General features: G+C 31.1%; 8 protein-coding genes across 10 annotated transcripts; 1 reads left to right on the forward strand and 7 right to left on the reverse strand.

The window, feature by feature from the left end:
- Positions 1-2,798: 2,798 nt before the first annotated feature.
- Positions 2,799-4,080, reverse strand: LOC123230096 (putative clathrin assembly protein At1g33340). Its single transcript, XM_044656216.1, has one exon. It carries the CDS (start codon positions 4,069-4,071, stop codon positions 2,860-2,862), a length of 1,212 nt encoding a protein of 403 aa, XP_044512151.1. The 5' UTR covers positions 4,072-4,080; the 3' UTR covers positions 2,799-2,859.
- Positions 4,081-6,982: 2,902 nt separating this feature from the next.
- LOC123230127 (peptide chain release factor 2) lies at positions 6,983-13,658 on the reverse strand. The gene is made up of 5 exons (XM_044656256.1): positions 13,260-13,658; positions 13,025-13,155; positions 12,186-12,256; positions 11,979-12,060; positions 6,983-7,148 (listed from the first exon to the last, which is right to left on the reverse strand). The coding sequence occupies exons 1-5, from the start codon at positions 13,615-13,617 to the stop codon at positions 7,128-7,130; spliced, it is 663 nt and encodes a 220-aa protein (XP_044512191.1). The 5' UTR covers positions 13,618-13,658; the 3' UTR covers positions 6,983-7,127.
- Positions 13,659-15,867: 2,209 nt separating this feature from the next.
- Positions 15,868-17,796, reverse strand: LOC123228962 (pheophytinase, chloroplastic). The gene is made up of 6 exons (XM_044654492.1): positions 17,356-17,796; positions 17,129-17,240; positions 16,831-16,924; positions 16,558-16,735; positions 16,417-16,486; positions 15,868-16,327 (listed from the first exon to the last, which is right to left on the reverse strand). Exons 1-6 carry the CDS (start codon positions 17,655-17,657, stop codon positions 16,007-16,009), a joined length of 1,077 nt encoding a protein of 358 aa, XP_044510427.1. The 5' UTR covers positions 17,658-17,796; the 3' UTR covers positions 15,868-16,006.
- An 8,328-nt stretch (positions 17,797-26,124) lies between these two features.
- On the reverse strand, positions 26,125-26,796 carry LOC123228797. Its single transcript, XM_044654244.1, has one exon. It carries the CDS (start codon positions 26,794-26,796, stop codon positions 26,125-26,127), a length of 672 nt encoding a protein of 223 aa, XP_044510179.1.
- A 921-nt stretch (positions 26,797-27,717) lies between these two features.
- Positions 27,718-34,729, reverse strand: LOC123229211 (lysine-specific demethylase JMJ25-like). 3 transcript variants are annotated; one of them, XM_044654862.1, is made up of 14 exons: positions 34,342-34,729; positions 33,962-34,055; positions 33,834-33,863; positions 33,413-33,684; positions 32,217-32,310; positions 31,988-32,129; positions 31,835-31,898; positions 30,990-31,740; positions 29,944-30,273; positions 28,719-29,027; positions 28,424-28,496; positions 28,261-28,346; positions 28,060-28,179; positions 27,718-27,968 (listed from the first exon to the last, which is right to left on the reverse strand). In XM_044654862.1, exons 1-14 carry the CDS (start codon positions 34,632-34,634, stop codon positions 27,903-27,905), a joined length of 2,724 nt encoding a protein of 907 aa, XP_044510797.1. In that variant the 5' UTR covers positions 34,635-34,729; the 3' UTR covers positions 27,718-27,902. The 3 variants fall into 3 exon arrangements, 2 of the variants coding, with proteins under 2 accessions (XP_044510797.1, XP_044510796.1); XM_044654861.1 differs by having other exon boundaries at positions 33,762-33,863; XR_006504814.1 differs by lacking the exon at positions 27,718-27,968 and having other exon boundaries at positions 28,119-28,179; positions 28,261-28,496; positions 33,762-33,863.
- A 9,436-nt stretch (positions 34,730-44,165) lies between these two features.
- LOC123228798 (probable transcription factor At4g00390) lies at positions 44,166-44,645 on the forward strand. The gene has a single exon (XM_044654245.1). The coding sequence runs from the start codon at positions 44,166-44,168 to the stop codon at positions 44,643-44,645; it is 480 nt and encodes a 159-aa protein (XP_044510180.1).
- A 6,710-nt stretch (positions 44,646-51,355) lies between these two features.
- On the reverse strand, positions 51,356-51,949 carry LOC123228799 (probable transcription factor At1g61730). Its single transcript, XM_044654246.1, has one exon. The coding sequence runs from the start codon at positions 51,947-51,949 to the stop codon at positions 51,356-51,358; it is 594 nt and encodes a 197-aa protein (XP_044510181.1).
- Positions 51,950-55,138: 3,189 nt separating this feature from the next.
- On the reverse strand, positions 55,139-55,834 carry LOC123228800 (probable transcription factor At1g61730). The gene has a single exon (XM_044654247.1). It carries the CDS (start codon positions 55,832-55,834, stop codon positions 55,139-55,141), a length of 696 nt encoding a protein of 231 aa, XP_044510182.1.
- Between the last annotated feature and the right edge of the window lie 16,255 nt (positions 55,835-72,089).

Consider the following 72,089-nt stretch of genomic DNA (forward strand, 5'->3'; position numbering starts at 1 on the left):
GACATACACAGACATGTAACGTCAATTTTCCAAATTTGTCTTTCACTTGAACTTTGCAATTTCTGACTAACATAACACATAACCCAAACACTACTGCACTTCTATCATTAACCAGAGATCAACCCTAACATAATCCTTCATACTATCAATTTGGAAAATGCATCAAAATGATCGTAATCTCCTCATCCAACACATACAACAGAGCTCAAGGCATACCCATGGCACATCATGATTTCATAACTCAATTATTTCAATAAGTTCATGATTTATTGCCCTTATCATAACAAGCTAGATTCAATTAGGCTCCAATAAATCATTTCATACCACCCAAACATTTTTAGTTCACATATCAAACCAACATAACTCAACACCCTCTAATATATATATATATATATATAACATGCAAGAGCAATTATATATACTAATCACTTAGAAATTCCAACACATACAACTCAACACCCTCTAATATGCATATATTTAAACAAACACACATATATATGTATCTATAATAAAAAAGATTCACAAAAAATAGATAATCTATAACAATCCCAACAATCCATAACTTCAAACAATGTCGAGCATCACCATACTTACCTCTCTTCCAAAGTTCTTACCAAATCTTTGTGTGGCAAAGTGGATTCCAATGACTCCCGTGAGTCTCCTGGCTCCAAAGTTTGTTTAAACTCAATTATTTTAACTAAAATGCATGACATATAGTCATGTATCTTATCATACATTAGCATGTATACCGTTACCTAAAAATGGCAATTTTCAAAATCACCACAAAATTGATCCTTATCAAAAATTCAAATATGTTGACCATATACAAGCATGTACAACAATATACAAAGGTTGTGTATGTCTCTCAAACTTGGTCCATTTTCACACATCGCATGAAGAAAGACTATTTTGCCCTTATCATCTCATACAAAAGCATGTGGCCTACCCACATGGTCGTGCAACCCCAAAATAAACACATTCACAAGGCAAAAGACATAAATACCCTTAGGCATACCCATGGGTGTTATTGATTTTATCTACACAGAACATATAATCAAAAAATAGGTTCAATTGAGTATGTCTTCATTGTGGTCTAAGGACTATGGCAAATTGCTAGATTTTTACCATAGTCATTGAGTTGTTGGACATGTTTTTTTGGTTCATCCAAAAAAAATCACGGCTGTGTCATGGTAAACATGAATAATTATACCAAGAAGTCAAGTATTTTAGAGAGATAGAGAATTGATTATCCGAGAATGGCTAACACCTTCTAAGGGTAATAACGGTAACATTATATAAAGTGTTATGTAGATGTGAAAATTACTTTTTAAAGGTTAAGGTGTCCATGAGATAAAACTTGGGTGCCTAATGTATATATTGGATATACATGCATGGCTATTGTGTAAATTAAGATATTTATAAGGTGCCATGCAAAGTTATGAATTTGCAAATTAGTCCACCATTATATAACGCTAATGTTAATGCATTTTGATGTACAAAAATCCATTTTAGTTAAAAACTTTCTCTCGCCTCACTTTCTCTCTCTAATTTGGCCAAGGCCATTTTTATGTTTGGTTGGCGCAAATTTTGGAGGTTTCACATTTGGGTTGTTCCACTCCATCATCTCCATCAAAGAAAGTAGCTTTGAAAAGGTAAAATTCTAACTGGTTTTCATATTGATTTTGTACCATTATTTTTCAAATTTCACCATACATTTTCCTTGCATGTTTATAAATATGCATGGCCTTTTCCATCATCATTTCATCTATCAACTTTCAATAGGCCATGTCTAATGTGAATCGTAACACTATGGGTTGCATTGCATACATGTAATCCATGTAACTGAAGAAGGCCTTGCAGTGGCTAGCTATACTACAACATTTTTTGCATGAAGGTTGGTTGCATCAGCTCAACTCCAATTTTTGGTATTGGAAAAGATTATTAATGATAGACGTTATGAGATATTGTATATGATAACACCATTTGCCACATATAGCTCCTTCCTATCTGACAACTTTAAGTTAGCGATACTGAATGAACAATTTATTCAAAATCTTCTACAAATCGTAAAAGCAGTAAGAAACTATTTTTACCTTCTTGATATTGTAAATATTTTTTTTAGTTAAATTGAAATAAAAAATAAACTATTGGAATTGATCTTACTAAGATTATTAATCCTTAATTATCCTAATTTGAATATAATTTTTCTTTAGTAATTCTATAAATATTATTTTGACCATCGGACCAAACTACATTGAAATCTTATGTCTTTTTCTTTTTGTTCGTTAAATTATACTTTTACATACAAATTACACAATAATAGACATATTAGAATCTTATTATTCTGCAATCGCTATTACCATAGCCTATTTTACACAAGAAGTGATACTATATATACAAATAAATTGTATAATCTTTTATGTACAATCTGATGTGTTAGCATTTGATTGAATGACTTTAAAGTGAGAGAAAAAGTAAAATTTATATCACTCAATCATAGTCTGCTACTTCAGGTTGTACACAAAAGATTATACAATTTGTTCATTTGCAAAATTTTACTTTCACAAAAGACTTTAAATTGTGTATATCAATGAGTAACGAGAAATCGCATCAACAAAATATATGGATACGAACATTCTTTTGGCTTTATTGATGTTAGTCCTACCTAGAAAAGGACCATTATTTCTTAGTGATGGCAAGTTTAATATTGATGATTTTAGGTTTGATATTTTGTTGTCAACAAAACACAACATGAGATTATAGACAAAAAATTATAAGTTTATACATGAAATGAAAAGTTGTGATTCAAGCACATGCCTTAGCAAACTATGGATGCTTTCATTAAAATTAATTTCTCAATTAAGTTGCAAAGGGGTTTAAATAAGTACAAGTTTTGGTTATCTCTCCAGTCCCGGAATTTGATTGATGATGAACAGGAAGGTCACTGAGTGCGCCACTGAGAAGTCCAGGTTTGTTGAAATCTTCTTCATCTTCAAACACCACCCATACTTTGCTTATTTTAGTCTCTAAGGTGCATGAAAAAAGAGTTGACGGCAAACTATCATCACCTTTTTCTTTATTCTTGTCTGTCAATCTTGTTAAACAATTCAAAATTGAAGGTGTTGTGTCAATCTTGGTTGATATAGGGCGCCAATAAGAGCTGTTTGTACACCCTAAACATTGTTCCAAGGCAAGAACATGGTCCATAGTGATGATTTGGACTGATGGGTATTCTAAATTTTTATTCTCAATATATTTCTTGCATTTCTCGTAGAGATGATGAAGCTCTTGGCTCTGTGTGGAAGCCCTCTTGAGTATTTCACAAGCTAAACCTCTTGCCGGTCTTGCTAAATCAAAGAACATATTAACAAGAGCCGCAACACCTTCACTGAACGCCATATAAACCTGGAAGCTTTCTTTCAAGGTGTTGATCATAGCCGTTTGAATTAAATTATCACAAGGAAAAAAATCAAATGATGAGCTTTTCAACACCTTGTCTATGAAAACCTGACACCTTGGAAGTTTACGAAAAAGGGTATCCGTGGATTTCTCTTCAAAGGTAGACATAACAGGTTCAAGTTTCCCAGCTTGGTTGATGACCCATCCCATTCTTTCTTCAAGATAGGCAGCATACTCGTGGAGAAAACAAACTGAAGGATCTGAATTTCGAATAAAGCAGGCAGTAGTGAGTTGAAGATGGCCTGAAAGATGTGCATTACGAAGCTGTTGTTCAAAGTAGCGATTGCCTCCTCGAAGAAGACGATGAATTAGCAGAAGAGTCTTGAGAGCGACAAGGCGGTCTCTAGTCTTGAGAAGGCGACGAGAGATCCTTTCAGCAAGAAAAGAAATAGAAGCAGGAGAATTAGTAACGAGGTAAAGGATCTCGTGCATGTATTTGTCATGGATAGGGGCATAATCATGGCCAGTGGCACGAACAACAGCGATTTCAATATCAGAAAAGCCTTTGCCATGGCCATCGTAGTTGTGGAGCATAATAGCTTTGCCAATTGTTGCATGATCTTTAACAGAGCCAAGAGCAAGGCGGAGTTTCCCTTGAATGTTGACCCCCATGATAGAAAATGTGTAGGTGAAGTTGAGAGAGTGAGATATATATATATATATATATAACAGGAACGACAGAGGCATGGAGGATTGAGGAATCAAATCAAATCTACATTACTTAATTATTTATTTTTAAAAACATGTCAGAATGTTCTTTTAGACTTTATATCTTGAATACTTAATTAATTTGCTATATAATATAGACCTTATCATCAAAACATCCTTGTAGGGTGCAAACTAGTTATATAGTTCACATGGAATTTAGCAATGTAATCCATCAATTTGTCACTCCTAAATTATTTGTTCATAACTTTTTGTTCTTAAAAGAGTATATATGGTTAGAGATAGATTCGAATTGACTTAAATTTGATTGTCAACTCAATTCAATAAAATTTGACATGTGTAGCCATGGTTTTAAGATATTATCAAGGAAAATTATAATAAATGTCCAAAACTAGAGGGTCTCAAGCGAAATTATCCAAAACTCTAAGGTTTAAGCAAAAATGCCCTCAATTTGAGAAATGACCAAATTGCCCTTATATATAAACCCCACATTTCCTAGGGATTTACTGTTCAAAATCAGAGAAAATTCGAATCTCCCACAAGTCTCCCACGGGAGTAACGGGTTTTCATCTTTTTCGTCAACTTTTCATGTTTTTCGACAATCAAAAATGACAAATAAAGATAGTATATCATCTCACTTCTTATTTGAATCAATTTATTGTTAGGATTATTGAGATTTGAGGGAGATTTTGAGGTTTGAATATTTAGGGTTTCGATTTTGAACAATATATAAAATGTTTTGATTCTTGGTTGTTTTGTTTGAATTTCTTGAGGGGTTTTGTGTTATTGGATGTGTATATTTGATTTGTGTTGAAATTAAAGGCTGAAATGACGATTTTTGGTTGGAAAATGGATTAGATCTGTCAGCGTTGCAGTAACCTCCCACGGGCGCCCGTGGGGTGGGAGAAAAATTTAACGTTTTTAAAATTTTAGGGGGAAGGGGAAGAGAGGGAGATCCACTGGGGTCCGTGGGAAAGTTTACACTGAACCGTTGGGCAGTCCGTGAAAACCGTGGGTTGGGTGGAAATTAACTTTTTAAAACTATAGAGCCTATGTGAGACAAACTTTGAACGACCATAACTTTTGATCCATAAAGAGTTACAGGGCCTGTAATATATCAATGCGAAGCTCATTTTGAGCTCTATAACAACAACTAGCTTTGCTGGTTGTGCCAAATTTGGAGGCCAAAATAAAACTGTTTCAATGTGTATTATACAGTTTTTTTTGTTTTATCAAATTTAGGATTTTTGATTTTTATGATTTTGAGCTTGTCTGTGACCGGGCTAGACTTTTTTTATATGTAGTTTTCAAATTTTACATTTGTAATTACGATGTGCTTTTTTAGATACGTTTTACGATGTAATTATAAAATTTTAGATCGATTTTCTCGTTCATAAGCTATTTGAACGTGTAATTTTTGAAATTCATATATATTTTTTTAGATTTTTGAGTGATTTTTTTATTATTGAAATTCTAGAGTATTTCAATATATCTATTTATTTTTAACATGTTATTTTCAATGTAATTTTCACGAATTAATTTTTTTCGATTCGAATTCAGAAATACGAATTTTTTCCTTCCGAACGAACCCGTAGTAATTGATATTAAGTAAAAATGAGAACGAGAATGATTGTTTAAGTAATATAAAAAGTATATGTAATGAGAATAAGAGTGAGAGGGTTTATATAGATATGATGAAGGGTTTATATGCAAAATTATCACATTAGAAAAACACAAATTATTTACAACTCAATCTACTCGCTGTAAACAAGTTCAACTCAATTCTAAAAATCTCTCTCAAACATTGGGGAAATGTGGTCATTGGCCACACCACTAAAATCGAAGGATTCTTTTCTTTAAAAAACTAGAATCAATCAAATAATGGGCAAGAACAATTCTACTTTAATGGTCAACTGGTTGTTATTAATAACAAAGAGTGCTTTACAAGGCTCCAAAAATAACATTTTGGTTTTAGATATAAATGAATAAACTACATCAACAAAGAGTCAACAAGGCAAAAGGGGTTTTTGGTGGAGGAAAGAACCTCATTCTTCAAGAATATGATTCCTCCCGCATCAAACTCTCTTCCTATTAGTGAAATCAAAATACATTAATACTTTTTAATGTTGAATTTTGGCTTTTGTTCTTTGGTGGTTGAGCCACTAGTTTAATTAGACTTGTGCTGAGTCAAACCCGAATATGAATTGACTTAAGCTTAAATCTATATTAGCCAACTCATTCAAACTAGCTAGAGATGTCATTGAAATATAATTGACGAAATAAATGATATTGCCAATAAAATAAACAATATCACCACAAGAAAAATCAAATCAAATTCAAATCAAATTATCAAACTAAAAGTTTAATTCGAATTATTGCCGTATCCTATAGGCAAAACAGCGATAACTTAAGATGTTTCTGACTCGACACAAGTCAAGTCATGAGCACCAGGAATTTATTGAGGCCTCATCTTTGCTTTGACTTTTTTATTCAAAAACATACATCAACTATCACACATCGCAAAAGCAGTAAAATATTCTTTGGTAGATGGTTTCTCAGAGATATTCTGCTAAAGCAAGATAATGCCTTAGATCAAACCCCAGCCCCAACTTGCAATCTTTGTGAATGGCTTTTAAAATTAGTACAGGAGACAAAATAAAAATTCAAAAATTTCATCTCTTATCTCCCTGTTTGCATAAAATTAAGCAGGGAAATTTACAGGTAATAGTTTCAGCATTAACAAAATCATCAACTTGCTCTATTTCAACTTTTGAATCCGCATAAAAAGGCTACCAGTTGATGCTAATACAAGCCTAGGCCTGCATTTGGGACTTAAGACCAACAGTAAACTTTAAAATGGATGCATAAAGGTGTCATTCATTCTCTGGAAAATCAAGCAATTGAATTTCAAGGAGTGAACAGGTAGCTTCAACCTGGAGATAGTGATTATATGTACATTAACACAATACAGAGATGGAAAAAAATGAAGAGGACGAGAAATCCTACTTAAGAGGCTTCATGCCCTGCACAATCGCAAAATTATTTGTCAGTGTTCCACATTTGCAGTAAACAAAGTAAAGATTTTTTTTTTTTAAAAATAATGCTGGTCAAGTCAATGAAGATAGCATGAAGTGAAAATGAAAAAAATAGAACAATTGTTTTTACCAAATAAATGAAGATAAATTCTTAATTTTTAACTTCAAACATTTTTCTCTTTACTATCCGTTCATAATAAAGATAGATATCTCAACACACTTTTCTTACTTACTTTTATCAATTGCATTGACAAAGTTAAGGGAAGAAAAAAGGAATTCTAGTGGGGCAAGCTGGCATTGAAGATTATAGGAACCATTAATCTGTAAAGTTACTTTCAAATATGTTATTAGTCAGCAAAGTAGATGCCAAATTGCAATGGTAAGGAAATCTCAGCTGCCCTCAACGCAACAAGTCAAGTCATAATATAATATCTCAAGTATCGGTGATATCTATAACAAACAAAATAATGTTAGGACAATATTAATTAGGAAAATAATATTAATTAGTAAGTTAAAATTAATGAATATAATATTGTATATGAATTTGGAAGATACTATTAGATTTTAATTAAGATAATATTTAATTTAGATAATATTTGATTGATTTGAATAATATTTTATGTGATGATATTTGGTATTTGTTAATAAGCATCCGGATGAGATTAGACTATTATAAAGGAGGGATTAAATGGAAAAAAAAAAAAAATTATTGTTATTTGCTATTTTTGGACAGCCTTAAGGTTGATGGACAGGAAAAAACGACTCTATTTACTTTAAGAAGAGTAGACATCTCTTGTTGTCAACACTTTTATCTTTTAAATATTAATAATAAATATGTTATTTCTAAAAACTGATATTAAAGCATCACGATTATAAGGATGTAGAGGCTTGATATCATATAAGATGAAGATCTGATGACTAACAAAACTGGAAGCTCGAGCAATGGTAGAAATAGAATTTGCCTCCATTGTGAAAATAAGGTAGAACCGAATTATGACGGTAAATGCAAGTCATGGAATACCTATTAGAGGATGAAGACGGATCAACTGACGACATATCTTGATTGTGTATAACAAGCGATGAGAAAAGAAACTAATTCGATTGAGATAATAGACTTCAATGAAAAATTGGCTAATTACAATGAAATTATTAAGTTGATGATGGATAGCGAACGAAAATATCAATTGGTTGAAAACGACAACCAAGAGTTAGAATCAACAAATACAGAGGTTCAATTGACAGATTTTAGCGAGTTCCGGTAGTTTGAATCAGTTTGTTCACCTAGTGATCTAATTCAATTGGTGACAAAGAATAAATTAGCGATGAATGAAGAAAAAAACATGAAATTAAAAAAAAAAGAAAAAAAATGAGACATTGATAGGGATGCATTGGGCAAGGATCAACAAAAATGACGTTGAAAAATATATGGAAGTACAAGATTAACCTTTTTATCATTAGTGGCAATTAGAATATTAGCACAATAGGTAGGGTTTTTCCAAATTGAGCAGGAAGAAATGTAAAGATGAAAAAGAAAATTTGAGCTGATTAGATGAAAATTGAAAAAACAAAAATTTTTTATTTTACCCACCTTGAGGATAAAATGATTTAAAAAATGACAAGTAATGTTAAGACAATATTAATTAGACAAATAATATTAATTAAAAAATAATATTAATAAGTTACTATTAATGAATATAATATTACACAAATTAGGAAACTAATATTGGATTTTAATTAATAATATAATATTAAATTTAGATAATATTTAGTTTAGGTAATATTTGATTGATTTGAATAATATCTGACATTTGATTGATAAGGATTGGGATGAGATTAAGGTATTATAAAGTAGGGGGTTAGATGGAAAAAAATAAGAGAAGATTATTGCAATTTGGTATTTTGGGCAACTTTTGAATGATTGGAAGGAAAGACACCTTTATTTGTCTTAGAATGAGTTAAACACCTCTAGTTGCCAACACTTTGATATTTTAAATATTAATAATATATGTGTTAAGTTCCTAACTGATATTAAATCGCATAATATCCTTTATTAGTCAACTAAATGAGCATGGGAGGGAGCACTGAAAAAGGTATGGTGGAATACTTTGTTAATTTTTATTTTCATTCCTTGTCAAGTTTTGAAGGCTACAGAAGGCCTAAATGCTACCAACTAATTATGAATAGATAAATGTGTTTAAAATTTTTTTCCAAAATAAATTATGCCTCTAATAAAAATCAAACAACATATATTTTCCTTCTTACATTAAGATTTTCCTGGATTATGCAGTGAAACACAAAGCAGAGGAATTATTTATTTCGTAGTGTCAACCACTACGTTGACATCAGTTTGTTACACCCTAAAATATTAAGGCTAAATGATATGGTTAAGTGCGCTACAAACCAAGTCAATACTGGTGAGACTGCTTGTTAAAGGTTGTGCAGAACTACGTGCACTTACTGGTTATGGTTAGCTAGAGCATGTTAAGGTGTTAGATTGAGGTCTCATATGCCACAGACAATGCTGACTAGCTTAAGAAAGTGGTTGACGTAAAAGTTACAAGCAAAACCCGCAGCTTGGTTACTAGATTGGGTAGCCAAGAGTGCTCTACCTAGTTTGCGTGGATTGCATGGGAATGGATAAATATTGTTGAGATAGCATTGGCAAGTTGTTGGAGAACATGGCACTGCAGGAATCAACACGGTTGCTATAGAGAATAAAACAAAAGAGAGAGGACGAGAAGAGGCACCAGAGAATTCAGAGAAAGTTCAGGAAATTGGAGGAGAGCTCTGGGCCACTCGATCCGCCTAAAATTTGCTGAAACCTTATGAAAATTTTGTATTCTGGAAAAACAGTCTTGACAGCAAATTTTGTGTAAAGAAAAACTTATGTAAGAAGTGAAGAGAGGAACTACAAAGTGCAGGAGATTGAGAAATAGCAAGGGAACACATTTCCAGTGGGAGACTCTTGCCCAGGTACCTAACACATGGTTAATATGGGTTATTATGGTTGAGTTGGCATCTACAAGGAACCTGATGGGTATGCAAGAAGGTTCAACCATGTCTTCTGATAAGGTTCAGAGGATGCCACACCTGAGGAAGACAGCAGTAACCAATTCTGCAGCAATCCACTTCAGTTTTCCGGGAACCCAGAAACTGTTGTTTGTATTGAAAATGTTATTTGTAAATATTAACCCAAGCAGTATAACATTGCGCTGTAATTTCATATTGGCTTATATAATTGCATAGATTGGATTACAACTGGATTCATGTCACAGTTTACAGTTTACATTTCTATGATATTCTAATCTTCAAATTTAAATCTCAATTATTATCTTATCATTTAATATCTTAATCAATATTATCTTTAGTATTATCATAATCAATATTTATTATTATTACTATTATTTATTAAGTCTTGATAACATGATTGAGAGTAATCAATAAAAGGTTGGGTTTTCTTTATTCCTTATTTACTTGATGAATTTCGAAGACATGCACTGCAATTATTGACACATTCATGTACTTTTGTTGTTTGCGCCCTTTCGTGTTTGAGTATTGTTAACCCAAGTTCAAGAACACTTGACTACATCATAGGCATTATTTTCATACCACTGGCAGACTGAATTTTTGACATCTATGACACTAAGCCTGGTATGCGCTTAGCCAACTCATTCCGCCTGAATATTTAGGGGTTTGACAAACGCATGTTAAGAACATTTCAAAATTAGTATCATCTTAAAATATATACTTCCACTACAATGACACCTTAAGGAATTAAATATTCCAAAACTTTCCTTTTCATTTAAAGAAATGGGTACAGATGTCTTACTAAGAATATGAACAAAATTTTAGGAGAATCCTATGGAAGTGAAATGCTTGAGAGAGGAACAATAAAAAACTAGAAAAGATTAAAAATTAAGGCATAAAATCTAGTAAATGACATTTCTATAAACAATATAAGCAGATTGGTGGTGAGAAATGTAGGAAAGGAAAAGGTTTGCTTTGGTTTTTGTTCAACTTCTTAATTTAACTTAATGTAAGTTATTTAGAGCTTGGTGGTGGTGATATTCAAATATTCTGATGAGAAAATTACCCTCATTTCTCCTACTTCACTCTAATGCTCTAAAATTCATCTTCCTTCAATAACTCTATACTGAGCATGACAATAACATGCCCAATGTTTTGTCCCTGCCAATGAAGCCCTTCCAACATAACATGAATTTATCTCTCTAAAAGTTATGTAAATGTTAGAGAAGATGATGTAACATTTCCCCATTTCTTTTGAACAATGCTTAATAATAAATTTTTCCTTTGCACTATCATCCTAACACTTAAAAGACTTGAGGCAAGAACCCTTATCCTGGTAAGAAACTTAAAACTAGTCCCATACTTACTTCTTTTGGCTCGTAAAAGCCATATCTACTTCATCACCCATATATAACGTCACAAGAAGATCAAGCATAGTTAACTTATTGCATGTGAGACCTAAGGGTTAGTTTAAGTAGTGAAGTGAAAAGATCCCTTTATGAAAGACCAGGGTTCGAATAACATGAACTTCCTCCCTCATGTGAAAGAATTTTGGACCGACTAGCTTAGGCTCGAATAGTTATGGACCACAACAAAACAAAACTCTAACTTACCCAGCATAATGATTATAGGTCCAATCATTATACCTCGGAAGGTTTACTGAAGTCAGGCAGGATTCCCCCCGATCACCAAAAAATCAAAACTTACTACACATGAAAACAATTTTTCTTTGATGGACACTAGAATGGAAAATCACTATAAAAGCTTTCATAATACTCCTAAATATCATACCTTAGAAATCCTTAACTCATTCACTGCCATTCGTAGAGAATCATCAGATAGTATCAATCGTGACAATGCACCAGTGCTTAACCTTCCATATTTAACAAATATTATTATTTTAACTTAAACAGTAAACAAGTGCAATGCTAAATATAAAATGGCATAAAAAAAAAAAATTAACACCATTTTCACCATTTGCGATACTAGATTGCTTACCCCACTAACTTAGCTGTCTCTGATATAGATCCCTCAACTGCATAAACTAGATCAAGTAGAGCTTGCATTCCCTATAAATAAAAAATAATATCACACAAAGATACTACACTTACAAAGACTACATACAAACAGATGTGATATTATGTGATTAAAGCAACGAAAATAAATAAATTAATGCAATAAATTAAAGTTCATGGTGTCATATTCATGTATCAGATACACATTACTGATGTTGAAATCATAATTATTCAAACAAATAGTAGAGTGTTTAAGCTATTCATTGTAACACAAATATTTTACATAAACTTGTGACTGTTGATTTGGACTAGAAATTACTTCCCATCCAAGTCCGCTGGATTAAATATCTGTTTAGCACAGCTGATTATTATTGAATTATGATTATATATTATATGATTATCAAAATAATAGATTATATGATAATCAATTCTTACATGTTTGAAACAAATTATAATTATTCAATTATGAATAATCATAATCCAATTGTGATTTTTGACAATTAATCTAAGAGGTTAATTATTTGTGTTAAAATGTTCAATATGGTTAATACTTTGGCTTTTGGGTTAAAATGTAAAAATTTTATTAAATCAAATAATTCAGAAAAAGCTAAGACTACTAGTTTTATCTAAAAATGTGATTATAATCAACAATAAGATTATTCTCATAAGTTGTTCAAGATATGTCTAATTTAGATTAAATAAGCTATATTTGTGTTTAAAAAAAAAAAAAAAATACTCAAATATAATATATTGAAATAAAATAAAAGAAATAGACTAATCCAATATAAAATATTGAAATAAAAAAAAACGAATAGTGTGTACCAAAAGGAATTTAGGATTATTAGGTCCAATTTGATGGCCGCACTCTGATCCCCTAATTGTGGACTTAAGTGGAAGAATTTGGAGTAGTTCTTGCGGTGGTGAATATGTATCAAGATCTACATTTTTCCTGACTAGTTCAATTCAGTCAAATCAGAAAAGACACTTGTCAATTACAAGAATAAAATTGAAAAAATTAATTAATTAAATAAAATAAAAATAGAAAACAATTACCAACCTTTAAGAGCTAAAAGGGTGCGAAGACGATTTAAAGCTGAAGCACGATTCATGTGTTGCGATCGATCTTCAACGGCCTGAGCTGTGACACCGGTGGGTAAGTGTTTGAGACGAACAGCAGATTCTCGCTTGTTCCTGTGCTGGCCACCAGGACCCGATGCTTTGAATGTGTTCATTTCGCATTCTCTCATCAATTCTTCATCACTTAATTCTAAATAATTCTTTTTGGCGGAAAAACTGCTACTAGAGAAGAATAATGAACTACCAACATCGTTTCGATTATGACAAGACGGAAAAGAGAAGCTTCTTCTGATTCCGAGTCTAGGAAAATGGATTAGAAATTGAGCGGCTAAAGCCATTAACTTCTCAAGAGGGTGGTCGCTGAAAAGCAGAGGTGCTTACCAAAGACAAGAATATACAAGTAGTCATTTTAAGCCCAACCCATATCTGACCGACCGCAGTTCAGTCCAATTCAGTCCAGTCCAGCCCAGCCCATTCTACTTTGATATAATATGGTTCACTCACTGCATGGAGATCTTGATAAAGTAATTTTGTTATCATAATTTCTAGTGAGAGTGTTTGCAGTCAAAGTCTCATGTATGACATTTGTAAAGACGATCAATGAAAAGGCAGGCTAATGAGGAGAGACTTCAAGCACTCAATTAGTAGTGGTCTTGCTTTGTAATATTGTTCTTCCCTCCCTAGCCTTTTGATAGAATAAAAGCAAATAAGGTCAATATTCATAGGTTTGTCGTGATAATACATAATTGCCCTTGGACATCCAGAATAATGAAATTATTGATTCTTTGAACAGGGATTGAATTGGATTTGATTTGGTTTATTCTAACCTTGACCCAACAAAAAAAAAAAAAAAAAATTATATGCTCAGGTTTCAAATATCAAAATTTTAGTTTAAACATGGTTTATTAAATTGAATCAAATTTCAAACATGTTTTGGGTCTATTTTAGGTTTGGGTTTACCAATGTAACTTTAAAAAACTATAAAATATCTAGGATATTCAAAAAAATTATATTATTATTTGGGCTCGCGTATACATTTTTACCACTCATTTTATTGATTAAACATTTATATCGCAAAATCTAACATAATTCTCGAAGTACCATTATCTTTAACCTTAAGAATTCAAATCTCAGTCGTCAACCTTTGAACACTAAATAGCAAATATTTTACAAATATTTTTTTATAAAATTTATCCTAATCTAGATTAGTATTTATTCATACCCCTTATATTATGTTTTTTTTTTTTTTCAAAATTAAAAACCAACTAATATATAGTAAACAAACTATTTGATTTATAGAAATGAGAATTTATTCTTCAATAATGTTATTTGTTCAGTCAAATTAGGTAGATGCTGATAATACTATCTAAAAAATAAAACTTAATTATGTGAAATGATTGTTTATGATGTGTTTGAAATCAGATAGAAAACATACCTAGAGAAAATCGAAAGATATGAGATATCTTAAAATAAACGAGGTCACTTACTAGTTATTTTAAACCTCTAATTGTTAGACGTTTGAAATAAAATGTTTAGTTAATAAAATGTATAATAAAAATGTGTAAGCATATCAATTTTTTTTTTTTTTTATAATATCCCCACAATTTAAAAAACCTGTAAAACATAACTCAATAAAAAATAAACAATCATAAAACTCTCGCCCACTTGAAAACCCAAAAAACAAAAGCTTTAGAGATCAAATTAATGCGGGCGTCAAACAATTAAAAAATATATAATTAAAGTAATCTTGTAATCTCATCGAATAAATAAATAAATAAATATATATATATATATATATAGCCTGGAAAATAAAAACCTCTAGGCTTAATTACACTTGTGTGTAGTATTTAAACTTATTTCAAATTTAGTCTATTTCAAACATAAAATAAATTATCAAACATTATCTAAATATAACATTAATACACATTAGCAATTATTATACTTTTCTAGTCTTATTGGATCTCGAGCTTGAATTGAATTTGTTAAGGCCGAATCCAACAATTTAATGAGAAATTTCTTCTTCTTTTTTTTTTTTTGTCCAAGCTTAATTGATATTTGAATTCATTTCAAACTAAAACTATTTTTTCGTACAAAACAATTAGACCTTAGGTTTGCTTAACCCAATTAATAAACCTAATTAGAACAAATGAATCTATGAACTATCTAACAATGACATATTTAACAATTGATGATATGTACCTAATATTAACTACAATCATTAATAACAAGTGAAAACGGTTTAGGCACTTTCAACATAAAAGTTTTTGTTAAGCTTGAATCATAGTTTAGATCTAACAAATCAAATTCAAGTTAAAAATGGGACTCATTTTTATAAACGTATCAAGTTTGAATTATTCAAATATTCAAGTTCAACTTAGTTAAATCGAATCCAAAATTAAATTGTTTTCAAACCCCAATTTGTTGATTTCAAATTGACTCTTTTCAATTCAATACAGGTCTTGTTAGGGCTCAACCGGATCAAATCCAACCCTCATTCTTTAAGCATAAATTTAAGTTTTTGTTAAGCATGCTGGTGTGATTATCTAACTTATACATTGAAGTTCCAGGTTCGAGGTTGCCCCAGCATCTTTCTCTATAGCACCACAAAAGGCTCAAGTAATAAAACAACAAAACATATACACTGTAGTTGGTTTTTACAACAAGATAAGTGCTTTAAAACCTCCATAAATCAATTAATAAAAATGTAAATTCCTGAGGCATGAGATGTCAAGTCCCAGGTGAAGCAGGAAAATTAGCTAACCAAGGAAGAAGTTTTTCATGGACTAAGTCGGGTCTGTCATCATGAGGACAATGTCCTACTCCTTCCAGCACAAATAGCCTTACATTTGATTGTTGAGAAGGAAGAGAAGAGAAGTATTTACCAACAGGTCCATCAAGGGGAGTGAATGGATCATTATCGCCCCATAAAACTAAAACTGGTAAGGATATTGATGGCATCAACTGCATTGGGTTAGGCCCTGGTGGCCCTGTCACAATTGAAACGAATGCATCAACTGCCCCTTCATCATTTGCCGGTTCTCTAATGATCTGCAGTTTTCAAGTAAATGGATGAATCCTGAGAAGATGTTTTGAGAGGGATTAGATTAAAATGGCAATGATAAAACAGTAATATATACCTCCACCAGGACATCATCCACAGATTCCTTATTTCCATACACAGACAGTAAAACATTTCTAAGAGTATCTCTGCATAACAGAGCCATTATGTTTAGAATAATGATCGTTGGCTTGGATGATGATGTACCAATTAATAATACCTTTGTTTCACATGCTCAAAGATTGCCAAAGCAATTCCCCTTTGCTTCAACAAAAAATCAAAGAACCAAAGCAAAGGTAGTAACAGCTTGATCCTCCAATCATCAACAATCGCCTTATTGTTCATGCCACCAGCACAATTCAGTAACACAAGCCCTTGAACAAGATTTTGACCAGACACTAGTAGGGGAAAGTAAAATAAGCATAAATGCAAAACTCTAGATGATAAAAAGACTGATTTTAGGAGCAACTGATTTTTTTGCAACCAATCATACCTGAGGCAGCAATCACACAAGCAAGACTTCCAACAGAGTTGCCTATAAGCACAGTTGGCTTCTGAACAACTTCAGCCAAGAAATCCAATATTAACTGGATACAATAAGTCAAGGTTAATTAGATAGTAAGAAATTGATGTAATCATTCAGAGATATAAAAAAATTTCCCTGACTCAAAGAATTGTCACCAGAACTCTCACAAATAACCAACAACTTTCCAATAAGATAAAACTCCATTATCCAAATAACAGATAAAGAGAACAAAAATATATATGAGGCAGGATATAATGTAGGTTACCTGAGCCCATGTTTCCATGGTGTATGAAAAACCTGCAGGCTTATCTGAAGCACCAAACCCAAGAAGGTCAATGGCATAAACAGTGTGGTTCTTTTCCAGTACGGCAATGTTCCTGATAGAAAAGTCCTAATTTAGTTGATAGATAGATAGATAGATATGTTGTATCCGGATAACGAAACGTGTGGATGGTATTAATAGCATATAAAATAATGATAATGAAAAGTAACCTGCGCCACTGAGGAATAGAGGCACCAAAGCCATGAACAAGAAGTAGGGAAGAATTGGAAAGTGAATTAGGGTTAGAAGAAACCAAGTAGTTAATAGAGTACTGGCCCTTCCATTGCCATTTTTTGTATCTCTTTCGTATCTCGTTAACATCCAATACACCGGTACTCATACTGGTAGCAGCTGAAGAAGTGATAATGTTAAATCTCTTTCTCTGCTGCAAATGCAAATGGAAACTCGTATTATTAAAATTCAATGCTCCTACACAAAGAGGAAGGGGAGCCCTCACTACCCAGATGTCCATTCTTATGATTACACTGGAATTAAGAACCAAAATCCTCTTTTGGTTGTGAGGATGACAAATAGTTGTAAAGAGCAGGAATTACTATTAGGAGAAACCAAAGACTATTACGTCAATGATTTAATAATAATTGCAAAAGCTCTCAAAGACCCGGCCCAGGTTTTTGAACCCAAGATTAGATCAAGAAAATAATATATATATATATATATATATATATATACATAAAATTATGGTTTAGTGTGTGTTTAGGGCTTTGTCCCAACATTATTTATATTGAATCCATGAGTTTGGGCCAAAAACTATAGTTTACTTACAATTTCTTGTTGTAATAAATGGATTCAACCAAAAACATAAGGATTCGACCGTAATATAAAAAGATTAAGATGAAGGTTGGTTGACAGGCTAAATCAATTGACTAAAAGGATTCAATTAACTTTAGCCAAATTTCAAAATCCTATATAGGTCAATTATTGACATCATTTGGTTGATATTTCTTTAGACTTTAAAACTCTTAAAGACCATGGTGAATTTAAGAATAGTCAAAACTCTTAAAATATTGAAAATACTATTTTGTTTGTCTCAAATCTATCAAATGCAAGGTTTTTTAACACTAAAAATACCATTTTCAATAATTAAAATACAACAATTATTCAACATTACCAATCCCTGCAAGTATTAGAGGGTGTTTGGTTTGGGTAATATTTTATTACCAAAATAGAAAGATTCCCTTAAAAATAGATTACTTAAAAGATTATTGGGCATAAATAATTATTATGTTTGATAAAATTTGGTAGGTATAACTAGTTATTGTATTTGGTTAAAGGTAATAAAAGATTACTAGTAAATTATTTTATTTAAATGTTCTTGAATATAATTTTTTTTAAATATTTTTATATTATTTGTCATATTAATTATAAATAAATTTATTTTTGTCTCAAAAAATTAATAAATAATAATATAATTATCATAAAATCAAAATTACCTTAGTAATCTTTAAATACCTAAGGTGAAGGTGGTAATCAGATTACCACCTATATTACCTGTCACGTCAGCATTAGTAATAGAAGATTACTGTAATCTTTTATTACTAACAAACCAAACAAGAGAATAAAAGATAGATTACCAAGGTAATCTTCAAAAACTGGAACCAAACGACCCCTTAATGTAGTTAGCGCATATTGTTAACTAACTAGTCATCAATGTTCTGTCAGCTGGATGCAATAATATTTCGAATATTCAACAGTCATGAATCAAAATACAACAAATATTCCAAATATTTACAGTAAGAAGAAATTTTGTCAATTGGATGCAAGAATTATTTTCGACAGCGAGAGCTGAATTATTCCATCGGTTGGATTAGACACGTCAATTGGGTTGGGCTAAATGGAGGCCCGACTCGAAGCACAAAAAAAAAGTCCAGCACAAGAAGACTCGACTCGACATTATAGCATACCGGACTAGGCCCATGGGCCTATCGGGTCGAGTTTAGGGCTTTAATATTAAACCCATGGGCTAACTCGGCCCGACCTGGCCCAATACTGTATATAAAAAATAAAAATAATTTTTTTTTTTTTTTACTTCTTGGAGAAGCAAAGCTTCTGCCTTGCTTCTGCCACAAGGCAGAGGCAGAATCTGCTTCTGCTGGCCTCTACTTATCTTTTTTTCTTTAATTTTTTAATTTATTTATTTTTTATATAAATTCATTTTATTTTCCTTCATTTTCACTTTTATTTACAAATCTTTTAATCTTTCAATCTCAATTATTTCATTACATTTTCAATCTCATTTTCTTTCATTAACTCTCTTTCAAAAAATATCTAAATTCATAAATAATAATTATTTATATTTATAATTTCATTTTTACTTTAATTTTATCATTACAAAATATTATAAAATATATAAATTCGCAAATAATAATTCTTTATCTTTGAAGAATTCAGAGATTTAGATATAGAATATGAGTTATGTTTTGTAATTTATACAATATGTAAATTAATTAATTTATATTATGTTATCAATTTATAATATTTTTCATTATGTAATTACGGTATTCTTCCGTCACAAGTAAGAAATTATAAATAAAATATTCGGGATATTGTTCTTGGTTTTAATAATTGAAAAATAATTTGTGTTTATAAATTTTAATTAAATTTTTTTAAAAAAAATTGATTAAATAGGTCGGCTGGGCCCAATTAAAGCCCATTATTATATGGGTCAGGCCTTGGGCCTTTATATATCAATGGGCCAACCTAGCCCGAAGACCCATTATTGTTTGGGCCTCGGGCTTGACCCATTAGCCCGATGGGTCGAGCCAGAGTTGACCCAACCCATTGACACCACTAGGTTGGATGCAAGAATTTCACAGTTCACAGTGTAAAATGCAAGAATTTTTTAAGAGGTTAGATGCGTTTTGTTTAGGGTTGCAGGACCTGGTTTCCTTTTCATGTGTTGTTTAGGAAATATTTTTGAGGATTTGCTTTCATTTTCCAGATTATACTAAACCAGCCCAGGAATGTACCGGCAGAAACACTGAACCGGAGACCATTAGCCGGTTTATCCATGGTTCAGCATGAAAATTTAACAAAAACGGTTTTTTCTACTAAACCCATTTAAGCCACTGGTTCACAATTTGATCAATCTGATCCGATTTTAAAACTATGATTAACAATAATAACTCCTCGTAGAGTTGTATACAATGATGGACTAATACAACAAAACAAATTCTATAAAAAATAGTTAATAACATTAACAGGATAAATAAATTCAAATTTTATCCAAAAAATTATGATAAATCATTAAAAAGTAAGAAAATAAAAAAAATTTCAAATTTTCTTCCTTTAAAATATAAAATATCAAAAATCCTTCAAACTGCTTAATACCTAGCACTTACGCTACCAAACATCCTATACATTGATAATTTATCCTCTTCAAGCTAAACTTTATTTAGAAAAAACCAAAAGATTTCTTGCAAACAGCGTAAACATTAGTGGGAAAATTTTTTAGCACTCCTAGGTTATAAATGTTGCATATACACCCCAAAACTTCTTAGCTAATAAATTTTATTTTAGACATCTCAACATTATGTAGACAAATTACAACACTTCTTAGCTAATAAATTTATCACTTACCCCCTTCTCAAAGTTTAACAAATCTGTTAAATATTGTACAAAATTCAAAGTACATATACATTGAACTTCATTTTTGAGCCAAAATTCATCAATTTAAACCCTAAACCCATGCAGATCCACTCAATCTATTACAAATAGATTCAAAACTTAACGAACCCAAAAAAATTCACAACTTAATCACAAAAGCAATCCTATCACTAAACCAAAAACACTAATCTCAAACCATAAACCCAAAAATATGGTTGAGAAACACGATTGAGAAGATGAAGAAGATAGATGACAAATATGTCTTATAAGGTTTGAAAGTTGAATATGGACAAATTTCAATCGGTTTCTTGGTTAGAATTGTGATAAAAACTACACTGAAATTTTGAAAATGGCAATAATGGACTAAAAAATTGATTTATCTATAGGGGGCATTTTTGTTCATATAGAATTTGTTCGTTATATTGTTTAGCGTTTAAGGTGTTGGCCAATTTCATATAACCCCCTAAAAATTTGGTTAATTTTTAATAACCTGATAAATAATTCTAGGCCACACTGAGATATGGAAAGTTACTACCAATGATACTCCTTTTTGGATGGATGTTTTGTTTTTATTGATAAACATTATTGTATAAATTTTACTTGTTGGATAGGTTTGTAATCCTTAGATTTGAGGTTGTTGGACCATCTTGTACACCTATACGGAAAGGTACATGTGATCTTTGGAATTAAGGTCACCGAACCATCTTATATAAGGATTGATATAGTTTGACATCAGTCTAACGTAGTCCGATCAAAAGATTGTTAGAAAGGTAGTAATTGACCATATCGAGATCTGTATAAAGGCTTTGATGGATTAATAAAGGATTTGTCACTCTCGAGCATGAAAGTTGATATCTCAATTAGGGTCTTTTGATGGATGTTAATGACCAATTAAATCTGTGGTGAGAGTAAGATTGAATTGATGCTCGATTTAATATTATCTAGTCATTGACAAAAATCAATCTATATAATTCATGGAATCTTAAGGGAGACACTTAATTTGCACCTTAGCCTTAAAGAGTTATCATATGATGAAAAAATCAAATTGTACGATTAACTATATCATTGACAGGTTAAAAGAAGTCACATGCTGACCTCTACTAATCGAGTAGTCATGATGTTTTGCTAAAGGTCAATCTTGATATATGTCCAAACGAATGTCAGATCGAAAGCCTAATGCGAATTTGAACACTATTGATTTAGTGAGGAGCCTATACGTCACACATAAAAAGAGTTGATGAATTCTAGAGGCATGAGGATTGTCTAAGTTGAGTTTGGTTCTGATTTTGGATGGAAAATCTAGAATCTTATAAGGATATATGGACCTAAAATATATTTTATTGTATTTTGGAACCTTAGTGTAATAATCCTAAAGGCTAAAGGTGTTTGCAAAAATGGGTAGAATTAAGTTGGATTGACTCAAATCCTACATTACCTAATTTGATATTCAAAGTAAGCAAATGATAGGATTGATTGATGTTGTGATCCTATGATTTTAGGTTGAATGCCAAAAATCATTAGGAATTGATTAGGGAATATATGCATTGACCAAAAGACATCTTGTGTGAGTTGTGCATGTACATGTATGGGTGTGAATTATTCCTCCCATATAATGTACATGGTTACCATGTATGGGTGGGACTTGTACCAACATTGTCAATATTGGCAATATTGTATTATCTTCATATGGCGTTACTGGGGAATGACAAATGAAAAAAAGTATCTTCAGTTGGTTGATTGCTTAGACTGATTCAATTCTTCCCTGTAGGGTGTACAGGTATGAAAGATGGCCCACCACTCTATGTGCAAGTCCATTGAGAGATTATGCTCCAATACATCGAAAAATATGGAGAAGTATGAAATCTATGGGTTCCCACTTACATTCCAAGTGTATCATTGTTGATACTTTTTTTTGATAGCTAAAAAAAATTATTTACTATAGTGGTAATTTGTGGAATTTGAACATTAATGTTGATATTGTAGTTTCGGATATATGAGACACTAGACACATTAGTTGTCTGAGTGGAATGTTTTGATTATTATATGTGTTCTTGCATGTTTCGATGGCAGACAATAGAAATCCCAAGATGGAGTCATATGGAACAAATATTCAATGGTGATGTGGCTAATAATTCTTAATCAATTAATTGATTGCTTAATTAATTTAGTAATCAACTTGCAAAAAATTTTTATTGATATATTTTAATGAACATGATGACGTCAATTTCCCATCGTGCCTGTAAAAAATAATGAGGCCACATTATGGTATGTCGATGTTGTTGGGTACATGGGAATGTTGGCTCTACAATCTTTCTCCTCGACATTCTCCTCATTAGGAGATAGAGCATCTACTCCTCGTGATATCGCTTCTCCCATCATCTCACCTATTGATGACCTAGGCATGCCCCCTATACTTGAGCACATATCGTCCACGTCCTCAAGCACGCCCCCCATTACTGTTGACGCCCCAAACATACCCTCATGATCGAGTGCATATCGCTTGCGCCCCCAAACGTGCCCTTCACTACTATCAATGCCCTAAGAATGCCCCTCATAACTCTGTCACCCTTGGATGTTACATTAACTTAATGGGGAAATATTTTATTAGACGAGATGTATCATTAATATCAAGGATAATATAAAGTAGACACTACTTTTATATCTTAACCTTGACAAAATATCGATTGATGAAATGACTTGAATGCATAATAACTGTACCATTGAAAGGTTAACATTAGTTTTCTATTGATTCTTTATCAGTAGGGTAACCATAACGTACTTCTAGGAGTCGCTCATGGTTTGTGAATAAACAACTGACTGATTATAGATTGATCACGAATTTATGCATTGCTAATACAATAGAAAACCTATGAGTCATATACAATAGAAGATTAATAGTCATAATTAAAAGGTAATGAATTTATTGTATATAGAATGAATCGCACTCAAACATCGTGAGCTTTATTAATAAGTAAATATGAATCTAATCATATTATGATAGATCGATGTCTTACTCATTATTAGACCTAAGTATATATGATTAATATATTTGGGGTCAAACAATAATAATCCATAAGTTTGAGGGTTGGAATGCAATTATTGGAAGTTAGATTAAGGTGTAAATGCACGTAGCGAATCACCTTGGGTCACCCTAATAGTGGTCAATTTAGATATGTAATAATGTGACATAATAAATAGGAATGAATATTAAAGACATTAATAAGCTTAATTAATATATAATAAAGAAATAGGCCAAAACTGCAAATACCTTAAGTCATGGGTTGGAGTATATAGAGAAGGGATTACAGTCATCAAAATGTCTCATATAAATTGAAACATTTTTACAAACCCATGAATGATAATGCTCCTAGACATCTTCTCCTTTTGCAATAACAAGCGCCCTAAACCAACATTCACACATATGTATGTTCGTGGTTGCAATCGTGTAGACAAATAAAGGCCCTTCTAATGTTTTAGAAGCTATGGAAGCGCTTGAGACAAATTCGGAGAAGATCTTTATATGAAGGAGTCTCCAAACGCAAGTTTACATTATTACACTCTTTCAATTATATATATAACAACCCCTAGAGTTTAGGAATAAGGTTTTTGTGGTCAAAGTTTTATTATCATACAAGTTTTCGTTGCTAAAGATTGTTAGTATAGGGATCCAAAAATCCAACACACATATCCTCCAACAATAACAGTAGTTTGTATGCACAATACACTCAGGTGAAAGGTGATTTTATTGGCCAACATGACAAATTTTTGACAATCAATGTATGTTTTCTTAGCTAGCCACAGGAGGTCAACTCTTTTATCAAAGCACTGGTACAAATTTGCAAATATTTAGTTTTTCAATCTCTCACAAGCCAAGCAATGTCGTCAAATGTGCAGTGGCAAGCCATTGATCGAAGAGCTTTGCCACCAAATATCTTTTTTTATAACTTTTGGCGAAATTAGAGGTTTGCAGCGTCTCTAAAGCGTGGCATATATGACTTGGCATTTCAGTATAATTTCCCAAACTACCGGACCCTAGCCTAAATGTGCACAGGAAAAGGCTAGTATGTTCACCATGTAATGGTATTTACTACTCATAACACTAAGTTTTAAACACCAAGGATTGAGAATGGATAAGCAAAATACCAGCTGTTGTGCAGCAGTATTCAATTGACCAGGTCTCTTGATCCAGATCCTGTGGAATAAATATCTAAGGCACAGTCTGAATATAAAATATTACACTTGCTAAGTTAATATGATAAAGCTACACAAACATATTCATTTTAATCAAATTAGAAGCACAACTTCAATTTGAGAATTATTTACTGCTGCATTTCCAGCATTCATAACCAAAATTAAGTATTAAATTCCAGAAGTTTGATGGCATTATTTTAGCTAGGCATAGATGAGAAATGGCCATTCACCATGAACACGGGCAAGTTACTCAAAATTATAGATGGATATGGATTCCATCCACATAGATAGATAATTTCAAATGATATATAAAATAGTAGCCACATATAACTTGTTCCCTCACTAGCTAGCTAGCTAGCTAGCTACTTACTTACAATGGTTTCTGTAAACATCTAAGATCAATTTAGTCTGATATTGAACCACTTGAGCCTTGTGAATATTAAGCTCCATCTCCATGATTTTGATTTCCCTTAATTTGCTCTCAATCTCGGCCTTCTTACTTGCGGCAATAACTTCATACAATTCCTTCAAAACAGATTCATCTATGCCTGAGTTGTCAATGTTAAACTGTTTTATCTCCTTTATGCAAACCAAATTTTTCTTCAAGTCCATCCCGATAACAATATAAATAAACAAATCACCATACAAGGAAGAAAACTTTACAAGTAGTAAATGCCAGATTGCTTACCTTTGCTCCACAACTCAAATCAATGGGTATTTCTTCAGAATTATCAACAATCAGCCAACATGTATATATATATAAATTATTAAGAAGATGGCAAAGCTTGAGGTTGCATTGCATTGGGAAGGTAATTAAGCTCTTTCCAATTAATAATAATTATCCTTATTACTGCTTAAAGAAGACAGAAAGTTGAGCCTAGGGAAATCAAAAGTTGCATAATGCTTTAAAAATACTTTCTTGTTACGTGTTCCAATGTATGCCATTTCAAAATCTCATTCAAGTCATTTAATTATTCTTTCAACATTCATTTTTTTTTTTTACGCAAACAAATTAAACATTACAGTAATTTTCTTCAAGTTGATAAAGTAAGTAAATCAACAGATTTCGCTAACAAAACAAATAAAACCTTCCCCTTCCTTGTGAGAAATATTCCAATTTTGCTTCAGGTTGATGATGGAGCTAGCGTTTTCTTCATTCGCTTATTTGCTTCCTCTAACATCAATTTTGTCTGATATTCTGCCAATGCAGCCCTCTTTTTGAGAATTTCAAATTCCAAGGCTTGAACTTGTTTCCATTGTTGCATCAACTCAATCATTTTACTTTCTTCAATATATTTCATGGCTTCCTTAACAATATTCTCTCCTAATCCAATATATTTTTTATTGATAAATAATATCTCCTCTACATTATTCTCATCACCCCATATCTTCTCACAATACTCTAATATTTTATTTGCATGACAACAACTCTTACCTTTAATCAAATTGCTTTCGTATTCTTCCTTCATCAACCTTAATTTTGTTGTCACTTCGTCTTTAGTAAATTCACCTATCAATTGTTGTGTTTCCTGTAAAAAAACAAAAAAATCTCTCTCTTGGGTGGCAGGGTCAACTTCTCTCTTATGCCAAAATTTGATTGCAATTTTTAAAATTGCAATTTCTTCATCTTCACTCCAAATTCTCTCAGATGATTCTTCCTCGGAGGGCTTCTGTGATTTTGCCTTATCACATTCGTCTTCACTATTATAACTGTCTTCTACCACCAAATTCTCCAAAGCTTTTTCATCATCTTCCGGTGAAAAAATTTGCTTTTGCATGCTATTTGTTGTTGTCATTCTTGATAGTTGATAACTAACTAGTAAGTAAGAATTGAAGTGTGTGATTGATATATCTATATATAGAGAAGGCTACACATACATATATAGAGATAATTTTTATTTCTCGAAAAGAAAAGAATAAACTGTTTCACTTCTCCAAATTAATTAGGGAAGTGAAACAGTTGAAAAATTCATTCATTCATTTAAGTTATAGACATAGAAGATCAACTCATTATAATTAAATATTCATTGGAAGTTGAATTCGAAAAACAAATAAAAATTAATAATAAATATATAGACAAGGAAGGAGGCTACACGTATATAGAGATAATTTGTATTTCTTCAAAAGAAAAGAATGAAGTGTTTCCACTTCTCTAAATTAATTAATTAGGGAAGTGAAACAGTTTCATTCATTTAATTTATTTATAGACTCATTAAAGTATTCATTGGAATGGATGTTGAATTCCAAAAACAAATAAAAATTAATTATAAACTCTGGATCTGGAACATAAACATCAACACTAAAAATATGTATACATACATGTTTCTCATCTTCTTATAATATTGATATTATTATTATTATTATTATTGCAAACCCTAATTAAAAGGGCTCTCTTTTTAGCATTCATTTGACCTAAATTCTTATCAAAGAGTCTGATGGCAAATTGATTTTTACCTTATCATCCATAAATTTTAAGGAGATTATTCTTGTTGGGATTTTTGTGTGTATTATAGGGATTATTATGTTTTATTTATAAAGAAAAAAGATTAATTTTGTTGGAAAGCTATTGTTAATTGATTATTGAAATTGTTATTTTAGGATAAAGCAAATGTAATCATCATCTAAAAATTCAACATTGGCTTATGGTATCAATGTTTTCTTGTAAACCGAAAGAGTGAGCATACTTGTAATTAGGAGTGTTGGAGGTATTCTCTCTTCTCATAAAAACTAAACTTAATTCCAAGGCATGCCATGTGGGTAATTAGAATTCATACACGCCTTAAACCTTCACCATTGCATGTAAAAAATACAAGAATTTTTGGTAAATAAAAATCCAAATGTCATATCAAAAAATCTACCATACCTTCTTCCTCTGCTTGTTCCTCCTTTCCCTAACCTAAACTCATTCATTGAGTTTCTCCAATTCTTGCACAGCATTACTTAAACCATAAATACACATTTTCATCACCTATTTTAATATTTAATAAAAACAAATTAAAAATTAGGATATTATACTTAATTCAATTGCATAAAACCACAAATCTCTATCAACAACATACCTCTAGTTTCTCCTGCTTAGCCTTATGCTTATGAGGAAGGGCGCGAAACTCTTTAGATAGCCGCATGCATTCTTTCATACTTTCAGGAGATACAAAGTCTAGTGCAACTTTTATGCATGACTGCAAACAAAACCCTAAACCCTATCAAACCAACAAAACTTACCAAAATAAAATTGTAACATCAAGGATTTACACACATACCTTCAGATTTCTCACTTGATGGGGACATCCAGCCGGTATAAGGACTGCCTCTCCAACTTTCTGAACAAAACTCCAAGGCTCTATGCCTGCATTAAAAAAAAAAAAAAAACAAAGCTACTTACTCTGCCATAATTCTAAGTATCTAACATCAACTTAAACAAACCATATTCCTCTTTCAGCTTTCTCTTATGATGCTTCGTCAAGTAGAATGTTTGATCATGAATCGGGTGCATAACCTATAACAAATAGGCAAGTCAAGTATCAGTATCCTAGGTTCAATATCCTAATTATCATGTTATCTGTACCATCCACAATACAAAATCTGAGACTTTAATTATTTACCACATTCGTCTCACATTTATGCCCATAATAAATAATTCTTCATCTCTTTATAATCTCTGAAAGCCCATAATTTAAATATGTAGAGTAGCTGCAGAAAGAATTACAAAAATTTATACCTGTTCTACTGGAGAACAATAAACATCCCTGAACTCCTTGTGATGAAGCTTAAGATATTCCTCAAGTTTTGGCACATCCTCCCGCCGGAAAATATCCCAAAGAGCACCACCATCTGAAGCCTCCATTGTTAAAGGGTCAAAAAACTCAGACCTAAACCTTTCTGAGGGACATTCCTTTTGTTGTCTTTCATGCTCAAGTTCCAACAACTCTCTTTGGTTTTGAGCATCATGCAATTTCTTCAGATTTTCTATTTTAGCAAGCTGTTCAGAACTCGGAATAACATCCGCAGTATGCATCAAAATATTCACCTGAGTTATGCAAAACCAACCAAATAGTTAATTAGAAATCAAATAAAGAGCATGACAAATCACAATTTAATCAATCAAAGGTTCCCAACTTCTAAGGCCCAAGCGTAACTTTTTCCTTGACAAACCTATACTGCATAGTAACAAACTCACCAACCACATTTAAAAAACTAAAATATATGGACTGACGTCCTATCCAGAACATACATTACAAAAGAGAAAAAATTTAAGAAGAAATTGATAATAAGAAAGCCATCTTTAACCAATAACTAGCTTTAGATATCATTTAGTGAATTACCTTAATGATACCCTTATTTACTTCAATCACTATATGTCAATTTTAATCAAGTGGTTTCACATTCATATCTCACTTCAGTAAGCATCATCAATCTAAGTTACATGTTTGCTCCTAACCATTGTGTCATCATCAAGAATCATTTTTTATAATTAAAATGCAGCAAATTATGATTTTAAAGAAGATAAAGTCATTTTTTCAAAAACTACCTTGGAAACACGAGCTGAATAGCTGAAGATTAACTTCTTCTGATGTTTAAAACTTTCACTTGTAAAACTTATTCACTCACACATATAGAAAGCATTGTCAACAATTTTGGTCCATCGATCGATAGAATTTATCATAAAAATAAAAAAACAAATACCTAGTGAATATTAAAATGGACAACATAATCATTGGCTTTCTCATTCAATTCTTAGCTTAATTCACCTCCAAGATAAAAATGTAAGATTAAATTTTTGCTTGATGTAACTGTTCTATATCCAAGTGGCTAAGCTTAAGTAAAAAAATAAATTCAATAATATATATTGCCTTTTTCAGACAACATCACATTTCTAAGCTAAAAGATAAATCAGAGTTTTTCAAATAAATGGAAAATCATCAGTTTCAGTAAACACTACATACCGCATCTGTCATGTCATAATGCAGCTTGGTCACAGAGTCTCCACGTCCAAGCTCTTCACCAAATCCATATGCTATAAAAGCTTTTGGCCCTAAATCTGGTTTCAACATATCTGGAGGCAGCTTTGTTGCAATATTGAGAATGCCATAGTAAGGATGTGTATATTCAGCATATGGCAAGGCACTTAAAAATTCTGCACCGTGGCGTGGTAAACACTCCTCAAAATGCTTAGATGGGGGCCAATCTTTGAGCTTGAGGATTTGTGGCCAACCATTTGAGTGCTCACGGCCCTCCAGATACCCTTTGAAAAATTGGTGAATATTTATTTCAACCTGCAGAGGCATTGATCATCAATGTCATCTATTAAACAAATGACAAATACCACATAAATGTGAAAAAAAAAAATGTTTCTCATTATTCCTTTTTTTCTTCTTTTCTACGTTTAGATATGAATAGTACACATAGAGATACTGACTTTTAATGATGATGTTACATAAAGCAATATAAACAAGGAAGCACAAGACTATGGATGATAAAAGGAAAATAATTATTTCACAATAAAGGTGAGAGAATTGAGGAAAGACAACATAATCCAACCAAAAAAGGATTCCATCATAATAATCCCAGGAAAGTTTCCTGATAGCACTCAAATGCTATTAGCAAAGTCATAATCAGGTCTCATATTTAACCATTTGATTATATAAAAAACCATTGAAGTCACATGTAATTATTTCATACTTAACTATTTTTAATTTTCACATGCAAATGTAATTAGTTGTTAATGCCTGCAATAGAGTACTTTGAAAAATACTTTATCTGAAGCCAGTGAGTACAATATTATCATCTTTCAGACAGTCAATCAATTTGTATTTCTGTATGGAGTAGCATTATGTCAACCATCAATTCTTTTCATTGCACAATACTAGTCAACCGAATTTACACTTGGGTAAAACAATATTGAGGCAGCAAATAACAAATTTAGATATCATTAATATATTTATCATGAGAATGACAATAGTTAAAATTAAAATGATCTAAAGGAAAATACCTCACACAAATCAAGACAATCAATGGTTCTAAACACCAAATTTGAGGAGCCTTTAGCATGCGATGCGGCACAAAAAGCACGTGACATTACCATTGGCTCCCAACTCAAGCCAGAGGTCATTTCTAAAGAATTTGTAACAATAATCGGCTCTCCTTTAACCCAATGGTACTTAAAACACTCTAAACCTTGTTGATTGATATCATCAACTGAAGGGCAGTATAGAAAATTAGCAACCGAACCTTCCCGACAAGCTGCTTTCCTTAATTTCTTGTTACATGAATCAATCTCGCCAGCTGTATTGGAGCCTGAACTGGTATTCTTCGAACCCTGAGTTTCGTCCATCATTTTATGGATTTTCATCAATTTTTTAACTTTCTTCCTTAACTTCGACAGCAATCTATTTGAAAATAAGCATTTTAACTCCAGTCGCTCATATCCACAACCACCTAACTTTTCCACCGGACAAGGGATGTCACCATTTTCATTTACTTTCCATTCAGCTATTAGTCTCATACGTTTCCTCGAGATTAACTTAGTCTGGTTCCTTGATGAACTTTTCTTAACCGAGGGAAGCAAGAGAGGTTCGCCTCCATGTAGATAACCTTTCCCCCAATCGACATGTTTCATGGTCATTTTATGTCCGCCTTGCAAACAACCATTGCGAATTTCTTGGCAACAGGAAATACATAATTCAAATGAGCATTTTGGGCAGCTCCTGTGGTAGTCAGCTATGGAGGTTTTACAATTGTTGCTGCAAACAAAAAGAAAAATAGAATAAAAATAAACAAGAAAATTGCACAATCGATCATTTACAAGTTCTTTAAAAATAAGGAAATTGGCGTTACCAATACACACGCTCATTAATCTCAAACACAGATTGTTGTATTTCTATCTCCGACAGTTTTAATTCTGCCAACAGAGGCATATGAAATATAGTAGCTTAAATATAAGTTGAAAAATGAAGTGCATACTTTAATCACATTGTTATGAATGGCTACCTCTATTTTTGGCCTCTATCTCTTTTTCTCTCATTCGCTCATGGTAAAACTTTTTGAAGAATGGATATAAAAGATCCACCATATACATAAAATGTCGAGACCTTTCTTCTTTACTTGTTGGCATATTTACATTTCTGGCATCCTACGATGATATCACAAGGATAACTAATTAAAACTCAGAACACTATCATATCAGTTATGAAATGCTTTGGCAAAAACTAATCTTAACTATTTTATTCCCACGCAAACATGCAATGCAATTGCAGTTTCCTCGACAAAATGGGCATGCCTCTTCTATAGCATCCTCTGACATAGTTGGGTACCTATATTCAGTAGAACAAAGAATTAATAGCAATAATAACATTCATCCACAGGAAGTCAAAAGAGCAAGTAATTCAACGATGAGGCCTAAAAATTTCAAGAAAACCTTCAAACAAAAGAAATTGAAATGACTTTTTTAATAAAAAATTAGTAAAAAGAAATTGTTCCAGTCCAAATAATTTTGACACTATTATTTCCACATAGAAGGCCCAAATTTTATAACTACTAATTGAAATTCAGAATATTGCTTTTTGTATGTTTGTTAGTCCAATAGTAAAGAGGTTAAAAAATTCTGATTAATGTCACACCATAAGCATATAAACAGATAAAGAAAATTAACCACAAAACTCTTGAACTTTTAAATTCTCATTTCTAGCCATTTATAACTAACATGATGAAACCAAGCCTATATTTAAATTTGCATTACTAGAGAAACTTCTCTAGGATTTCTATTTGTCAATTACTTTACTATATCAAAATTATTCTAAAGAAATAATAAAAAGTAATTAAAAAAATAAACAACAGTATTTTTAGAGTAAATACAGATAAATATACAGTTGATGAAATTTATTAAGAAACTATTATAAAAACCAAGCCCATGCTATGACAACTACTCAATGATAATTATAGAAACACTTGATGACTCAAAAAAATTATATTCACTATTATTATTAAAAAATTTGTATTCACTAATCTTTTATAATTTATTGAATCTCAACTATTTTGAGTTCTAATCTTCTTCTGTCTATATTTGTATAAATGATCAAAATTTAAATTACATTTTATTGTTATTATTTCTTTTATAACAAGGCTATTACAGGGAATTTGAATAAAATTACTAAACTTGCCAAAAATATTATATATGCTAACTATTTGATTTCTTACAAATCTATTTATAAAAAAATTGAAATCAAATGGAAACCCAGAGAGTTTTATCTAAAATATTTATGTTTTAATACTGTTCTATATGTTAACAAAGCAAATTTATAAAAGGAGACAAAATAAAAAAGATATGTGTTGTTACCTTAGGCTTTTTTTTTTAACTAAAACAATCAATTCGACATTCAAAAGAACTGCTTCCATAGTGTAAAGATGCACGCATACCATTTCGAGATGCAAGTGACACAATAACGTTTGCATTGGCATCTTCGGCAATTCACCACCCTCTTTTGACTTCGGTGGCATTGGTGGCAATAATTAGATTTCACTGGTGCTTGACTATGCTGCCCGTCTGTCCTTGGCAGCTTGCTGCTTATCCTCCGTCGCTTGCTATTTGTCCTCCTTGCAAACATCTCAATTTCAGCATCATTGTTGTCTTTGCCTTCAAACTTTTGCTCTACATTCAGTTGCATTTCAACTTCAATATTGCTGGTATCCTATAATCAATCACAAGGATAAGTTAGTGATACAAGGTAGCAATGATTAATTGAACTTAAAACAAATCGAAATTAACTGTTTTTCCATTGTAGTTCTCTTCATCATCAGATTTCTCTTTGCATTGAAACTTTCCTTCCCCTCTACTTACTTGCATTTCAACTTCAACATTGCCAGTACCCTACAATGAATCACAAGAAAGATAATTAAATAAAAGTAAAATGATAAGAGGCAAAGTATCAGCACAGAAATTGATTTAACAATATAATTATAATTAACCATTTGATTCTGGCATGAACATGCTTTGCAGTTGCAATTTCCACTGCAAAATGGGCAACACTCTGCAATAGCTTCCTCTGTCACTGATGAGTACCTGTATGCATTACCAAAAATATGATTCAATCAAACAAGAAATTAACAATATTTTAGCTCTTGCTATTGTCATGACATTTTTCGAAGATTTTTTGTTGGGTTAAAAAATTTCAAATAAAAATTTAGCATGAAATAAGATCCTTGTACTAGTCATAATCTTAATTTCTCTGCCGAGAGATACTTAGACCAAGAACATTGTAAATATTTGTACAAAGACTACTACTTTTTAATATAAAGAAGAATTAAACCAATATATAGTGGGTGCTAAAAAAAGAATGAAACGGTACCGTGTCTGGATGCATGAAAGGCAATAGCATTTGCGTCTGCATTTGCGGCATTCCACAACTCTTTCGTCAATCCGGTTACATTGATGGCATCTTTTAAACTTCCGATTTCCATTCCTCCTTTCTGATGATTGAACATGGCCATGTGATGTTCCTTGCTTAACGTCGCATCGTTTAAGAAAGTGAAACTCACAAAGGGACTTGTTGTGTATTCTCCATCCACTGCAACGCCATGTTTTGCCGCCACGTCTACGGCAACGGAGATCATCCGGTGGGATGGGAAGCATTCCAGCCATTAAAACAGAGAGAATGAAAAGACAAGTTAAGCTCAGTGGCTTTGGTAAGGTAAATTTTGATATGAGAAAGACAAGGCAAATCCTACTCAAGTGGTTTTGGTGGCATTGGGTTGTGGGTCATACTGTATATCCAGAATCAATAAATATTGTGGGATAAGCTCGTAAGCACATGAAAGGTTTTTTTTTTGAAAAAAAGAAATTAATTTGAGTCGTTCCTGTAGTGTAAGAATGCATGCAAATGTGTAGGATTAAAAAATAATGTAATATTTATTTATTTAATGATATATCACTTGTATAAATAAATTGTATACAAAAAAATATATATATATAATATTATTTTTCAATAAGACTTTAATTATATTTTTAGATTATACATGAGAATTTCTCACCTAAAATTTGATGAAATGCTAAGTTTCTATTTGTTAAAATTGAAAAAGTCAATCTCCCACCCATTTGTAAAATATTTTTTGACAATTTGTTAACATTTTTGTATAAAATTACTTAAAAGACAAAAAAGCTTTCAAGCTAAATAACTCTTTGTTCTGAAATTTTTATTAAATTGTTTTATACTCTAATTTACATAAATTTTTATTTAAAATAATAAAAAAATATTGATACAAATTTAGATAGAAGTATTAATGATGATACATTATAATTTTGAAAATATTAAAAGTGTTAATGAAATTTTAAAGGTTTTTCTGAATTTTGAAAAAAAATTTGGGGTGTTTTCAAAATTTTTAAAATTTCAATATGTCATTCAATAGTTTCAAAATTGATTGTTGCACTTAAAAGAGAAATTAATTAAAATAAGGAAAATTATAAGCGTTTATACATTTTTAGGTCAACCGTAGTACTTTTTACTTTTATAAGCAAACCAATATTTTTATTCTAATAATACCCCTTTCTCATTTCACATAACTAGTCTACTTACGTAGTTTTCATCTTATTTCACCATCATCTCCTCTTTCAACGCTCTTCTTCTATCAACACTCTAACGACAACACATTTTATTTGTGTTGTCTCTGTCATTCATCACAATCATCATCTATCAAGTAAGTTTCTTTTGCGTTTCCTTTGCATTTCCTTTATATAAATAGCAATCTGTATTCAGAAAACTTTAAAACTAATAACTTTTCTAGAGATAAAAATTTAAAAACTGCAATCAACACCTCTTGTGTGGTTTTCTTTTGCTTGAATCTTTTATAAATATTTATATTTGTTCACTCAATAGTTTTATTACCCAGATCTAAGTAAAATCGAAAAACGCAGTACATTTTTGGCAAATTGTGTGGTTTGCGTTTTGTGTGTTTGCGTGGTTTGCATGGTTTGCTTTTTGCATGGTTTGCGTTTTGCGCGGTTTGCATTTTGCGTTTGCGTTTTGCATTTTGCGTTTGCGTTTTGCGTTTTGCGTTTGCATTTTGCATTTGCGTTTGTGTTTTGTGTTTTGTATTTGCGTTTTACGTGGTTTGCGTTTTGCATTTTGCGTTTTGCATATTTGCGTTTTGCGTATTTGTGTTTTGCGTTTTGCGTGATTACTTATCTCTGTTATATCTTTTGTGCTGAAAATATGGGTAAGCTAATATATTTGCTTGGATATGGTGGACATTGGGTTACCAGAGGTGATAATATGAAATATATTGGTGGAGTTCAAACATTTGTATCAGTTAGAAAAAAAATAAATTTTGATAGATTTGTAGAAGCAGTGTGTTCTTGTTTGGGCATTAATCAAAGTTGCAATATTGTAAAAATTTATATGCAAAATTCGATCACTTATAGTGATTTACCCTATTTGTTGAAGGATGATTTTGATATACGGATTATGATGAGGTTATCAAAGACACATAAAAGGGATCTGTTATTTTTTACAATGTTTACAAGGCCTACAAAAGTCATAACCAATATGCAACAACAACGAACTGAACCACAGCCAAGAGTTCAATCATTTGAACCTATGGATGATGCGATTAACTCCTTGGATAATATATATTGTGAGGCACAACTAGAAAGTATGCTTGAAGGTGATGGGGTTGAGGTTAGGATACATGATGAAATAAGAAGGCAGCAAGACCCTTTGCGTGGAACACCAAATAGAATTGATGAGATGGGTACTGTTCCAAAAGAAAACTTTCAATCGAACGAGAAAGAATATGGTGGTTATAATGATTGGGATGACGAGGGTGATGATATCGGTGATGACGGAAGTGGTAGTGATAATGGTGGTGATGAAGAATGTGATGATGTTGGTGATGATAATGATGAAAACAGAGGGTGGTCATGAAGCAAGTGGTCATGAAGCAGGAGTTGGTCCAAGTGGATTAACTGAGGGAAGTTTATTTCATAACACTCTAACAATGCATGGCCAATCCATTCCTATTAACGTACAAGTTACAAATCCTTTTTTCGATAGTCCAGATCCTTACAAAGATGTAGAAAATGAGGGTATTGCATTACATGCAGTTCTACCACGAGATGGGAGAATCAAAGTGAATGATCAATTTACATGTAAACAGGTGTTGATTGATACGATGTATAGAGATGCTTTGGAAAAAGGCTATCAAATCTAGGTGACTAGTTCAAACAAAAAAAGATGGGATATCAAATGTGCACACGCTCAATGTAAATGGAAGGCAAGAGGAGTTAAATTAAAAAACACATATATTTTTGCATTACGGAAGTTGGAAACTCACACTTGCCTTCGAGATGTCATAATGTCTTACCACAGAAAAGCAGATAAATGGATACTTGGAAAAATATTGCAATCTGTGTTTACCGCTTCTAACCGAATCTACAGACCGAAAGACATCATAACGGATGTTGCAGATAGGTACAAAATAGATATCTCCTATACTCAAGCTTGACGTGCTAAGAATTGGGCGTTGAATGAGATTAGAGGTTTCCCCGAAGAGTCATTCAGACAATTACCTATATATTATTACAATTTGGAATGGAAAAACCCTGACACAATTACACACATTGACACTAATATGGATAATTGGTTTCGTTTTGTCTTTATGGCCTTAGGTTGCTCAATTAGAGCATTTCGAGAATATTATCGTCCTGTCATTTGTATTGATGGATCTTTTTTAAAAGGATAATATTGGGGTACATTATTTGTTGTTATAGGTAAAGATGGAAACAACCAAATTTACCCTTTGGCATTTGGTATGGGAGGAAAGGAAGAAACAATGACTTGGACCCATTTTCTAAGAGCATTACATGGGTGTGTAGGTGATCTTCCAGATTTGGCTATCATTTCAGATAGACATCATGTTATCATTCATTCCGTGCATAAAGTGTTCCTAAATGCACACCACGGTTGGTGCAACCATCATATAAAGGGTAATATGCGAAGCAAATATAAACAAACAAAGCATATAGATGGGTTATTTTGGAGAGCAGTAAAAGCTTATCGGATACCAGATTTTGAGGATGCAGTGCGAATGATCAATGGTGAAAATCCCTCAACACATGCTTATTTACAGGGTATAGACTATAGATGTTAGGCCCGTGCTTATTTCTCAGGTCTTCGGTATAATATAATGACAATAAATATTGCTGAATCATTTAATGTCATAACATGACACGCATGAAAATTACCGGTTATGATGCTACTTGAGTTTTTGCGTTCCACCATGCAAAAATGGTTTTACTCCCGATGCACTACGACATGTTCGTATAATTTTTTCTACTTTTGTGCACGATGTTGAAATGTATACTTATAATATATTTGTAATCATGCAGAGGCTTCTACTAATCAACTCACTCCGTGGGCTGAGGAGAAAATAGCAGGTTATATCCATAAATCAGCTTACATAGTTGTCAAACAAATAATTATGCACTAATATGATGTGCACGGTGTGGGCCAATCGATCACTATAGTGGATCTATGTGCGAGGGAGTGCAACTGTAAGAAATTTCAATTGTCACATATTTCATGTATACACGTTGTAGCCGTGGCCAGGTTTCAGAATCTTTCTGATTGTTATCAATGGGTAAGCAAATACTATTCAACTGAATATTGACAAGCAATATATAGACAAAGTGTTGAACCACTAGGCGATCATTCTGAATGGTTATGTTCGGAGAATCTTCCCATGGTCCATCCACCTCCAATGCAGAGTCGACGTTCAGGTCGACCATCAGAGCAAAGAAAGAGACTATCGCAGGGGGAAAAAGTACGTCAACCTGTTTGTAGTTGGTGTCGCAAGCGTGGGCATACTAGGATTACTTGTACAAACCCTTTATCCAAGGCAAGGCGAGGGACATGATGTGCTAGTCTTCCATTGCATTTCAGGTATCAGGTTACTATACATTACATCACATTTGTAGTTCAAGTTTATTTAAAACTATAATATTTTATGCGTCCTGTTGCAGGTGTGGCAAATTCCTCTTTTTAGGATGGGCTGGAGTGGTTAAATGTGCACATGATAATGGTGGCAAATTCCTTTTTTGTTTTATATTCGTATTAATGACTTTGTACATTAAACGTTGTATTTTTTTCTTGTATTAATCAATGGTTATTATGTTGTAATTTAATATTTTAAAAAAAATTTGGCATAGTCTCCCCTATATTATTAACATTATCCATATCTTCATCTTCTTCCTGTTTATATTTTATCCAAAAGTACACTTCAATATATATATATATATATATATATATATATATATATATATATGAACTTTTTCGTGGAAGATATGAACTTAATTGAAGAGTCATAAACGGTCAGAGTCCACGCATTGAGGTCAATTTCCCCACACGCCCAATGTTGACAATCATAATTAATAGGAATATACACCTGTAAAAGAAATAACAAAAAGTTAGTATATAACATAATCTTAATTAAAGATGTGTAACCGATTATATAATTTTGAAATTTTTAATTACTTTGTCAACTCTCACCCATGCAACGTATCTCATATCCCTTCCCCATTCTAACAGCTGTGGACATATCCCTTCAATATGATCTAGTAATAGTTGAGGCCATTGAAGGTTGTCACAATCAACCACTTCTCGATCTTGTAAAATACGTGGTAGCCAACCATCCCAAAACGCATCAACACATGTCCAATTAGCATTTGGGTAGGAATGGGCAACATCACCAAGTAACTATCCATATGCTGAAAAAACAACATAAACATATAATTACTTTGTTTATAGTAATGACAATATACAAATATAATATAAAAATATATTGATAACTTAGTCACCTCATCCGTTAGCCATTTGGTTTCGGTGCAAATCTCATCCCACCAGTCAAGCTTCTTATAAGGCCCGTGCAAATAAGTTAATGTTGTGTCATTATTGTTGGCGTTATCATACCATTGGTCAAAATCAATATTTGTTGGTTGGTTCCCTTTCCGTGCCTGATGTTGTCTTATAGGATTTGTAAAAAGGTTGAGTAGTGTCTGCCCCTTCTTGATAATTCTTCCCCATAATGTCCTTCGGGGTATTCGACCGAGGTTGAAATGGTGTCTCCACAGGTCTATGCTCAGTGACCACCTCATAATAATCAGGCGCACAAACATCATCATCTTGGGCGACCTCAATAATGACCTCCGCTGACTCATCCTGTGTTATCACAAAAGATTATTATAATATAATTATCATCGTTACATTTTAAATGTTAAACAAATGATTTTTGGACTTACTAACCTCATATCCAAGGGTGGCATGAAACATACGTTGTATCTCACACACTTTTGTTTCAATGGATGTTTGTCGCTCTTCAAATTGTCTAAAACGTTCTTCCACTGTTTCCATAAACCCACGTAGCATTTTCTCAATACGAACATATTCAGTAGTAGATGTGGGTGCAGTATGTGTAACACCAGGAGATCTTCTTATCGTTTCACGAGGGGACATGTAATACCCTCAGATACGTTTCAGGGGCATTTATGTCTTTTAACCCTGTTTTGAGATACTTCCCATTTTTTTAAATATATATATATGTTATGTATGGGTATGTTATATAAATATATATATGTATATAAATACCAAAAAGAAAAAAAAAGAGATAAAGAGAAAAAGGGAGATAAAGCTTAGATAAAGGGAGAGTAAAGTCAAAAAAGGCATCTCATACCATTTTTCCATCATTTCCCGTCCATATTCCAGTAGCCACCATTCTTCAAGCTTTTTCTTTGTTTTCTTGAAGAAAAAGAAAAGATTTGAAGGAGTTTGGAAGACAAGAAAGAAAAGAAAAGAACGACGGTTGTACTTTCAGACATCCATTAACATCAAAACTACATCATTTTATACCATTCAAAACATTCAAAAACATATATACATAAATCGACAGGTTTTAGGGTTTCACTGTAAAAATCCTACCCACCATCGTAACCACTGCAACCGATGCACATTCTCAACAAAAATAATTTTTTCATCCAATACATCCCAACACTAAACCATCTCAATAAATTATTTACACTGAATCATCAATTTATCAACAACATTAAACCAAATAAATAAATACAAATGATAACTAACCTGTGAAGCCATTGTTGATATATTGTCGTTGTCGGTGCGCTTCTACTACTTTTAGATATTCACCGGTGATTCTCGCTCAGTGTTTTCAGATTTCTTATTTCGGCCTTCTCTTTTCCATTTTCGGCAAAAGTAACTTTGAAAGTGATTGACTTTGGATTTTACTTGGTTTTCAACATAAAGGTAAAATTGGTAAAAAAAAAATACGGTTTGCTTATTTTAGTAAAACTTTTCTACGTATATGTATAAACGCTTATAATTTTTCTTATTTTAATTAATTTCCCCACTTAAAAATATATAATAAGAGATGTAAATGTTATATTACAAATTATTAAGATTATATTAATTATATTTTTAAAATATATAGGGTGAATATAGTAGTTTCCTAAATAAGATTTAAAAAATTATGCATTTATTCTTAATGAGTTTTAAAAAAAAAAAATATTGACACTCCATAATACACATCCATTATAATATTTGAAGAAAATAACGTAAATATTTTTTGACTATTAAAATTAATAATTGATTTTGACAAATAGGTGGGGAATTGACTTTTTCAAATAAAACAGATGGAAATCTATCATTTAATCAAACCATGGTTAGGAAATAGTCATTTGACATAGAATTGAAAAGAGAGAACGACTTTTTTTCATCTGAATTATACAAAAATGATAAATAAATCATTTTTAAAGTCGAATTCCCACCTTTTGTTAGGTATCATTTGTGAAACTCTTTAATTTTTATAATAGACATACTAAAAAAAAATACCCTTTATTATATTTAGTATTTATTAAAATTAAATAGCATTTTCCCCTTACTTTATTACAAACAATTTTTGGTAGACATTCATCATTGATGACCCTTCAATTGCACCAAGCCAATGCGTTTAGTTGGAATCACATCATATTAGAGTGATTTTGACAAAAAAATGCATAAGAATGACATTATTTTGGATGTAATTCTCGTTAAAATCGCATCAGAATAGTGCGGTTTCAACTAAATGGTGCGATTTTGATTAATTATGCATAATTCAATTGTAATTTTGATTTATTTTTTAATCATAAATTTAATTGTAATTGATATAGTTATTAGTTTGAGACTAATCGAAGTTAAGATTATGTTTTTTTATTTATTTTTAATTGAATAAGAGTGTTTAAGTGATAAATTATAAACTTTATTTATATTTTAGGAGTGTAAATAATGGGATATTAATTAAAATAGACAAAATTTTTTTCGTTTATACCTTTTTAGGCAAATGCACAGTAGTTTTATTTTTATAAGCAAATTTTTTTGTAACTCCAAAAATACCCTCCCAGCCTTGTATACGTAGGCGTTGGAAGGAAAACTTGAGTGCGTGAGTGTGTGTGTGGTGCGCGCACCCTTTCTTTTATATATATATATATATATATATATGTATATATATATGTATATATATATATATATATGTATGTATGTATATATATATATTAAATAATATAAAAAATATAATAAATAAATAAATAAATATATTAAATATTATAATATTTAATATAATATATATAAATAATAATAATAATAATTTTTAAATATATATTATATTATTATATATTATATATATAATATTATAATATAATAAATATATATAATAATATAATATTATATATATATAAAAAATATATGTACAGTGCACAGTGCACTGTGCGCGCACTGCACACGCACTGTGCACTATGTACAGTGCGCGCACTGTATATGCATTGTGTGCACCGCGCGCACCCACGCACTCCGCACGTACTCACGCACTCTGTGCGCACTTCGCACGCACCCACGCACTCTGCACGCACTCACGCACTCCGCGCACACTCCACACGCACCCACGCACTCAAACCTTCCTTCCAGTGCCTACGTATATAGGGCTGGGAGGGTATTTTTGGAGTTATAAAAAAATTTGCTTATAAAAGTAAAATTACTGTGCGTTTACCTAAAAAAGTATAAGCGAAAATTTTTTTACCTATTTTAATTAATATCCCGTAAATAATATTAATCTAATAATATTTATAAACTAACAAAAATATCATTTTACTGTTAAAAATAACATTTGAGTTTTGAAAAAAAAAAAAGGAAAAGTGAAAATATCACTTTTTTACTTCAAGGTGGTAAATTGTCACCTGGGTACGGTTTCGGTGGGGAAATAAGTGAAAAACAAGTATTTCCAAAGCATTTTTGTGACTTTATGCACTTTTTTATTTCTTTAGGTAATACATTGAGGCTGAACTTTCTATTTCCAAGGACTAATGAGGACAATTAATTGGAAAATATTTTTCTATTAAAAAATATTTTATAAGTTGTTTAATTATTTTGTTCGTTCATAAATAAAATAAAGTCTACGTTAGTTTGGTTATTCAATTCAAATTATTTTGAAAGAGCATATTTGACACTAGCTATAATAAAATTTAAGAAAAAGGCTTATTTTCCAATATATATTTGGTAATTGGATATATATATATAATGAAAGAGTCTTGGAAATGGACATGTTTGCATTAAGATTTGGTGCAGAATATTAAGATTTGTTTTTGTATAATTTTTGAGCATCCCAAAAGCCTGCAAATATTAATAGTGGAGTCTTTATCTGCATGAAACCTATCCAATCAAAATTTGAAGTTCCAATATGTTGAAATGATTCGTGATGGATGAAGATGATGGGTTTAGGGTTGCATTAATTTTGAGTGAACCAGGAAAAATATATATTTAATAAACAAACGGATGCATGTTGATGAATTAATTAGGTAGCAAAGTTGGTCCAACCTTTAAGCTTTCTGCCGGGTGACGCTTCTTCTTCTTCTTCTTCTTCTTCTCCTTCTTCTTCTCCTCTCTGCTTGGGGCTTTATATATATTGGAAACTGAATCTTCAAGGAGGAAGAATTTACCGTTGGGTAAGCGTTTTAATTTGTTTATAGTTAACTTTTATATTATATCATTTTTCTGTTGATGGAAGTAAGAATATATAACTTTCAGTTCAATGATTTACCATTTTATTGTTTCAATTGATTACAGGTTAAAAAAGATTATCATCAATGGCGTCCAAAATGAGGCCTCATGACAATGTGGAAGGTGATGAATCAAAAGGCCAAATGAACCCCACCAAAAAGACAAAGCAACACTCATCAACTAAGACCTTTTGGAGAGAGGATGAAGAGATTTCAATCCTAAACACTGCAATCCATTTTTCAAATCTAAAAGGACTCGACCCAACTGCCCATGGCAACAGGACTCAATTTTATACATTCATCAAACAATCATTTTCCTATCATGATTTTTCCAAACGCCAGCTTCGCAAAAAATTGAAAAGCTTGAAGAAAAATTTCGAAAGAAATGTTGTCGAATCAAAGGCCTTTTCAGATCCACATCAAAACAAAGTGTTTGAGCTTTCTCTTAACTTATGGGGAAGCCAAAGCATAAGCAAAGATACTCCTGCTACTGCCAATGAAGAGGTCCAAGAAGCAACTCAAATTGGTGGTGAAGTTGAAGAAGAGGAAAGAGTTTGTGATGTTTGAAACTCATATGATGTGTTTTCACTTTCTTCTTTAAGCACTTTTACAGTCATTAAATTAAAACTTTTGATTTTATTTTTCATTTAACATATTCACTATCATTATTTCTCACTTAATTCATTTTTTAACTTAACAATGAACAAATCATCAAATACAAAGAATGACCCCAAAAACATGTAAATATATAATAGAAAGAAATACCAATTGAGCTTTACAAGGGGGGGTCCTTTGTGTCAAGTGTAGTTTTGATTTCTGAGTTGGGTGTGTGTTTTGAAGCACTAACTTATTACAAAACAAACATAGGGGATATTTAAGAGTTAAGTAATACCATATATAATCTTGTCTGCAACATTTCTTTTCCTACATCTTAATGGTTTGACAAAGCAAACAAGTTAGTTACTACAAACGAAAACTAAAAAATGGAAAGACCAAGAAGAAGAGAATTTGACAAAATCATTTATTTGGGATAATCTTTTGTTAAAAGCAATAATACATTTTCATTAAAATATTTTATTTTAATAAGTTTACTTGTGTAAATTATTATTATATTTGAGAAAATTGATATATATCAAAATAATTTTTATATTTAGTTGGTAATAATAAATTATTAATTTGATATGATTTTACTCAAATTTTCTAAAAATAAATACTAATTTTTTGCAAATGAAATTAAAATTTTGTTGTGTTAAATTATCATTTTGGAACATAATTATAATTATTCATAAAATTATCATTTTGGACAAAACTAAAAATGCCCCTAAAAAGGAATCATAAGTTTTGAGGACAAAATTAATTATCATTTTAGGACAAAAATAAAATCATCCGTGAAATCATTATCTTGGGATGAAACTAAAAATATCGTTAAAAATAAATCATAAGATTTTTGGAATGAAATTTTAATTTCATCCCCTAAAATTATCATTTTGGAAAAAAACTAAAATTATCCTTAAAAATGAATTCTAAATTTTGAGAATAAAAATATAATTTCATCTTCTAAAATTATCATTTTAGGACAAAAATAAAATTATCCCTAAAATTATCACTCTAAAACAAAATTAAAATTGTCCTAAAAGTAAATGCTACATTTTTGGAGATAATATTAGAATTTCATGCCCTAAAATTATAATTCTGAGACCAAAATAAAATAAAATAAATGAATATTTAGTTATGAGGACCAAATTAAAATTTTGTCTCCTAAAATATCATTTTAGAATGAAACTAAAAATGTTTTAAAAAATAAGTCTTTAGTTTTTTGGGATAAATTAAGATTTTGTTCTCTAAAATAATCATCTTGAGACGAAATTATTTTTTTTTATAATTAACATTACGAGACAAAACAAAAAATGTCACCAAAAATAAATCCTAAGTTTTTGGGGACGAATAAACTTTTGTCCAGTAAAATTCATCATTTAAGACGAGACTAAAATTGTTTCTAAAAATGAATTCTAAGTTTTGGGGACAAAAGTATAATTTCATCATCTAAAGTTATAATTTTGGAACAAAAATAAGATTATCTTTAAAATTATCATTCTAGGACGAAATTAAAATTATCCCTAAAAATAAATCCTATATCTTTGGTGACAAAATTTTATCCCCTAAAATTATCATTCTAGAACAAAAATAAAATCATCTCTAAAATTATCATTCAAAAACGAAACTAAAAATGCCTTTAAAAATAAATCCTAAGCTTTTGTCCTCTAAAATAATCATGGATGAATTTAAAATTGTCCTGACCATGGGAGAATTCATTCAGTCTGTGAGATCCACTGGTCCCATAGACAGGAGCATCGATGATTCTAATCCCTTTTTCGACCCAAAAATCATCGTTTCTGACTTCAATTTCAACACAAATCAAATCGACATTTTCTATAGTAGAAAACTCCTCAAGAAATTCAACCAAAACAACCAAGAATCAAAAGAATGTATGTATTATTCAAAATTGGAACCCTAAAATTTCAAACCTCAAAATCTCCCTCAAATCTCAATAATCTTAATAATAAATTAATTCAAATAAGAGTAAGGAAGATGTACTAACCTTCTTTGCCATTTTTGGTCATCAGAAAACACAAAATCGACGAAAATCACTTCGCCCATGGAAGGCCTATGGGATACCTGTGGGAGACGCGAAATTCTCTGATTTTGTACAGTAAAACCGTGAAAAAATAACGAGACAAATATATAAAATTCTTGGTTTATTTTATAAGGGCAATTTGAACATTTCACAAAATGGGCATTTTTGCTTAAATCTAATTGTTTTGGGTAATTTTGGTTAAACCTAATTATTATGGATAATTTTGCTTAAACCTAATTGTTTTGGGTAATTTTACTTAAACCCCCTTAATTTAAGGTATTTAATATAATTTCTCTTTTTTTTAACATAGTTTGATTTTGGGTAAAATAATATTATTTATAGTAACTTAGAGTTAGGAGTGAAAAAGTATTTTTAGCTCAAACCTTGATGCGGAAATGTTATTTAGTCTTCTTGATTTGATATAAACTTTTATATATGATAATGTAAAGTCAATTTATTGTTTTTTTTTTCCGTGAAGGATGTATGTAGAATTTGAATGTAATACGAGATTTTGCATGAATATATACTTTTTTTCGACATTATTTGATGGTTGTATGAGAACTAAGTGAAAATTTTATATAATTAATTGTTAAAGGTTAATATTGTTTCATTTATTAACGCACAACTATCTATGTCTATTTATCTTCAACCTTGATCAACTTTTTTGTCTCCTTTTACAACTAGTAGATAGGACTATCAATTCAAACGAGTAAGGTAAGTCTAAGGTCAAATTGTTTGATTTGAAAAATTTAGTCTCAAACTAAACAAAATTTGAATCTTAGACAACCTTAAATAAAAAAAAATTGTCTATTAAATTATCAAACTTGAACTTTTGCAGAGATTATTCAATTAAAGTTCAGGCCTGATGGGTTCAAAAATTCTTTGTAGTTAAGGGTATATTTGTCATGTTTTCAAACCTACTAGAAATTGTAAGAGTGTTTTTGCAAGTTTTTTAAGTTATAAAACGGGTTAGAAATAGACCTAAAACAAGCTTGAATGTCAAAAAATTTTAATAAACTAGATCTGGACAAAAAATCTTAGGCCTAAAGCTTGAGTCTGAATTTTTGTATGGACACCAGTTTGAATAAGTCAAGCTTGCTTTGGTAGCCCGGACAACAATATTTCCGCAACACCAACATTCAATAGGCCGAATGACCATTTCCCACCCATTAAGTTTTCAAAAGTTAAATTTCAAAATATTCACTACTTTTGTTAATGAATTTTGTTTGAATTTTGTATAAATGATTGTTTTACCCTTTCATTGAAATTATGAAATTGTTATTAAAACTAGATATAGATGTCGAATTATCAATATATATTTACTAATTTAAAATTTATCATTTAGGCCCCTAATAAAATTAAAACTCCACCAATTTTAGAATATTGTATTTTGTTTAAATCGTTGTGAGTTTAATTTTCATTTTTGAATCTATTGAGGAATATATTAAAATTTTTAGAACAATCAAAAATTTTTTGAATTTCAAAAAAAACCCCTAAAATTTTTATTAATAATTCTATCATTTTCAAAAATTAAATTCATCCTCTAAACATATGCCATTTTGAAAAAGAAAAAGAAAATAAGAAAATCTATGCAAAATGACCATTTTATCATTTCACTTCATAGAATTCTCTAATGAAAATGGATGATATGATGGGCAGGAATCTAGCTTTTTGAATCTTTAAAGATGTAAATTTGTCATTTTAATAAACCTTGGATGTAAAATAGTACTTTGGCCTTGTTCGTTTAAGGACGGGGAGAGAATCTCAATAATATGTTATATGATATGTAAAATTATGATTTTTTTTAAAGTATTTTCACATTCTTTATATTTTCAATGACATTGATTAACCAACTATGGATTAATTTGGGAAAGGGCATGGATTAGATTTATTTATGGGACCAATCCTTAAATATTAAAGGAATATTTATTTATTTTTGGAATTTTTAATAAGCATTATACAAAAAATTTAAGCTTTAAGAAGGATCATTTTTGTAATGTTTAAGCTATATTAATTAATGTTAGTAATTATATTAATATTTCTAGTGATGCGTTAGCGCAAGTATATTCCAATTGTATACAAAATGAAATTAGTAATAGCATTAAAAATTAATGCAAAATTAAATGCGACAAATGGTTTTCATCCTTACTACTCTTTCCAAAATTTTAGATTACAAAATGGTTATATTAAGTAATTTTCCTTATTATTTATTTATTTATATTTGTCTTTTATTAGTAAAGTAATAAATAATAAATAATAAATATTATTGTAATTAATTATATTTAGAATAGAATGGTGAATGGTCCATTAATTAATTTAATTATCCATTCAATGCATGCACAACTAACCATAAATAATACCCTCTTATTATCCCATCCCATCTCATCTCCCATCCAGTTTATTCATCAATGGAGAAAACCAAAAAAGCCTGGACTGAAGACCAAGAAATCTCTCTCTTGACTGCAATGATCCAATTCTCCGCACAAGGTTTGAATCCTTCAGCCTACTTGACTGATTTCTATGCATTCATAAAACGAACACAAAGTGGCGTTGATATTTCTCAAAATGAGTTGCAGAAGAAACTGATGGAAATGAGGAACAATTAATTACAAAGAGACTTTGATTAAGTCACCGGCTGAGATTGTTTCAGTTTCTGATGATACCCATCAGAAGAGAATATTGAATTTGTCGAAACAAATATGGGGTGGTTTAGTGAGTGCTCAAGTAACAAGTGAAACTTGCTTGAAAGAAATGAGGATATTTTATGAAAAGAATGTGAGGTTGGAAGGAGTGAAAGTCATGAAGAAGAAGGATAAAAAAAAGTATGAAATGAAGTTGAGGGAGATTGAAAGAAAGGAGATGAAGCTGAACCTAAAGAGAGCGGAGATTGTCAAGAGCCAGACGAAGTTTTTGTTGGAGGCTTACGATGAAATCATGAGATGAAATTAATTTAGTTAAGAGAAAAGTCTCACCATTGCATTGCATTGAAGGTTTAATTAATTTATTTTTTTTATATGTTTGATTTGAAGTAAAATGTCAAGGGACTTTTAAGTTGTGTTTGTTTCATTGATTGATTTTCTTATTATTTCGTTGAAAGATTTTATTTTATTTTTATTTTATTGTTTATATTTATATTTATATTTATATTTATACACAGCTGTTAAATTAAATTCATTGGGATGATAAGAGTCGAATGAAGTTTTTAAATAATAAGAAATTAATTAAGCATTTACTTTTGATTTCTCAATGTAATAAACTTTCTGTCTTCTCCATTTAAGTTTATAAATTTTTTTCATTAATAAATAAATAAATATATTATATTCCATATTTATTCAATTCCCAGTGCCAAATGCAACATCAACTTGATAGAACGCTTCCAATTCTCTCTATTTATTTGTTTATTCACATTTTTTTATTTTATTGGGCTTTGCTTTATTCATTATTAAGAAACGTGACTAAAAATTTAAATGAATTAGAAATAAGAGTGAATTACTTTTTTCCACCCTAAATTAAAAAATAATAAAAAAAATATTTTAATAACCAAATGATATAAGAACCCATTTATTTCCCTTTTTTTAAACCTTCACCCCATTTTTCTTTCATCCCATGAATAGAAATGTCAATGATATATAATCTTATGTTTGGGGGAAAACTCTAATTTTTATAAATATTAAAGGTGTTAATTACATATTCTAGGTTTTTCTTTGGAAATTTGAAAAAATTTTGAGGTGTTTTTGATATTTTAAAATTTCAATGCAACTCTCAATAGTTTCAAAATTGATTGTTACACCCCAAAAATTTAATAGTTAGCAACAAATTAGTAGTGTAACAAACCATTGGGTCTATAATAACATTTTCAAAATATATAAAGGTTTGAAAAGATTTCAATGATTAATTTATATATGAACCCATTTATTTCTCCTGCTTTTCACCCTCGCAAGTTTCTTTCTTTCTTTCCTCCTATAGATGAGAGTCTCTTAATGACACATAATTGTATATTTGGAGCAAATTATAATTTTTGAAATTAATAAGGGTGTTAAAAAAAGTTAGGAGATTTTAAAAAAAATCATAAAAATTTTAGGGATATTTTTGAAATTTTTAAAATTGAATATGCCCTTAATAACTTATAAAATGACAATTGCACCCCTACAGAATTAAACAGAATACAATAATAAACTATTGGGTATATAATATTATTATGATAATACATGGGGCTTGAAAAAATTTTAAAGATTGATTTATGAGTTTTTAATCCTTTTAAGGGTTGAATTATCATTTTTAAAATATTTGAAAGTTATTTGAAAATTAGATTTCTATTTTTTCAAAATTAATGAATAGTAAAATTACTATTTTACCTTAACACTATTAGTTTTTTTTTTTTTTTAATAAGCTTGATTTTGGGTGAGAAAATGTTATTTACTCTATAAATAATAATATTTAAAATTTGCTTATTTTGTAATTGAGTTCCCTTGAAATGAAAAATAAAAGGAAAGTGAACTCAAAGAGCCATATAACATTGTTGCTTGTATTTAAATGACACCACTTCTTCCTGCAAATATATTTGTATATAAAAATATCAAATGACAATCTTCATGGAACTAATTTTAGCATAAAATAAAAACAAGCAATTTGAATAACAAAATCAGAGCATAGATGGAGATTTCTTATACTTATCTAACATAATCTGAGTTTCAAACATCACCAACTCTGCCCTCTTCAAGCTCAGCTCCAATTCCATTTCTTCAACTTCCTTCCATTGCCGCAACAACTCTAACATTTTACCTTCTCCTTTATGTTTAATCACTTCCCTAACAACATTCTTTCCCAACCAAATATTTAGCTTTTTACAAATAATTTTTGAAACCTCCTTCCCACTCGTACAATTAGCTTTGTTGCTTCCCCATAAGCTAAGTGAAAGCTCAAACAGTTTGTTTTGATGTGGAGTAGCAATGGCCTTACCTTTGACAAAATTACTCTGAAATTTTTTCTTCAAGCTCTTCAATTTTTTGACAAGTTGGCGTTTGGAATAATCATTGGAAAATGATTGTTTGATAAAGTTAAAAAAAAGAGTTCTGTGGCCAAGGGCAGTTGGGTCCACTCCTTTTTTGCTTGAAAATTCGATTGCAGTTTTTAGGATTAAAATCTCTTCATCCTCACTCCACACTCTTTTACTTGCTGCTTGTGATTGCTTTGTCTCTTTGGTGGGGTTCATATGCCCTTCTGATTCTGATGCCATGAATGACATTCTGTAATAAAATGAAACAATAACTCATCAGAAGATATAATGAATGTTAAAGTCTGAGGAGGAGGAGGAGGAGGAGGAGTTACGTAGGTCAAAGACAAAATCAATCCAGAAAATAATAACTATATAAATACTATATATGCTTGAAATTACAGATTCAAAGAAGAACAAGAATCACCAAACTACTGTTGGTAAATATACCCTTTACGTATGTGTTGAAAATTCAGTTTCCAAAATATATAAAGGAGAAGAAGAAGAAGAAGAAGAAGCAATCTGATGGATAATTATTATCTCCTGGAAGTTTAAAAGGTTGTTTATTTTTAGTCTCTATATGTATATATATATATATTCTTTTTGTCCGTTTATAATCCACCACCCCAAAAGTAGACAAATATGAGCTGTCTCCACACAATGCAATTACTTTCAATTAATATATTGGAACTTTAAATTTTAACTGGATAGCTTTCATCCAAATACAGCTGATAAAAATATACAACCACCAAATCTTGGTGCAAGCGTATCCTTATTCATTCCCGATGCCTCACCATTTCCAAGCTCTTAAGTTTCATTATACCGAATAATCAAATATTGGAAAATAAGCCTTTTTCTACTCTTATAGGATCACTTCGCTTAAATATGCTCTTTCAAAATAATTTGAATTGAATAACCAAATTAATATGATGTACATTTATGAATGATCTTCATAATTAAATGGAATAAAATTTTTTGTATTAATACAAACTTGAATTTATACATTAAGCGTACAAATAAACAAAGAAATAACATCATATATAACAAAGAAATTAATAATAAGAAATATTCTAATATTACCTTAAGAGGATAAAGAGTTTGTTAACTTGACTTTGTAATTTGTCATAAACATGCCTTAGAGGATGAGCTCGGTGAAGACAACATCGACTATTAATTTGATCTATAGAAGGTGCAAAAATAAGATAAACAATGCTTTGATCAAATGATGACAATAAAAAGTGATAATAAATCTCAATACATCTTAAAGCTAAAACCAATAAATGATATTGGTAGGGTAACAACATTTAGTAAGCAAATCTCATACTTCTTTAGTAGTCTTAAGATGTCAAAATTAAAGTTTGATAAATAAAACACAAGTATTGCGAAACCAAGTAGTAATTTAATAATTTTTTACTGCTCCATTTTTCAAGCATCTCGATATAACTAAAAATCTTCATGTCTTGTCCTTTGATTGGTTGAGATACCGTTAATAATATTACTAATTAGGTGTGAATATTTACCTTTTCCATGAAATAAATAAAGCTAAATATTGCCCAATCTAATTCAGTAGGCTAAGTTCAACCAATGCAATAGGTCCAACACGATAATAGAAAATATCCAATATCATTTCAAACCCAACACAATCAATATTAAAGATGACAATTTCTTTCCAAATTTAGAGTTTTTGACCCTCCTCGACCGTAACGGAAGGAAAATTCTCTGATATAAATAAAGACAAGAATAGGGACAAGGATGAAAAAAATCTCTATAATCAGGGACAAAGATATATGTGTCCCCTCCTCGCCCCTGTCCCCATCCATATCCCATTATATTAATATATTTATTTAAAATACTAATATATTTTTATAGTTTTAGATTATTTATATTTTAAAAATTTATTTATGTTTTTGTTATGCCATATTAAGATGGTTAATATATAATATTTATGACATTTGAAATAGTAAATTGGTTTTAATTTTACTTAATTTTATTATTTAATATATTTATGTTGTGTTTAAAGAGTACGGGAGAGGGGGTTTTTCCCCGTGAGTATGGGGAGGAGATTTTTTTCTGTTGGGATAGGGAATCCTTACCATCCCCATAACGGGGAGGGGGATTGAGATGAGGCAATCTTTCAGAATTAAACCTTCTAGATTACATCTTTGCAAGGGGAAATTGAGGAGGAATCCTACTGCTTGATTGGATGTCTTTTTTCCTAGCATGTGTATATGCTCTGTAGGGCTCAACATATGTTTTCAGAATAGTAATAGGCCAAAAGACTATTTCCCACCCAAGGTTTGGTGAATATATTCTGTTAATTTAAAAGAAAATTACTAATTTACCCATTTTTAAAGCATAATCACAGCTAGACATAAGAAAGTGTTTTAGCCTTTATATCCAACATTCCTTAATGGAGTCCAAAAACATGAAGAAGGCTTTGTTGCCTCTAAGATCCGACAAACATACAAAAAAATCAACAACATAAATTGGCGCCGTAGGAATTATTTCAATTATAGCTTTTAGTTTCTTGGGTTTTTTCCAATGAAAAAGATGTCACTAACATAAGTTAAACAGTGAAATTATTGTCAACATTTGCAATATTCAAGTTCTACCAGAGTTATCTGATCTCATCTTATTCTATTGAGATCCATTATTCACAGGCTTCGAACATGATTGATTAGCCAAAGACAAACTGATTGAAATTCTAGAACTTCAATAATTTCTTGATTTTGTCCCTTTCTATATGCGTACTCAAGCAACTGCACTTAGGGCAGTGGGTAACTGAGTGAGTAACGGTTTGATGGATTTGCAAAAGAGAAGTTGCTTTGCATTTTTAGGGTGATAGGAGATTGATGTCGATAGTTTTGATAAGAATTTTTGGACATGGTTAGCAAAGGTTGACATAAGTATAAATAATATGCTTCTGTTTTTTTTAGTGCTTCAATCTTTACATGTGCTTCATGGTTGAAGAGTTTCATATACAACTCATTAAAGGTGATTATAGTTTCTTGAACATACATTACAAGTCCTTATAATCATCATCAAGACTAGAAAAGATTTTTAGCACAAAATCTTTATTGTCTATTGTTGCATTTATCATTACAAACTTATTTGCATAGATCTTGATTTGTTGCATATCTTTAGTAATTGATTTGTTGTTTTTGTTAAGAATGCTAAGTTCTTCTTTTAATTAATTAAGTCTCTCATAAGATGGTCATTTATTTTATATTATTTATATTTATCTATTTAGTATTTATTTAGCAAGATGCAAGATGACCTGACAAGTATGCATGAATTTCTCAAAGTTGTATGGATTTTTTACACCAGTCTAACAAAATTGAACTAACTATTAGAAAACTCCAAAAACATAAATAAGCTTTATTGAATCTCTTAAAATAATTCCATCATTGACAAACTACCAAAACAACAGCCTTAATTATTATAAGACTTGTAAACATCTAACACCATTCTGAGATGCTTTTGGATGAATTGTGCCTTCTTAATGATAAGCTCCAACTGCAACATATTAATTGCTTTTTTCATATCCATTTTTGTCCCTTGGATTACTCGTGCTTTTTTCATGTTAATCTCCAACTGAAAAAGTTGAAGGGCAATAAAGTCGTCGTCAAGCTTCAATCTCTCATTTACTTCTCCAACCAAATCCATTGCTTCGTCATTAACATAGGAATATGGCTTAATTGGACAGCTGAAGCTTTCAACAGAAGCACAAACAATTGAAGCAGCTCCCCATATTCTTTTGGAAAGCCTAAACAACTTCTTCTCATGCCTACTAAAACTGGACTTGTCCTTGTTTAGATTATCCTTGAACTTTCTTTTCATTTTGTGTAATTTATCCTTTAGTTGATGTAAAGTAAAATTTCCTCTGAGTAATCTTTTCATATAATTAAACAAGTATACCATACTGGAAGAATAGTCAACCCCCCTTTCCACTGAAAGTCTGATGATGCTCTTCAAGATGGCTCTCTCTTGCTCCTCACTCCAAAACCTTCCAAATGCCTCACTGGGTTTATATTCTTCATCTTCTTCATCCTCTTCAGATGTGACTTCCCTATATATTTCTTTTATATCTTCTTCATTTTCTCGAGAAGACCTCTTCGTTGGTGCCATGAATGAGGACTAGCCTTTCCTGGAAGTACACAAAATGTACAGTACAAACTTAAATCGAAAATGATATCAATGTGTATAGAAATAACAATAAGTTAGAATAGTGATAATAAAACACAATTCTCCCCAACCTGAAAAACTTCAAATATAAATTTAGGTAATGGGTAAGCGTACCTAAAAAAAAAAAAAAATCCTAACTACTAATTGATAGATGGAAAACAAATGACAAAAATGGTAAAAATTCTAGTCTTGAACAGTAGGTCACCATAGAAGATAAAACCCAAGATAATCAAAGAAAACTTTATTTCATTAGAATCAACTGAAAGCATATAAAATGGCAAATACAAGATTGCTTACCTTTGCTCCACAACTCCAAATACCAACACTCAACCAAACATATATAGAAGACGGGAAGCCATGATCATGAGGTTGTATTGGGAAGGTAAGCTTTTTCCAATTAATTTTAATTGAATACAATATATTTGTGAATGAAAATAAATAAACAACTTATATATTTTTTAAATTAAAAAATAAAATAAAAGTTTCCAATTTATTATCCTTCCTAATACTTGAAGATAGAAAGTCAAGCTTGTATTCTTATTCCAATACTACTTAAAAACCTCATTCAAGTCTTAACACCAACAGCTGTAACATTTTATAATTAATTAAGTTTGGGGGAGGGTTTCATGCAGATACATAATCCATAACATTTTTAATAAAAATGTTTTTTATCTTTTGTTTTCTTATATTTTTCACATCCTCCTTCAAACTAGTTTGTACAGAAGAATATGGGAAAAAAAGGGCATACATAGTCATACTGCTTACCCGAACATCACTCAATTTAAAATGCAATCCCATCTTACAATGACAACTAAACAACATTTCAAAACTTACATCAGCATACAATTAAACTACTTCTGAACATTCAACACAGAAAAGAAAAACTTCTTCCCTCATTACTATCTTCTGAAAAGACAATACTATTATATTGACTAATATTCAACTTCTTTTTAAGCATCACAAATCTACTAGTCGATAATGGCTTGGTAAGAATATCAATGACTGGGAACATATTCAACATCGATTACTTTGTAAGATATATTTACATAAACTTGAATAAATAAATAAATCAATTATAATATATAGAATCTATCCTTAAAGTTTTAGAAACACCTGGATCACTATGCAAATTGAATTCAAAAAACTTGTGGAAATCACTTGAAATTCTCTGCTGAGATCATCTCTCGATGTGACTTATTCTTCTACTCTAGAAACCTCTAGAATGACAACTTGGGTAAGCTATACTACAGTTATTCTGTATTAAGTTTTGGAGTAGAGACTTAGACAATTTATAGTAGGTTAATTGACCTTATATTAAGATCCAATAAATCTTAAGCCTCACACTTATGCTATCCATTCAGATCGTAACTTTTAAGTGTATTGATCTTATTCTTATTGATCACTCAAACCCATCTATAAATGGTATTGAATTATTCAATTACCTGATTTTATTAAACCAAAATCATAATTAATGTTAGCCCATATCAAGAAATTTCTAACATTCTCTCACTTGGACAACATTAATTATTTTTATTTTATTTTAAGAAAAAAGAAAACAATTTTTTTGACTTTTGGGTAATTAATATTTTTAACTTTAAATGGCTATTATTTTAGAAAATAAAATAGTTCAAAGATAAAATATACTTTAATAAACAATCCAATTAATATAATCATCAATAACGAACCAAGACATTACTTATGTCATTTATCAACATAAGATTGTCTTTAATCACAATTACTAATAATCAATATGAATCAAATTTGGGAGTGTGACAGAAAGAACATTTCAGTCGTCTCTATGATTTCTCTTTAACCTTATATTTCAAAAGAAACAAGAAAAATTTTTTTGCTTTCAACAAAACTTGTATATTTCAACCTTGCTTGAGACTCGTGAAATATACATAGACAATTGTTATACTTAAGAGAATCTTATCTTGAGATATATGTTGTACCTTAATCATGTGTATGCACATGCATCCATTAACAAACAAGTATGTCAATATGATCATAATCAAAATATAAATATATATGTCAATAAAAAGAATAATAATAAAACCTCCCACTAACCATAGATATCAAGGGACCTTAAATACCCTCATATTTTCAACATAACTTTATGGGCTATAAGTCTTATTCTTTTAGTTAGGGGCTTAACTTTTATTAACTTTGTATTTTGTACTTCAGCCTAATGTCTCATTTCTTTATGAGGTTCTTGACTATAATATATTTTATTTTGTATGTCTCAATCGACTAGTAGTCTTTTACCTAATTGCATTACTATTATGATAGATAAAATCTATATTAAATAGGTCAACTAAGTAATCTATCAACCATACGCCTAAAAAGCTACCCCATTGTAAGCTATAAACTGAATGTCTATAGTTGATGCTACGACAAATGACTACTTAATATTTTTCCAAATATAGCCCATTTAGCGAGTATAATATTATATCCAAAAATAAACTTTAGCTTATCTTTACAACCACCAAAACCTTGATCTTTTGTAGGCATCTTATTACCTTTTAAACCATAACCCAATAACAAAACTTGAATTTGAGAGCTATAAATTGAGAATCTTAAATGCAAAAGTTATTTGTGCATTCATCAAGCTTTAAATAACACCATCATAAGGGACATTTCACATGAATTCCCTTTCAACGTTATTCTTTACTTAATGTTTGATGTCGAGCTTATCTCAATTCATAACTGGAACACAACTTGCCTTGCAATTTTGCATGTCGAGTTTCATAATCCATACACTTCAAGTATACATTTAAGATAAGTTAGTAAATCCATGAGTCCTATCATAGTGGATCTTAACACCAAGAGTAAATGATATATCTTCAAGTTCATTCACATCAAAAGTCTTGGATAAAACTAACTTGATCTCATAAAACAAGTTGACCTCATTACTACCAATATATTGAACCTTACCATGAACAAAAAATATGCTTCCATTGATCTTTATATTCCTATTTTGGTCTAATTCATTCCATATGAAGTTATGAACAGTTGCATTTTATTAAATCTAAGACACTACTTAGTCGTCAAACTTAGTCATGACAATAAAATTAAAGTAACGAAATCAATGTTATTATGATAAGACATGTTTTATTAGTAAAGGAGGGAAATTGTAGGGCAACATAATAATAATAATAATGGTAATGTGACAAAATTTATTGTCATTATGGCAATATATATTATAACAAAAACTTAGGTAGTCACGGTATATAAGACAATGACTAATCCGTGTTGTTGAAAACATGTTATGACAAGATGATTTGTCATATTAAGTTGCGAAAATATAGTTAAAATGATGATATTGATGTTGTCATGATAAGACTTGTTTATATACAGAGGAGAGAAATTTTGATGCCAAAATAAAATAAATAACGTGATAAAACATATTGTCAATATACAATTAATATGACAAATAAATTAATGTAAAATCGTTACTATAACAATATTTATTGTGACAAAGCTTGAACTTTTAACTAACTTGTTATTAAAAAGACGTCGTTTTAATACATATTGGTCAAAACGAAGTCATTTTGTATCAAAATTTTTAACTCGCAAGCTGGAGCTTGCTAGAGCTTGTTTAAGGCTAGCTTATTTTGGGTTAAACAAGCGCAGTTCGAATCTAACCCTAGATAGACTATATAGGTCTAACATTACAAAAATAATAGATTTCAATGAGAAAAAAATAATGAGAGAATAAATATTTGATTGTCATAAGGATTATTTTTAAGAGTTTAAGAATAAATTATTATTTCTTTCATTAAAACTAAGAAAACTTGTACTTTGAATGATGAACTTTTTAAATTTTCTCTAAAATCTTTAAAGTTTGTCATTATTGGCTAATATCCATCAGAAACATTTCTCACAAAATTACTAAGGCTAAACATGTTAAAGGGTTGAATTGGTTTACAACATGACCAAGCCCCCTCAAATTTTGCATGACTTAAGTGTAAGATCGAATGACCTAAGAAAGGGGGTGAATTAGGTAATTTAAAACAATCTTTACCAAATTAGAGAATTCAAACAATTTATTCAAATCAATGAATATTGTCTATTTTTAATCCAATTTATGAGAATAAAAAAAATATTTCAAATAATCAATACAATCAAAATAACATAATATAAAGTATGAATTAAAGGGAAGAGAAAACCAAATACTCGATATATAGTGGTTTGACTCAACCCGACCTACGTCCACTCCTCCAAGCTTTCTCCCTTGGAGTATTCCACTAATCTTTGGGTGACCAAAAACTCAACCAAGCTTTTCTTCACAACAAAATAGCTTCCAAGGTGCTATTAACCTTCACAAGTGTTAAAGCTTAATTTCTCTCACTAGAAATTTTCTAATCTCTCCAAGAGTAAACCTCACTCTTTTATAGTACGAATTTTAGTATGAATTCAAAGTGTGATCTCTCTCAAAGAGTGTATATGAAAGTTAAGCTTAGTACAATCCAAAACAAATGAAATTACAAAGTATATGAGCAAGAGTTTTGATTAGAGAAGAGAATTTGCAAGTGAATAGCTCAAAACTAATTTGCTCTCAAATATTTGAAAGTTTTTGGCGGCAAAAGTTCTTTTCGAACGAATTTGATTGGGTTTATATAGGGGAAAATAAGGAAAGTTACCATTGTGTACAAAGACTAGCCATTTTAGTTTTCCAGAAAACGTACAATTCGATCGATCGGATGTAAAAAGCACTAGATTCAAGTCTTAAATCATACAAGAAATCATCTTAAGCAATCCTATAACAATTAATCATGCTTAATAAATTGAATTCGAGTTGAAAGTGCTTGGATTCCGGTGAAAGAACTTCCTTTGTATGGCAATAGAGATTTTGGTGATCAGTGATGACTCCTTGTGCAAACATAGACTCCTTTCTCGCATTTTCTCTCACTTTTGAGCAGTTGGGACCAAAAGAACGTGAGAGAATTAAGGTTGATTGCATTTTTATTTTAATTCCAAGATGCAATACAATGGCGTATGTAGGCCATACAAGGTCGTGTATCAGGTTGCATAACTAAGACAACTTCGTATTTCGTTGTGATTACAATCTGATCCAAAATTTGACTTTTGGCTGACAATACACAACTATGTATACCTCTACACAGGCTTTTGCTTTTGAAAAAAATCAATTACAAATTTTGAAATTAAAAAAAGATTGAAACACTCTTTAGCATACCTGTGGGTATTACATGTATTTATTATAAGAAGTTAAAAAAGATAACTATAAATAAGTATCCATTATCTTGGATTGATGATTCGTTCGACTAGTTGAAAGGTACTTTTGTGTTCTCTAAAACTGACTTGAGATTTGGGTATCATCAAGTCAAGGAGGCTAAGAGACACATTCTAAAGACTACATAGAAATAGGCATTATGAGTTTGTGGTGATGTCCTTTGGATTAACCAATGCACCTGTAGCCTTTATGAACTTAATGAATAAAGTGTTCTAGGACTATCTCAACAAATTTATCATGGTGATTATTGATGATATCTTATTGTATTCCAAGACTTGTGAAGAGTATAAATAATATCTGAGATTTGTATTGTAAAGACTACATTAGAAGTAGTTGTATGCTAAGTTCTCCAAGTGTTAGTTCCAGTTAGATCGAGTGACATTTTGGGTCATATGGTATTAGCTACTGGTATCTCGATAGACCCAAGTAACATAAAGGCCATATTTGATTGTAGAGGTCTAAGACAACCAAAGAGTTTCAAAGTTTTTTGGCTTTGTGGAGGGTTTTGCCAAGTTGGCTAGACCATTGATAGAGTTATCCATGAATAATGTTCCTTTCAGATGGTTTGATATGTGTGAAAAAAGTTTCCAGGAGTTAGAAGAGAGGCTAACTTTTACATGAGTTTTGGCATTGCTCATCAAGGGTGAAAAACATGATTTATACATAGATAATTTTTATTAGAGCCTTGAAGTTGTTTTGATTTAGAGGTGTAGAGTGATTACTTATGCCTTTTGATAACTTAAGAAGTATAAGATTTGGTACCTTACCTATGATTTGGAGTTGGCTGCGATTGTTTGCTCTAAAAATATGGTAGCATTATCTATATGGCATTAAATGCAATATGTACATAAATCACAATAGCTTGAAATATTTTTTTACCCAGAAAAAATTAAACATGAGGCAATGGAAATGATTGAAGTTGGTTAATGATTATGACTATGACATTAACTACCACCTGGGAAAGGCTAATGTGGTGGTTGACACTCTTGGTAAAAAAGTTGCCTTATCTTGGATCTCTATTTGTATAGAGTTATAGTATAATTTAGTGAAAGAGCAGATCTAGTTGGTTACTAAATTGATGGCTGGATTACCAATCTAGTTAACCCTCATTGATGAGATCTAGATGGTGTAGTTTTAGATGAGTGGTTTGTTCAAATGAGGGAGAGGGTTGCCAAGGGTTCTAAGACTGAGTTTTCTCTGGTGGATTAGATTCCATAGTTGGGTTTGTGTTCCTAATGATGATGATTTGAGGAGTAAGATCCTTACAAAGGTATATAGTTTCCTTTACACCATCCACCCTAGGAGTGTAAAGATGTACCAAGACTTGAGAAGGTTATTTTGGTGGTCTAACATGAAAAACGATGTTACTAGTTTTATTGTTAAGTGTTTGGTGTGTCAGTAAGTTAAAGTTGAACATCAAAGACTGTCAAGGTTCTTATGACCTTTAAGTATTCCTGAATGGAAATATGAGCACATTTTGATGAAATTCATGATTGCATTGCCAAGGTTTAGAGGAGGATTCAATGCATTATGGGTTATTATGGATCGGTTTACTAAGTCAGCTCATTTAATCCTAATCAAGGATAGTATGAGTTCTGATCAACTGGGGCAAATCTACATTAGGGAGATTATGAGACTTTATAGGGTGCCCAAGACTATTGTGTTAGATAAAGACACGTGATTTGTTACAACATTCTAATAGAGTTTACAGAGATCTATAATTACTAGATTAACTTTTAGCATTGTCTATCACCCTTAAACAGATAGACAAACAAAGAGGATAAACTAGGTGATTGAGGACATGTTAAGAACATGTTGCATAAATCAAAGAGTGAGTTGGATTGATGTGTTGCCTTTGATAGAGTTCACGTCTAATAACGGTTATCATATTGCTATCAAAATAGCTCTGTATAAGGCACTTTACAAGAAGAAGTATAGATCCCCACTCTATTAGGATAAGATAGGAGAGACATGCTTTGAAATAGGCCTTAAGACTAAAAATAAGCTAGAAAAATGATCAAAGATGTAAAATTAATCAAAGAGTGAATGTAATAGGCCTAGGATCATCAGCAAAGTTATTCAAATTAGAGAAGATGAGACCAGAAGTTTGATATTGGTGACATGGTCTTTGTCAAAGGTAAACTTGATCCAAGGTTCGTAAGACCCTTTAAAATTTTGAAGCTTGTAAGTAAGGTTGCCACTGATGAGTATAGAACAAATTCACAATGTGTTTTGTGTGTCATTACTACATAAGTATATCAATGACCCAAGTCATGTATTAAGGATTATGGATATAAAGTTGGAAGATAACTTGTTTATGAGGAATGCCTAATCCGAATATTAGATTGTCGTGTTAAGCAACTTAAAAACAAACAGATTCCTTTCATCAAGGTCTGTTGGAGAAATCATCAGGTTGAGGAGGCCACTTAAAAGGTGAAATAGGATATGAGACAGAGGTTCCCAAAGTTGTTCAAGTGAATTTCGGGGACAAAATTCTTTTAATAGGGGGAGAGAAATGTAACACCCATATATACGTCTAAGCCATTTTGGCCTTGCTTATATCCATGTGTGATTAATTAATTATGTGTTTAAATATATGATGCACAACCATGTGAGGGTTACCATACACCTATGCGCACTATGACATGGGATAAAATGGTTTTTTGCTTATTAATCTATGTATTTTAGCTAAGTCTGGAAGGTATGTAGGATCATGTATGAACGATACACAATCATGCATAGTTAGTGAGTTTGAATTTTTGGATAAGAAGCAGTTTCATAGAGATTTCAAAAACTACCATTTTCTTGTAATGACATACATCACTATGTATAAACGGTATGAGCTCATGTAAAGCTAATTATAATGAAAATAAAAATGAACCCAGATGCGTTTTGACTTATATACACACATATTTTTCAAAGAATTGAGCATTGTAAGGGTGAGCCAAAAGGAAGTCATAGCTAAAAGAAACCACTAGAGGTTTGTTTAGGGACATCCTTGTCGTATGAAGATTATTTGGCAACTTACAAAAGAAAGGTAAGTAGGGCTTTACATTTATTTACTATGATTATTCAAGAATGCTCTTGAAATGATAATTTATATAATCTGTTAATGATCATTTGGCGATAATGTATTAGAATTTTATTGATGAATATGACTATGCGTTGAATATTAACTATATGAGTTTACATATTTGTTTTGTAAACGGTTGATGTTTTAGGGTTAGAAGGTGATTATTTCTAGATTGAATACTTCACCTAGATTACATGAATAATAGGGTATTAATCGTATAAATTAACTAATGTTCTACTAAGAATCATAGTTTAACGTCATGCTTTGGAATAAAACGTATTGTGAAAATAAAGCCTAGTTTAAAACTTGCATGATTAAGAGGAATATAATGAGTTTTGTGGTATGTATTGACTTTGTAACATTACATGTGGAATGGCATGGAAATTATAGTAGGAAGAATAATTTTTATATAGCCAGAAATTGGTAGAATGATTGGTTGAATTCTAGAAATTTCACAACACATGCCTATGTGTTATGTGACACATAACTGTGTAGATTTGGGGAAAACTCTCCCCGTGTGTGATGTGTACATAGGCATGTGTTAGGAGAGAGAACACCTTTATATGTATGAGACATACCCTTATGTATTTTTGGTGAAAATAGACTTTAGGGATTCAAAAGATGCGAAAATTTCATATAATTATAGAAATGATTGTGTTACCCCAATAAAGGGATAATTATGATGCAAAATAGGAAGAAAGCCCTAACAACGGCTATTGATAATGGAAACCATTATGGGGGGTTCCTAACTACATGGATGATAGTATAGACCCTGACCATAGTGGTTTTAAGTGAAAAAAGCCAATGATGCACTATTAAATTCTTACCACCAAGCTATGTGCGGTGTTTGTTTCACCAAGTTTAGTGTAGTGTGGATCAATCCCTAAGCTAAGTGCAATATGACTTGTCAACAAGTTGTGTGCAGTGTGATGTAGCCACTGGGCTATATGTGGTATGGCGGTGAAAGCAAAAGGGTTTGTTTGTGTGACCATCTATGTAACCATCTATATGATTACAACCATAAGCCCAACTTACATGTTTATAAAGTACATCATATAATTGACATCGAGATGTCACGTGTTTTCATTAGACGTTGGGGATGTCATTTTACATCGTTGGATAAAAGTCATTTGGGATGATACTAATAGTGAAACTAGGCATAAGGTACTAATTTACTCGGATGGGCATTTGAAATGTTGGGAAATCATTTGAATAATCGTAATTTAAAAAGATATGGGACATTTAGGAAATGATAATTATTATTGTGCTATGTGTTTACCTACTTATTGAGTGTGTTTCACTCACCACATTCCTTTGTTGTTTTGTAGGTAGATTTATTGAGTAATGGGCGACGACAGAGGCAGCGAGTCAACTCGAGATATTGCATATGGTGCGGGGCATTTCTGTTAATTACATTTCTATACTTTAATTTGTATGCATTTATGCATTTTATTTTTTTTTTATAATTTGGTTTTACGCATTTGATGTGAATTCAATTATCTATGTTAACTTATGCACTTTTGGGATTATGGACTTTGATACTTGCATCTATTACTTTGTTCCGTGTGTATAAGAAGTTTTAAGTTGACATGTCCTTTTAGGTAGGGTAGGGGTCCAGAGAGAGGTGTTACATGAACGGATATTCATCTTGATAAGGCTTTAATCTAACCCTATTGTGCCTGCATATTTGAGTGGTTATATTGTTTTTCAATATTCTCATATAAGATATCATCTCATATGCTCTATGAGTGACAAATCCTTTATTAATCCTCTATAACCTTTATATAGATCTCGATATGGCTAATCACTACCTATATGGTTATCCTAATTACGATGGCACATTGGATAACATCAAACCATGCAAATTCTTGTACAAGACTGTCTAGTGACCTTAAGTCTAAGGACCACGTATAACCATGAGTTAGAGGATTTATTCCATCCATTTGGAAATCCTTTTGTTAAGTCTGTCTAATGAACATGACTATAATGTGCATCCATGTGTTGTATTAAGTTCTCAGTTAATAACTTTAACATGTGAGAACTATCACCACTTCTTGGTGGAATTGCTCAATACTATGATAATCCTGTCAAGTGCCCTTAGTCATAGTAATATCAAGATTACAAATGTTTTTAGAATAATGATCTAATGTGTGCATAAGGTTCTCACAATTAGTCATCTAATCCCCTCATTATGATTCCATTATTTTAAGGACATATTATTCATTCAAATATATTATACGAAACACTAAGATGCACGAATAATAAAATACCTTTACTAATAAATAAATAAATTACATCATTACAAATTGCAAATTGATTGGCTTTATGACATTACCTTAACAATCTCTCATATTTATAATGTTAAGGTAGATGCCCTAGAGCCAATCATATTTCCTATTTGTGAATGTAATTTTATATTTTAATAATTATTAAAAAAGATTTATTGTTATTCAATTCATATGTTATTTATTTATATGATAATATGAATAACATACCTTTATAATAGTGGAATTATGATGAAGGGATCAGACGATTGTGAGAACCCTATGTACGTATTAAATGGCCATTGTAGCAATGTCTGTAAACCTAACATTGCAATGAATAAGAGCATATGCAATAATGAGCGGATTATCATGGTGTTGAGTGACCACACTAATAGTGGTAGCAGTTCTCATGTGTTGAAGCTGTTGTAGACAAATTGGTGTAGCACATGGTTGTATGTTGTAAAATTGTTCATTGGACTGACCCGACCAAAGGATATCCATATGAATGGGTGTTTTGCTGTCTATGGAATAAATCCTCTGGACATCACAGGTGCATGTGATTTTTTGACTTGAGGTCATCAGATCATCTCATGTAAGGATTGGTGTGGTTTGACATTATCTAACGTGCCATCATAATTGAGGTAACTATAAAAGTAGCAATCGACCATATCATGAGTTATATGGAGACTATGGTTGATTCATAAAAGAATTATTACTTTAGAGCACAAAAGAAGATATCTAACATGAGAATACTAAATGACATCCACAGTTGTTTGAATATGTAGCCACAACGGGATAATGTTATAGCCTAATTTGAGTTAGTTATTGAGGTGTATCAGTTCAACCATTTAGACAGACACACTTCTATGTCTCAACCTCGAAAAATATTGATTAACAAAATGATTGAATTGCACGTAACTTTAGAGTTGTAAATGTTGGAATAAAGTAGTGGATTATGGGCAGATGAAGAGAATTCAGAACAAAAATAGTATCTCAAGAATTTTATCACACAATTTGTAGGTAAAAGAAATGAACTAAGAACAAGAAACAAAGCAAAAAAATTTAGCTTCAATTCACTATTAAATCTATCAACAAAACACATATATATAGGCAAACAAATGAGAAAAAAATGCTACATTATGATTTAATGGTTATTAACTACACCCACTAACAATACCATTAAATTAAATATTAAAATAAATTCAACCCATTAATAACACCCATTAACCTAAAGACTAAGATAAATTTAATCCACTAACAATACCCATTAAATTAAATATTATGACACATTTAACTAACCCAAACCACAAATAAAAGTTAACTTTGCATCAATTTTTTAATATCCCCCGTTGATGCAAAGTCAACAACTCCAAGTGATGATCGAAACTCTACAAATTTGGAGTAACCAAGTTCTTTAGTAAAACTATCAGCCATTTGATCATTTGTTGAACAGTACTTCATCACAATCAACCCTTCTGCCACAACATCTTGAATAAAGTGATGATGAAGCTCAATGTGCTTTGTTCTTCCATGAAACATTGGGTTCTTAGTCATTGAGATTGTTGCTTGTAGCTTTTGCTACTAGTAAAAGCTACAAGCAAATTTGATACTTGCATCTATTACTTTGTTCCGTGTGTATAAGAAGTTTTAAGTTGACATGTCCTTTTAGGTAGGGTAGGGGTCCAGAGAGAGGTGTTACATGAACGGATATTCATCTTGATAAGGCTTTAATCTAACCCTATTGTGCCTGCATATTTGAGTGGTTATATTGTTTTTCAATATTCTCATATAAGATATCATCTCATATGCTCTATGAGTGACAAATCCTTTATTAATCCTCTATAACCTTTATATAGATCTCGATATGGCTAATCACTACCTATATGGTTATCCTAATTACGATGGCACATTGGATAACATCAAACCATGCAAATTCTTGTACAAGACTGTCTAGTGACCTTAAGTCTAAGGACCACGTATAACCATGAGTTAGAGGATTTATTCCATCCATTTGGAAATCCTTTTGTTAAGTCTGTCTAATGAACATGACTATAATGTGCATCTATGTGTTGTATTAAGTTCTCAGTTAATAACTTTAACATGTGAGAACTATCACCACTTCTTGGTGGAATTGCTCAATACTATGATAATCCTATCAAGTGCCCTTAGTCATAGTAATATCAAGATTACAAATGTTTTTAGAATAATGATCTAATGTGTGCATAAGGTTCTCACAATTAGTCATCTAATCCCCTCATTATGATTCCATTATTTTAAGGACATATTATTCATTCAAATATATTATACGAAACACTAAGATGCACGAATAATAAAATACCTTTACTAATAAATAAATAAATTACATCATTACAAATTGCAAATTGATTGGCTTTATGACATTACCTTAACAATCTCTCATATTTATAATGTTAAGGTAGATGCCCTAGAGCCAATCATATTTCCTATTTGTGAATGTAATTTTATATTTTAATAATTATTAAAAAAGATTTATTGTTATTCAATTCATATGTTATTTATTTATATGATAATATGAATAACATACCTTTATAATAGTGGAATTATGATGAAGGGATCAGACGATTGTGAGAACCCTATGTACGTATTAAATGGCCATTGTAGCAATGTCTGTAAACCTAACATTGCAATGAATAAGAGCATATGCAATAATGAGCGGATTATCATGTTGTTGAGTGACCACACTAATAGTGGTAGCAGTTCTCATGTGTTGAAGCTGTTGTAGACAAATTGGTGTAGCACATGGTTGTATGTTGTAAAATTGTTCATTGGACTGACCCGACCAAAGGATATCCATATGAATGGGTGTTTTGCTATCTATGGAATAAATCCTCTGGACATCACAGGTGCATGTGATTTTTTGACTTGAGGTCATCAGATCATCTCATGTAAGGATTGGTGTGGTTTGACATTATCTAACGTGCCATCATAATTGAGGTAACTATAAAAGTAGCAATCGACCATATCATGAGTTATATGGAGACTATGGTTGATTCATAAAAGAATTATTACTTTAGAGCACAAAAGAAGATATCTAACATGAGAATACTAAATGACATCCACAGTTGTTTGAATATGTAGCCACAATGGGATAATGTTATAGCCTAATTTGAGTTAGTTATTGAGGTGTATCAGTTCAACCATTTAGACAGACACACTTCTATGTCTCAACCTCGAAAAATATTGATTAACAAAATGATTGAATTGCACGTAACTTTAGAGTTGTAAATGTTGGAATAAAGTAGTGGATTATGGGCAGATGAAGAGAATTCAGAACAAAAATAGTATCTCAAGAATTTTATCACACAATTTGTAGGTAAAAGAAATGAACTAAGAACAAGAAACAAAGCAAAAAAATTTAGCTTCAATTCACTATTAAATCTATCAACAAAACACATATATATAGGCAAACAAATGAGAAAAAAATGCTACATTATGATTTAATGGTTATTAACTACACCCACTAACAATACCATTAAATTAAATATTAAAATAAATTCAACCCATTAATAACACCCATTAACCTAAAGACTAAGATAAATTTAATCCACTAACAATACCCATTAAATTAAATATTATGACACATTTAACTAACCCAAACCACAAATAAAAGTTAACTTTGCATCAATTTTTTAATATCCCCCGTTGATGCAAAGTCAACAACTCCAAGTGATGATCGAAACTCTACAAATTTGGAGTAACCAAGTTCTTTAGTAAAACTATCAGCCATTTGATCATTTGTTGAACAGTACTTCATCACAATCAACCCTTCTGCCACAACATCTTGAATAAAGTGATGATGAAGCTCAATGTGCTTTGTTCTTCCATGAAACATTGGGTTCTTAGTCATTGAGATTGTTGCTTGTAGCTTTTGCTACTAGCAAAAGCTACAAGCAAATTTGATACTTGCATCTATTACTTTGTTCCGTGTGTATAAGAAGTTTTAAGTTGACATGTCCTTTTAGGTAGGGTAGGGGTCCAGAGAGAGGTGTTACATGAACGGATATTCATCTTGATAAGGCTTTAATCTAACCCTATTGTGCCTGCATATTTGAGTGGTTATATTGTTTTTCAATATTCTCATATAAGATATCATCTCATATGCTCTATGAGTGACAAATCCTTTATTAATCCTCTATAACCTTTATATAGATCTCGATATGGCTAATCACTACCTATATGGTTATCCTAATTACGATGGCACATTGGATAACATCAAACCATGCAAATTCTTGTACAAGACTGTCTAGTGACCTTAAGTCTAAGGACCACGTATAACCATGAGTTAGAGGATTTATTCCATCCATTTGGAAATCCTTTTGTTAAGTCTGTCTAATGAACATGACTATAATGTGCATCCATGTGTTGTATTAAGTTCTCAGTTAATAACTTTAACATGTGAGAACTATCACCACTTCTTGGTGGAATTGCTCAATACTATGATAATCCTGTCAAGTGCCCTTAGTCATAGTAATATCAAGATTACAAATGTTTTTAGAATAATGATCTAATGTGTGCATAAGGTTCTCACAATTAGTCATCTAATCCCCTCATTATGATTCCATTATTTTAAGGACATATTATTCATTCAAATATATTATACGAAACACTAAGATGCACGAATAATAAAATACCTTTACTAATAAATAAATAAATTACATCATTACAAATTGCAAATTGATTGGCTTTATGACATTACCTTAACAATCTCTCATATTTATAATGTTAAGGTAGATGCCCTAGAGCCAATCATATTTCCTATTTGTGAATGTAATTTTATATTTTAATAATTATTAAAAAAGATTTATTGTTATTCAATTCATATGTTATTTATTTATATGATAATATGAATAACATACCTTTATAATAGTGGAATTATGATGAAGGGATCAGACGATTGTGAGAACCCTATGTACGTATTAAATGGCCATTGTAGCAATGTCTGTAAACCTAACATTGCAATGAATAAGAGCATATGCAATAATGAGCGGATTATCATGGTGTTGAGTGACCACACTAATAGTGGTAGCAGTTCTCATGTGTTGAAGCTGTTGTAGACAAATTGGTGTAGCACATGGTTGTATGTTGTAAAATTGTTCATTGGACTGACCCGACCAAAGGATATCCATATGAATGGGTGTTTTGCTGTCTATGGAATAAATCCTCTGGACATCACAGGTGCATGTGATTTTTTGACTTGAGGTCATCAGATCATCTCATGTAAGGATTGGTGTGGTTTGACATTATCTAACGTGCCATCATAATTGAGGTAACTATAAAAGTAGCAATCGACCATATCATGAGTTATATGGAGACTATGGTTGATTCATAAAAGAATTATTACTTTAGAGCACAAAAGAAGATATCTAACATGAGAATACTAAATGACATCCACAGTTGTTTGAATATGTAGCCACAACGGGATAATGTTATAGCCTAATTTGAGTTAGTTATTGAGGTGTATCAGTTCAACCATTTAGACAGACACACTTCTATGTCTCAACCTCGAAAAATATTGATTAACAAAATGATTGAATTGCACGTAACTTTAGAGTTGTAAATGTTGGAATA

This window comes from Mangifera indica, chromosome 11, assembly GCF_011075055.1.
Source record: "Mangifera indica cultivar Alphonso chromosome 11, CATAS_Mindica_2.1, whole genome shotgun sequence".
Taxonomy (NCBI): domain Eukaryota; kingdom Viridiplantae; phylum Streptophyta; class Magnoliopsida; order Sapindales; family Anacardiaceae; genus Mangifera; species Mangifera indica.

Coding starts and splice junctions, on each gene's coding strand:
- LOC123228797 (XM_044654244.1), bottom strand. CDS start 26,796: ATGACAACAACAAATAGCATGCAAAAGCAAATTTTTTCACCGGAAGAT.
- LOC123229211 (XM_044654861.1), bottom strand. CDS start 34,634: ATGGCTGGAATGCTTCCCATCCCACCGGATGATCTCCGTTGCCGTAGA. Junction 33,685..33,761: donor AGAACTACAATGGAAAAACA/GTTAATTTCGAT, acceptor GATTGATTATAG/GATACCAGCAATATTGAAGT. Junction 28,347..28,423: donor AAAGCTGAAAGAGGAATATG/GTTTGTTTAAGT, acceptor TTTTTAATGCAG/GCATAGAGCCTTGGAGTTTT.
- LOC123230096 (XM_044656216.1), bottom strand. CDS start 4,071: ATGGGGGTCAACATTCAAGGGAAACTCCGCCTTGCTCTTGGCTCTGTT.
- LOC123230127 (XM_044656256.1), bottom strand. CDS start 13,617: ATGGCTTTAGCCGCTCAATTTCTAATCCATTTTCCTAGACTCGGAATC. Junction 13,156..13,259: donor CACCCTTTTAGCTCTTAAAG/GTTGGTAATTGT, acceptor GAATTGAACTAG/TCAGGAAAAATGTAGATCTT. Junction 12,257..13,024: donor ATAATCCTAAATTCCTTTTG/GTACACACTATT, acceptor TTTTATTTATAG/GGAATGCAAGCTCTACTTGA.
- LOC123228799 (XM_044654246.1), bottom strand. CDS start 51,949: ATGGCATCAGAATCAGAAGGGCATATGAACCCCACCAAAGAGACAAAG.
- LOC123228800 (XM_044654247.1), bottom strand. CDS start 55,834: ATGGCACCAACGAAGAGGTCTTCTCGAGAAAATGAAGAAGATATAAAA.
- LOC123228962 (XM_044654492.1), bottom strand. CDS start 17,657: ATGGACATCTGGGTAGTGAGGGCTCCCCTTCCTCTTTGTGTAGGAGCA. Junction 16,925..17,128: donor CCATGGAAACATGGGCTCAG/GTAACCTACATT, acceptor TATTGTATCCAG/TTAATATTGGATTTCTTGGC. Junction 16,487..16,557: donor TTTGAGCATGTGAAACAAAG/GTATTATTAATT, acceptor TCTGTTATGCAG/AGATACTCTTAGAAATGTTT.
- LOC123228798 (XM_044654245.1), top strand. CDS start 44,166: ATGGCGTCCAAAATGAGGCCTCATGACAATGTGGAAGGTGATGAATCA.